Here is a 69,861-nt window from a genome sequence, read left to right on the forward strand (position 1 = left end):
TTATCAACATAGCATACCAATATATATATATATATGGTGTTTTCAAATCATGATTTTGAGCACTTGTGAAAAAAAAGCATGACTTTGAGCAAAAGCTGAGACCATTTGTAACGGATTTTCCCACCTATTCTATTACGGCAAAAAAAATAAAAAATACTAATAGTATTTTCCTAAAATGACTAAAGAAATTTAAAAAATGGGCAATAGAATTTGTCAGATATTTTTCTTTTCTTCAATCATGTTTGATTGTTTTACATTTCTTATTGCTTTAAGAGATTTTGTACCAATTGCAAAGTGACATTTAAGAGAAGCAGCTGCAAAGGTTAATCTCTAATTATAATATTTTGATAAATTATACCTCATTATTGCTTTACATTTTTTTTTTAATTTTCAAAATTATACTTTCTTCTATTGAGATTAAATGTTTTGTTGGTCCCTTTCGATTCAAATTTAATTTTATGGATGAAAAAAATATAATTTAGAAGAGATAATTTAACCAAAGATGACCACTCAGGTTTTTTAACAAAAAATTTAAAAATATTTCATACCAATAACATAATTATAAAAAAATCTTTAATCTATAATTATAAAAACAATTTTAGATTTTAGATTTATAATTTTTTTTTACAAGGTTCATCTTCTCATAGAGTTCATCCTTTGAAAATTTTTAATTAATAGCGTCTCTTTTGAACCTATCAATTTAAGTTAAAATAAATAAATAAATGTGACTCTGCTTTTATAATTTTCCATATATACTTATTAATCATTTTCTTTTAATATTTCAGTAACCCACCTAATTTGTTTAAAATATTCGACAAAGGACTTCATTTTGATTTTGATATTAATTATAAAAATCTCATACAATAATAATATAATTTAGTGATGTTGACAGGTAAATAGTCAAATTCATTCATAAATGAGTGAAACATTAATAAATTGATTTTGAAAGATGAAAATTTTAAATTTAATTATTGAATGTATAAAAGTGTAACAAATTAGTTACACAATTTAATAACAAATTGATCCATAAGATTTACAATTTAATCTTAAATTAATCTTAAAAAATATAATTTATTATCAAATTAATCCTTAAACATTATAATTTATCAGAACTAATTTCATACAAATTATATTTTTTCATCGGTGGATTAGTTTATCACACATCACAAGACAAATTGGCTATGTGAAATTGGCTCTAATTATGTATGAAAAGACGTGTGGATAAAGGTTAGTGTGATTTTGTTGAATTTGCTAATAGGTTCGTGTAGCATCCATCCCTTAACCTAGACAGATATAAAACATGTTTTATATAAAAATCATTTCCTTCATGTAAACTATCCCTTAACCTAAAATTGGTATAAGTCAAGAATTCTATTATTTCCTCTATAAAAAAAGGAATTATATAATTTCCAAGTCATGAAAAAGGACTTCCTTGAACACGAAGACAAAATAGCAGGACGTAGGTTCAATCTTCTAGAATTTGGCAAAGTGATTTTTTTTTTGGATTTTATGCTTAATCAGTATTCGATGGCATAGTCAGGAAAGTTTTATAAAGCTGGAGGGCATCATCGACATCAAATAATTAACTAGAATGAATCAAGAAAACTTTTTATCCTCCAAATTATTGCCAGCTATACATAGTTCCAAGTGTTATATACTTCAGAAAATCATGGAGTATAGGGTTATAAAATAATATTTTCCGATTTGGAGCTTTCAAGAGGCCATAACAATTGTAGTGTTGTACTCGTGTTAGTAATGGATATGCATGCTTCCAAAAGTTTAATGCAGAACATAGGGTAATTTTCAATTCTTTTCTTCCCAACTCTGGCTGAGCCTTGGTTTGTTGTAGTTTGGTGTGGGGCGAGTACATGACAACCTGGCATACAAAAACGTGGAGTAAAGTTAAATCAATGTAACTATTAAACAAACATTACAATGGTTTGAAACAAAAACACATCAATAATCAATTAAGTCATAAATTCTATTGCCTGTTGCGTTTCTGTTTCTTTTGTATGTTCATTATGCAACTTCTGTATTTTCCAGCACCTCTGGTGTTTTTTTTAATATATTTCTCTTTTATTGTCGATAAGAAAAAAAGTCATAAATTCTATGACAATATAAACTCAAATGAAAAAGTCCTTGTTTAATTTGACTGTTGGTTGTACGTTTCGCTAGTGAGTGATAAGAAAATAATAATAAATGTCATTGTAGTTCACAAAAGTGAATGCTTTATATTCTGCTTCTGAGAAGAACAAGACAGCGTTTTGTATATGAGTGCGCTCAGAGGCAAGTGAAGAACCAAGAAAAAACACTGTCAAGAGGTGAACACCCAGCCTATTTTGCCTATGAGAAACTAATTAACAATTGCAACTCAAGATTCTTTAGTAAAAAATAAGCTATGTCTTGAGCAACCTTTGAGGTATTTAAGGACCTTATAGGCTACATGATAGTGTGTCATAGTTGGATTATGGAGGAATTGACTTAGTTGTTGCGTTACAAATGTAATATCTGGCCTGGTAGTAGTGAGATAATGTAACATCATGATAATCATCTCCTCTTGATACAATTTAACTTAAGGATCAAGAGGAGTTTGAATAGGTTTGGAACCAAGATACCCTGTCTCAAAAACTAAGTCTACGCAAGATCATGCTAAGAAAAAAAGAATAAGTAGTATATATGCTAATAGTGTGTATTTATCTTTTAAATTGTGATCCAGATCACAACAATATATATATATATATATATATATATATATATATATATATATATATATATATATATATATATATATATATATATATTTTTTTTTTTTTTAAGTATTATAAAAATAATAAAATTAAGTTAAACATTCATTTTATCAATTTTAATATTAAAATGAATTTTCGTATAAAATGTTTAAAGTTATGTGAAATTGTAAGAACTATAAAATTAAGATAAGTAACTCATCTAATTAATTATCTATTGTAGATGCTCTAGGATAAAAAATATTATATATTTAAAATTTTAAATTTATAATAAAAAATTAATAACACTAAATTATATATCATATAAAAATTAGTATAAATCATAGTAATTAATTTTGGACCTCTTTTGGATATATTCGGATTACAATTATATTTTACTAAATTTACATCGAACCCAATCTATTACCCATATTATTATTTTTTCATTTGTGCATTGAAAGTATAAAAACGGAATTATAACAAATTTTTAACACGCATTTAAAAATTGGTATTCATGGGCATCTAATATATTATTATACACCTAGGTAGAGAGAGAGAAAAAATATAAATATTATAAGTGTTATGTGATATGAAAAAAAAGAGATAAAGGAAAAATATACTTCATGATTAAAACATACCAAATGAATCACATATAAAAATGAGAGAGATTCCAAGCACGAGCTAGGAGATCCATTTGGGACGCTATAATATATCCTATAAACACAACGACACCGGCTTTGCATATTCTAAGCTGCCCAGTTGTCGTTTTGTTTGTTTCCCACAATGGAATGCCATATGTCTCCCTTGTTCACATCGACGCTCAAACTCTTTTGTCTCATTCCATCTCTTGATATATAATATCATTCTCAAAGGGCCCAAAAATTAACCATGGCATTGGAAGAAGATCACCCAACAACAACACTTCTCAAGCTCCAGTCAGCATGTTCCGACCTAAAAACCCTCCTTCGAGCCTCCGAGGAAACACAAGACAACCTGGGAAACACAGACTCAAGGTTTCATCTCTTACAAGGCTCACTCTCCACAGCCTCCAGAGGAATCGCCCCTTTACAATCCCTAGCCATGTCCAGGAAAGCCCTCGACACGAGAATCACCAGAGCCTTGTCCCCAGCACTTACACTCCTCAACACCTTCAAGTTCACAGAGTCTCTCCAGAACAGCCTCGTCGTGCTCTCGACCAAGCTGTCCTCGGAGAAGCCGCATCATGTGCGGCGTCTCCAGAGGCTTCTGGAGTACACCGAGTGCGTGGATCAACTGAACGAGGGTTTAAACAACATAAGCGATGAGGTGGAGGTGGTGATCATGAAACTTCAGGAGGTGGTGGAGTTCATAAGCCGGACGAAGGCGGCGGATCAGTACAGGGAGGCGAGGCTGAGGGAGGCGCTGGGGACGCTGAAGGGGCTGTATGAGATTGAGGTGGATGAGATGAGGTTTCAGGGTTTGCTGGATCAGGCGTTGGTGCATGTGCAGGATGAGTTTGAAGGGTTGTTGCTGAGGATCAAGCATAGGAATTTCGGGGATTTGGTGCACCAACATGGTGATGATTTCAGGGAATTGGGGTCTGAACTGGAAATTCAAGTCCTCAGGAAAATTTCAACCACTCTTGCTGCCAATGATTGCCTAGACATATGCATTGATATATACGTCAAGGTAATTATCCCTCATCACAAAATAATCATCATCATCATCATTATATTCGCATATTGTGTGTCAAAAAGTGTGATATGAACCAAAATATCATAAGTGATATTGGATTGGTTTATTTCGTATTTAAAATTTAATAACATCTCCTACATAAAAGTATAGCAACTTGCATCAAAACAATACAGTAATTAACGTTTTATCATCAATATTATATTTATACAATAACTTTTTTTTAAGTAAAATTTATCCCAAACTTCATCCGTAATTAATTATAAGATATAATTGATTAATTTATACTTATTAAGAAAATTAGTTAATTTAATTATTAACACTAAATTTATCTTTAACTTTATTGTGCATCTAGTCATCTTATCCAATTTTCATAAAAGAGAGAAAAAAACAATTCAAGATATTTTATTAAAAAAATAATTAATACACAAGGAAAATGAAATAAAATCTTATAATAAGAGACAAAAAAATTTAATATCTATAATTTTAAATAAGAATGAAAGAATAAATTTTTAATAAATGCTAACAAGTATTTTTAGGAATTAAGAAGTTGGTTAAAATTGGAATTTTCATGATATTTTTTATATTTTTATGTGATTTTTACTATAAATATATTTTTCTTTTAACGTCTTAATGAGTCCAGCACACCAGTTTACAAGAGGCTAATTTTTTATTTTTTTTAATCTACATATAGGATCACTCACCTACCTTATTTTATACTTGTGTTTTCTTTTCTTGCTAATTTCTCTCTTGTTTATGCAAGAACGAAATTGGGCATAAATAAAATTTCTGTTTTGTGATTGAACAGGCGAGATATAGAAGGGCAGCGAAGGCACTAATGAAGCTAAACCCCGATTACCTGCGAACATACACCCCAGAAGGAATCGACGAAATGGAGTGGGAAACCTTAGAGACAGCCATAACCCTTTGGATCCAACACTTGGAAGTCGCAGTGAAGAAAGTCCTTGTTGCGGAAAAGAAACTCTGCGAAAGAGTCTTGGGCGATTTCATGGAGGGACTAATCTGGCCAGAATGCTTCATTAAGATCTCCGACAAGATCATGGCCGTCTTCTTCCGCTTCGGCGAAGGCGTTGCCCGGAGCAACAAAGAGCCCCAGAAGCTCTTCAAACTCTTGGACATGTTCGAGTCCTTGGAGAAACTCAAACCCGACATGTCACAAATATTCGAAGGCGAATCTGGTGTAGACATATGCACAAGGTTCCGCGAGTTGGAGAAGCTCATCATCGATGCTTCGAGCAAAGTTTTCTTGGAATTGGGTCTCCAAATCGAAGGCAACATCGACGGTCTTCCACCCCCTCAAGACGGTTCCGTTCCAAAACTCGTAAGATACGCTATCAACTATCTCAAATACCTCACCACGGTTAATTATAGAACATCAATGGCTAAGGTTCTCCGAACACAACAAACATGGAAAGATAGTAGTAGTAGTAGCAATGACATGTCTTCGGACGAGGGTTTGTTGAAGCATGCAATTAGCAATGTCATGGATGCGCTGCAACGGAACATTGAGGCAAAGCGTTTGTGTTGCAGGGACAAGGTTTTGGTGCATGTTTTCACGATGAATACTTATTGGTACATTTACATGAGGACGAAGAATACGGAGCTTGGTGAGGTGTTGGGTGAGAAGTTCATGAAAGAAGGTTACAAGGCTGTGGCGGAGGAAAGTGCTTACTTGTATCAGAAGCAAGCGTGGGGGGGTTTGGTTAGGGTTTTGGATGGAGATGATGTGAGGGAGGAAGGGAAAGGGAGTGTGGGAAGAGTGGTGAGTGAAAAGATTGAGGCTTTTTTCAAGGGTTTGAATGAGGTTTGTGAGAGGCATGTTAGAGGGGTGTATAGTATACCTGATGTTGATTTGAGGGAACAAATGAGGGAAGCAACAGTGAGGCTTGTGGTGCCTGTTTATGCTGAGTTTTTGGAGGGTTATTCGGGGTTGTTGCAGAGGAAAGGGTACCCGAGTGTTGAGAGGGTGAATGGGTTGGTGGGGAAGGCTTTTGATGGAGGAAAGCTGAAGGGAAGAGGTTCTGCTTCTAGTGATTGGAATGTTGCAAGGAATTCTGGGTCTCTGGAGAGGGATGTTGTTAGATCACGCAACGATGGTGGTGGTGATGTTTGAGTTGAGGATTGAGATTTCAGAATGCCTCCTGTTTAAAGCCTCATAGAGTCACAATACAATTCAGCTTGGACTGAATATTTATGCATTTATACAACAACTAACTGTAAGATATATGAAGACATACATGAACATTCTTCTTTGTTTTGTGATTTTTGGAACAAAGTGTGTAGGAGGAAAGAAACAGATATATAAGTAAATTCAATGTACCTTATGAATTATGAAGATAAATAGTAAATTATACTCTAATTATTTTTGTGTTTTTCATTTAAAAGATGATTTTTGAATACCCTGAAATGTTAGTTGATAGTTAGTGTAAAAGAGATAAAAGCATATATAGATACAATATCATATGAGATATGATACGAAATAAAAAGATATCATAAATATCAATTTTATGTATTTAAAAAATAAAATATTAAAATAAAATAAAATTACTTATTTGATTCTTATATTTTCATGATTCTTATTTTTTTAGTTCTTATAGTTAGAAAGTAATTTTTTTAGTCCTATAATTTATATTTTAATTTTCTTTTTAGTCGTTGTAGTTTAAAATTTAAAAGAGTTCATTTTAATTCTTATAATTTTGTATTTTAATTTTTTTAGTCTCTATAATGTGATATTTTTAGTCCCTATAATTTATATTTTAATTACCTTTTAGTCCATACTATAAAAAATATAAAAATAATTAACTATAAATTAGTTATAAATTATCAATTATTTTTTATTACAAATGATAAGAACTAAATAGATTATTTTTAAATTATAGGGATTAAAAGAGAATTAAAATATAAATTAAGATTAAAAAATCACTTTCAAAACTATAGGGACTAAAGGAAAATTAAAATGTAAATTATAGAATTAAAAAAATTACTTTCAAACTATAAGAATACAAAAATAAAAATAGTAGAACTATAAGAACCAAATAAGTAATTTGAATTATTGTTATTTTGATAATGTTACACTATTTTCTTAAAAATAAATTGATAATGGAAAAAAAGAAATATTAAGATCCAGTCATAAATTATCTTTTATGATAAATTTGAAAGTTAAAAAATAAATTAATTGATATAATGATATTCATTTACCAAAATGAATTGATAAAATAAAATGTGATATTGGATTAAGGCATGAGGCGAATGAAGGATGAAATAGGGCAAGGTGATGGTTTCCCCAACAAGACAGTAAGGTGCCATAGCACTTAGACTCAAGAACATTATTTCTTTCCCAAGAAAAAAGATGGCGAATAACGAGAAAGACGCATGTTCTTCCTTCACCGATTTCCCAGAGGACATTCAGGTGTGCATCCTCTCGTTCCTGGGCCCACCGGAGATCGCAACCCTAGCCTGCACTTCGAAGCGAATGGGCTCTCTCTGCGCCACCGACTCCAAGCTCTGGTTCTCTATGTGCGAGCGCAGGTGGGGCTCCTACACCCGCATCACCCAGTGGGCCCAAGGAAAAAACCCCACTCTCTCCTTCAAGCACCTCTACAACACCCTCCACCGCTGGGAGAATCTCCTCGGCTTCTGGCGCCGAAGTGGAACCGGAATCCCTTCCTTGCTCTTCTTCGAGTGGGGCCCATCCTTCATCTCCGCTTCTAGGGTTTCCCCTTCCGCTTCCGACTCCAATTCCGTCACCTACGGTGTCACCAAAACGCCGTTCCTCTGGATGAGTCTCTCCGAGGAGGGACACGTGGTTACTTATCTCGATCCCGACGGGAGAAGTGATTTTAAACCCGAGATTCGGAGCGAATTGGTGGCTGTGGATGTGAGTTTCATGGGGAAGACGCATCTTGTTGTGGAGGAGAAGCGGGTTAGGGGTGGTGCTTGTCATGATTGTGGAGATGATGTTGTGGTGGTGGAGAGTGGATCGCCGCCGGAGAAACTGATGGCGGAGATTTACCAGCATTTCGCGAACCCCCGGAGTCCCGGAAGTGATCGGTCCAGGAGGCAGAGGCGAAGGGAGAAAGAGAGGCTGGCCGGGAGGAAGTGGGAGCCTCAGCATTTTGTCAAGATTGTCAACTGCTCGCCGACTCCGGCGCGGCCCTTGCAGGGCCTGTGGAAGGTGTTTCATCACTCTCAATTGTTGTTTTTTGTGCTCAATTGTGTTCTCAGTGGTGATTTGATACCTTTCATGTGTGATTTGATGATTGATGATTTGATGTCATTAACCTGTTCAGCAGTTACTGTGCTTTGTCATGGTTGTTTGAGTCATGATTAATCAAACTGCAAAATGTTGAATTGAGCAACAGAATTAGTCCTGCTCAAAATGTTGATAAATCTCAATTTCAGCAGTTTTCGGGCTCGCCACAACCGAAATTATGGCTGCATTGGCCACATTTGTCCGCTGCTGCAATTTGAAACCTTGACTATGGTAGTTGAAAATTGGGAAGTAGCTAGATGTTGAGAAAGATGGGACATTTGGATCTTTGTGGTCTCTTAATTAGGCAATGTGGAATGATAAGTGGATTTGGATTGGATGATCTTGTGCATCTATTATTGATTTCATTTCAATGTAGATCAGCAGCCATCTGTCGGCGCTGATTGCATTTTTGACAGAACCATAGATATACTCCTAAATTTCCCTTTATCTTTTAAAAAAAGAATCTATGGTGATTTTGGAGATGAATTATGGTGGAATTTTTTCTTGTGGTTGTATGATGGTTCATTGGATGTTTTACTGTCATTGTTGCAGGGAATTTGCGGTGACATGAGTTTGGCATTTTACCTTGTGGGGTATGATGACATTGGGGGCATTGCCTGCCGGCGGATTGGGGATCCTCCTGACCGTTTTTCGGGACATGCCCCAGTTTTCTGGACTTCTAATGCTACGTTTCTGGAATCTCCCTTTTCTCCGGAGGAAGAATCTTTGTATGACAGTCGTGTTCATCTTCGACCACTTCAACCGGGCAATGAAGTTCTTGAGCAGTTCCCTTTCTCGGATAGTGAAGTGGTAAATCAAATTCAGCAGTTCCAATTGTCCGACAATGTGGTAGACCGAATTCTTCACATAAGTTCAAGTTATGATTTAGTTGTTCCAGACCTTGCCGGAACATTGAATCCAAGGAGTGCAGAAGGAAGGATTTGGCAGTACCGAAATGGTACTTTTGGATTTGGATTCCTTTCGGACAATTTCGTCATAGACATGAAACATATTGTCCACAATGGTTGTATTGTGGATACTGTAAATTCTTCTGCTAATTGATTCCCTTCTGCATTTTTTATTCACAGATAAATCATATAGCCAGATGTCACCTAAACTCTGTGGCATAGTGTATTATTAATTTTGAAATAATAACAATTTGCTTAGATGGTATGCTGTCTTGCTTCCCCTCCCTCCTGTTGATGTTCAATGGCTAGTTTCTTCTTTTAGCTGTGTTGTAGAGCAATAGCTATTTAATTGCAAGAGCTTGCCATTCCGACTAGCCTATGACTTCCTTTTGGAGTTAGGACTCAACAATATTGTTACAAATCTACTAATGAACTAAAGCCTTATCAGTGACCTTGTTTGGATATTTAATGACAAGCAAAATGAAATGGAATACAATTGTCATTCATTGTCTTGATATTTTATAGTAGAATGGAGGAAAGTTTTCATTTCATTTTGTGGAAGTGAGCTGGTTGTAAGGAGAAAAATAAAGAATAAGTTTGCTCCATCTTATATCCTCCAATTAAGGGAGAAGAAAATTAGAAGTATTGAATGAAATGAGATCTTATGAATTTCACCATGTTTCATTTCATTCCATCAGATTGATCCAAATGCTGGCAACTAATGGGGCCTTTTGATTCTATTCTTCTCTATTTCATCTTTTCTCGTCAATTTAAACATACCTTTATCTGCTCAAATATTTCACTTCTATAATATCATCAGGACTCTTGCTTCTACTGCCAATATCCCACAAGTTTTAGAATACAAGGTCTAAAATGTATTTGAATAGATGCAGACTTACATTAGGATATAAGCAGAAATCTCAAACATGCAATAAGCAAATATTTGGGTCTGTTTTCTTTTTCTAATGCCCCTTACCTTTTATCCAAACTACTGAAAGTAATTTGGTTTTCCATTTTTTGTGGTTTTAGTTATCATAAAAGAGAGTAGCCTTTCATAATAATGCTTACTCGCTCTTTCTTAAACAAGTCAGAAAAAAAAATCTCATTGTGCAACTATCATACTTGGATTCAGAAATTGGACTGGAAGTTGGGCAGATGGGTAGTAGGAAACGAAATTTGGGTATTGAGACGATTTTACATAATATCAATTGGAAGTCCATGAGAGTTTCAAGAAGTGCAGTAGCATGTACTTCTAAATCACACATTCTGAATCAAACGCTCACAACAACCAAAAACAGATGATGAAGATCCACACAGTTCAACTAACAAAAAATTGAATACCATATTTGTCACGGGTAAAGAGCTTCCCGGACTGCAAAGTAATGGTAAAAGCATGAGAGACAGCAGAAACATATGGTGCACAAATATGGAACTTGAGAAAGTACAATTCTGAGACTCGACTCTTTCATCATGTCTCCGTGGCAACTTCTTCACCATTGATTTTCCCATTAGTTGCACTCTTCTCATTGTCACCTTCAAGTTGGCTTAAATTGCCCTTCTCCTTGATCAATTGGACATGGTGGTGTTTGCAGTAGAGTTTTCCCTCGTGTGCTATGTAATTGGAAGGACTGATAACACACCCTCCATGGCAGCATTTGAAACAACTCTTATGGTAAGGGGTTCCATTCACAGTCACCTACACCATCACAAAATATTGATTCCATAAGCAGAATGATAACTTCTATCAGCATCAGGTTTTAGATTAGATATGGATGATGAGTGGTGTTTCCAATGGATAGATGCTTTGGTGGCATTAAGTTGTGTTAGTAGACAAACATTATGGTTGTACTATTTACCTTCTCAGTGGGATAAACCGTTTTCTGACAACCAGCACATTTGTCCCTTGTTCCTCCAAACATACTTGAGACTTTGGCTGCTGCAGGTTTCTAATTAAAACATCTAAAAAATTAGATAAATGCTGAAGAACTGAATGTTCTGTTATGCATTGCAAGTACCTAGAAATTTATTACCTCTTCCAAATTTTTCTCTGGCTTGGCAATTTTTGGTGTTCCTAGTTAGACAAAAGGAAGTGGGGTTGAGTAACTAAGAAGACAAGCTTAGTGAGAAATTTAATAATTAGATTCTTGATCCTTTGTTACCTTCAAAGCTTTTGTCAAGGCTCCCTGTTCTTTTGAACAGTTGGTCAAAGTGTGGCTTACAATAAAGAACTCCCTCAAAAGAGTTGTAGTTGCTCAGCTGCAGATAGATACATTAATTTATCAGCAAACTTCATTTTATGACAATTGCACTGTGCCAACAAGCCTTAATACACCAAAAGGGAAAAGAGGTTCCTATATCATTTATCAGTCTTCTAAAATTCATTATCATGAAATCATGGCAAGTTTTGAGACAGAAATAATATATTCTTGAGAGGAAAGTGCTTAATTATATATGTAAAGAAAAAGAACTATGAATTACTACTTAAAGGAAATGCTAAAGATTGATGCCGCTCATCCCTGTGTGTTTGGAAACACGGTGCAAACGTGATAAACCATGTTCATCAGAAGTAACTCAAAGTAGTTTCCACGTATTTTGATCCTTAGACATGGAGAGAGGGTGGCGATCTGCTTTCCAATTCACTCCAAACACGCTATCCGGAACATCCACACGCCTTCTAATAACCAAATTACAGACACCAGATCCAAAGCTAGAAGTCTGAACTAAAGACTATATAATCAACAAGAATTGTAAGAGAGGGAGAGTGACCTTGAGGGTTCCTTTGCAGTGATGGCATCTGAAGCAAGCTTTGTGGAAAACTCGGTTATCCGCGGTCAACTTATCAACCAGATAAACGGTTTTGTCACAGGCCATACACTTCTGTGTTGTTCCTGCAAATGCCATTCTTTCTTTATCTTCTCACCTCACCAACACAAGCTATGTTCTGTGTGTGTTAGTCTTGGTTTGTCACCAAGGGAAAGAACAGGACAATGAAGATTGAGGAGGAGACAGAGGAAAAAAAAAAGTGAAGAAGCAAGCAGAAAATTGCGGAGACTAAAGCAACCTTCCATACAATTATAATGCCACTGACAATCATTTTGATCAAATGTTAAGCACCTAACTACAGTTTTTTCCCTAGTATATTTTAATGTTCTAACACTGTCTTCAACTGTGAATATAAATGCGTGAAATGTTAACTTAACACGTACGTGACATGTTTGTACAGTCAACTGTCTAGTGATAACTGTGATTTTTGTTTGTTACCAAAGCGTTTATGCTTCATTTCTCTAATTGTTGTTAACATCATTAACAAATTTAGCCGACGCACTTTGGAACATGAATATTCACTTAATGTATAAGAAAGGTCCAAAGCATGAGCCTACCAGCAAGAATTCATTGGCTAACTTAACACTTTCCATCTGTTTACCAATAATTTTAAATTATCTGCATCATCTTTTTAATAATTCTCCTTGATTTTTTTTTTATAAAAATATATTAATTTTTTATATTTTGAAATATTAAATATATTTATCTTTTCATTTAATACTTTTTCATATAAATTCATATAAAGAAAGACTTTAATGATCATACATGAACAGTGTAAAATAATTTTACACTAACAATCAATTTAAAATTGTTATTAATACGATTTTTCAAGTAATTATCATAAAAATCTACAAACTTATCATAAATAGTAATTTGTGATTAAATAACAGTTTAATCTATTTCTTGTAAGGAAAACAACACACATGTGTGATGATTTAAAAAAAATTACACTTTTATCAAATCACAAACTATCATATAAAATAAAATTTGTTGACTTTTTCAATAAACATAGTCATGCATTCAATGAATTTTTATTAGTTAATAATGTAATTACGCTTATAATACATAAAAATTAAACCTTTACTTATAAAATACAAAGATATTTCTTAAAATTGTACCTACAAAATTATGAACACCAAGTAAGGTCTCTAATTAAGTCTAAATAAGTGTATTAGCTAGTTACTGGTTATTAAAACAGGTTTCCCAAAAGCCTGAAAATCCGAGAGGGTAATCACATAATGTGTATTTCATTAGAAAGCTACTTTGTAATTGTGGGGACCCATGGCTTCAAAATCTCAACTGCCAGCACCTTATGATTCAACATCCAGCTGGCTTACTTTCATTCTAGAATCCCACTTCTTTTTTCTTTTATTTTTTTTCAAATAGTAACACATAATTTCTTGAGTTACAAGGATGGATGACGTTTCATTTTGTCTATGATGGACCAAACTAAGCACCTTTTGCAACTCACAACCCCTCGGGTGATTGTATAGGCATCAAGATATAGATCTACAAAAAGTAGTGCCTTTCTTTTTTCTTAATATCATCACATCTAATACAATTATGGATCTAGGTAGGTGTAAATCTCTTTAAATCTTTGGGTAGGGTGGAAATATTTATTTGTATTTTTCACATGCATGAACAATCATGAGATGATTATATAAAGTTGAATAATAAGTAAATGTCACACACTCTGTAATTTGACACAAACTTTCAATGATGGGTTGGGTGGGTTGTAGACTGTACGTGCTATGGTTTATTGGGATCTAGCCTCCCAATCCAATTATGATGACAGCTTGTATTAATCTATTACTGTCCCACTACAAAGACTTTTACACTACGCAATTTCTTAACAAGGTTCATTCATTTGAAGACACCTTTTTATTAAAAACGTAATAAAGTTGGTTTATCGAACAGGGCATTTGGTCTAGTGGTATGATTCTTGCTTTGGGTGCAAGAGGTCCCGAGTTCGATTCTCGGAATGCCCCAAATTTTTGCTTTTTAATTGACAAATTTGTTTGTGGTTGGATTTTAAAATATTATTTCGTCAAAGCGCAATTATATTTTGCAATTATTAATATTATAATCACGTTTTTTAAATGGATAATATTATACTAATTACTAAAAATTGCGTTCTAGATGGATAGTAATAGATGTACTAAATTCAATAAGTTTGGTGGAATAGTCATACTTAGTTTCGTTTACTCTGTTCTGCAATTTTTTTTTGGAAGGCTGTTCTGCAACTTACATTCACATCAGTTTAAGAAAACCAGCAACAATGAAAATCATGATTATAATTGATTATTCGTAGGAAATTATAATGATTTTGGGAAGAGATATGGAGTACACTATATTGTACACGTTACTATATTCACTCATTATGGTTGTGTGGTTCATCAAACCATACTAATAGTTTGCTTGGATGAAAAATAAATGAGAAAAAAAAAAGAAACAAGAGAAAAATATAGTGAAAGTTGCATGCGAGCATAATGTTGATTAATACTAGACTATGTAATTCCAAATTTCGGGATTTATAAAATGTACACACAAACATCCATGTTTATATCTCCCCATGTTTAACTTTCAACAGGTGGGGATAGAATATTTTAAATTTTAGACAAGATCTGAAGCGATCTATTCCTCATATTTATAGCTGTTTTGAGGGTATTTAATTCATTGACTATGATATAAAATAAGATAATGCTTTGGAGATGCAAGCAAAGTCCGTAATGACAGTTCCCTCATACCTAGTGAACAGAAAATCTAATAATCTAATAAAAATGATAAAATGAATTTGGACAATGCAGATAATATTCATATGGAGATAATATTCATATGGAGATAATAACGAAGTTGACATCATTACACAAACAATAATATTTTTATCGCATATGACATGTACGTCATGGCTGCTATCACTAATCAGAGCACCAAAATTTCCCTGCAAAGCAAATTACTGTGATGACCTTGCAGTAGCTGGATGTTAATTCAAACAACTAATGCAATTTCACTCGTACTTATTACCCGAATCACCATGTCAACCCAGCAGCGACATATGGAGAATTTTACACAAAAATATCATAATAATATATACTATCTCTTCTTTTTAAGTATGTTTTGAATTTATGGTATAAGAATCAATATATACTATCTCTTCTTTTTCAGTATCTCTTCTCCGTCCCCCAATGTTTTTCATTGACAACTACATTTTGGTGTGATTAATTTCAGGCTCCATATTCAAACCATGCTCCTTCTAGAATACATTATCAATCGATATATATATAAATTATTAATTGACGACATTTTGTAACTTGTTTCATTAACGAAAGACTAATTCCATATCATTCTCCACGTGAAATTAATATGTTTTTTCTCTGAAGTCTAATTTATATAAATCCTTGGATCACTTCTTACGGCACTCTAGTCAATCTGCTCCAATTAATTCATATTGTACAAATGGTCAAGAAGGACCAAACTAAAAAACAAGGCATTGTTCGTTTCTTCCCTCTAGTCAAAAATCAATAATGCCCCTTCAGAAGCTTCTTTAAGATCATTCATTGCTTTAAAAGTTTAAAACTTTTTTTACCGAAGTCATTGATTCAGAATATCTTTAGTCTAGTCATCTCTATCTTTGTCTGTTTAAACCCATTCTCATAAGCACCATACCTTCACAAAACAAAAAAAACACTGCTCCATAACGGATATGCTGAACCTTTTTGTTTGTGGCCCTTTCCATAACGAGTATGATGATGAACCATGCCTTGCAAGTCCTAATTCTTCTAGCCCTAGAAAATATAAAAGAAAAAACAGTAAGAACAACAACCCTTATTCCACTCGCGGCCTAGACAAATTTTCTGAGCTTTTGGCTGATCTTGATGAGAAAAGGCAGAAGATTTATTCTCAGACGAACCCTCATGACATCTCTTTCGTTCGCTTTGTGTACTCCAACACTGATGATGACATTGTTCCCGTTGTGGTCAAGGTGAAAAACAACAACAAGGATCATAGACACAGCAAGAGCCAAGAACTCAAAGTGGTGAGAGCAAGAACAACAACAACAACGTTGACTCATAATACATCAGAATCAACGGACAAGTCTGCAACAGCTGATAAAAAAAACCCTGTTGAAGAAAGAAAGCAACACAAGTTAGAAACTCATGCAAAGGTAGCTAAGAAGAAGAACAACAACTTTTCTTCGGATATGGGGAAGCCTTCTTTCTATGTTCCAGTGGTTGCCATATTGATTTTGTTGCTATTGGTTGTGTTTGGAAGATCTGTTACAACTCTTTGCATTTGTATTTTGTGGTATGTGATGTCCACTTTGAAGGGTAGCTCATCATCATCAAACACGCTGAAGTCGATGAAGAAGAAGGATTTAAGTGAAAAGAAGATTGTGATCAATGAAGGGACAAAGAAAAAGAACTATGTTAGAGGGTGGAGTGAAAAGATGGTGGTGAGTGAAGGGAGCAATAAGAAGAAAGATTATGTTAGAGGGTGGAGTGAAAAGAAGATGGCAAGTACTGATGGGTTAATTTCTCCAAGAAGTGGTGAGTAAGGCTTCCAAGAACAAGGTTCATGCACTAAATTCCCATAAGAAAATTAAAGCTGGTGAAGAATGTAAGATTATCTGTTAGTAATTGTTTTTTTTCTTCTTAATTTGTTTCTTCTTCTTAGTAATTTTCCATTTCTGAATTGGGAATAGAGTTTTTTTTTTTGTGTGTGTGAGTGTGTTGGTGTAATACATGTAGGTTAATTTTCTTTTTGACGTGCTTGAGACGGGTTGAAAATTTCAATTCTTCCCGATCGTTTACACGTTCGATCTGAGTGTAAATTACGGTGGAAATTGTGAATTAGGCTTAATGACAATCCATATGCCATTTTTGTTTGCTTCACATTGTGTGGTGAACTGCTCGTAAAGTTCTTAAAAATTGAAAATCAAGTGATGACAAATTGACAATTGGTCAAAAGTTAAACAACTAAAATTACAGAAGATCAAAGTTTGTTGTGTACTTGTTGGATCGGCATTAGCTGACGACCTTAAAAAAGAAATATACAACACTAATCTTGTAACAATAATATTCTTTTCTCATTAGGTAAAATTGGCTATAGGAATTACATATTAGACTAGCTTGGTGTTAAAAACCTCTACTTTAGATATACTTCTGTATTAATTTTCTTATCATTTTATGATATACTTGGAAACTTGTAATGTGGCATCTCCAATCTTTACCTCCGTGATTTTTCTGGTATTTCTTCCTAAAATTAGAATGATATGCTTAGGGATCTTAAAAAAGAAATTGAGGCAAAATTACTTTCAAGATCTACAGTTCAGTGCAATTTTGTCCAACGAATTAGTTCCTATACCACATTTGTTTTAGAATCATTCCATTCGAAGAATTTGAGATAAGTTAAAAGGAAATGGACAGGATATAATTCAAAATATTTAACAGGCGGTCAAGGTGATCATATTCTCCTCTGAGAAAATTCCTGGTTTAGTTTAAGAGAATAATTTTGTCAAACTTCCATTAAGCGCGCATCTCGTGATCCATTCACGTGAAAATTTACCTATGGAAACAATCCCATGTTTGACTTTGACTTTTCCTGACTATTTTATTAGGATTATACTTTTCTTTTGGCTAAGTTGATATGTTTGAAATGTGAAATTTTTTATTTAACTAATATTATAAAATAATTATATTAATTATTTATTATTAATATGTTTATTTTATGTGATTAAATTAGATAAGTATGTTAGATAATTAAATAAGATGATATTAACTGGAGTTGATTCTATTGATCCATTAAGGATAATGAAAATTATGTTAGATTAATATGCTATAAAAAAATTATGATTCTCAAATATACTGAGTCATCACACATAACAGGAACATCATATTGTTTCTGATAGATAGTTAAAAAATCTTATAAAAAATGTCAAAAAATATTTAAATTAGAAACTAACGACAAATTCAACTATTTTATCTAATTTTTAATAATCAAACATATTATAAATCAAGACTTTTAATGAATTATCTTAAATTATAAACCTATAAATTTTTATCTTTCGCATAAAGAATAAAAATTAAAAATTATAGATATTTCAACATAAAACTATTAGGAATGAAACCTTCTCTTCCAATCCAAGCTCTTTACATAGTATTTGATAAAATTAACTTATAAGTTAATTATAAACTACTAGTATAAGTTATGAGTTGAAAATGTAGACGCGTATAATAAATTCCTAACACGTCATCTAACAGCACAGAAATGTTCCTATCACAAGTATAATTGTCACTAGTGTTCACTTTTTAAATTTTGTTGAAATAAGTATCTAATCATCTCCTTGCTCAGTTGGTCGGAAGAAACTTAATTCTTGCGTTATAATAAAAATAAACATTTTAACATAAATTTATGATTAATTTAAAAACACATTTTAATTGTATTCGACAGTTTAAAATAAATTTGATCAAAATCATTTTTATTTTATTCATCATTAAAAGTAACGAAGCATTATCCCAAAAAATCTCTTTCATCTAGTCTTCTTTTTTTTTTTTTTGTTTTTTCAGGGGGGCAGAGTATTCATTCACTATCAATCCACGTCGGTCTAGTCTAATTTATGTATTACTTCACCATATAATATAATAATTTATGAAAGAAAGAAAATCTCAGTGTGCTTCAGAAGCATTATATTTCCACTCCAACCATTCAGTTGTTCTAGCACCGTAAGGCGTAATGCAAGTGGCAATCAATGCCTAGAGAAAAAACAATTATGATGACTTAGCAGATATGCAATATTTTAACGAGTTCAAAAAGATACAACATGAAATTGAAAAGTACGATTCTTCTCACTATCATTTTACAACACATCCAAATGATATTAACTCAATTCATCCAACCTAAGATTTTGGCTCGACAACTTAGCAAATAAAATGATAACTGATTGCACAGCAACAAAGGATATTTATTATTTGGGATAAGAATGTGGATCCGTAAAAATAGCAGTGTTTTAATGCTCGCCATATTTTGGAACAATGAATTCTAAAGTCAGTAAAGTTGATTTCCGAAGATAATTCTTGGTCATAAGCTTGAGTTGACCCAAGTCAATGACCCCTAGAAATTGTATGCAGCTGATGTACCAAACTTGAGTCAGTCCACAATCAAAATTTTCCAATTTGTACCCAGACATTAAAAAAGCTTTCAGCCCTCATTCCTGCATTAAGTAACGGGGTTTCTAGTCAGTATTGGCAAACTAGTGATCCAAAGGATAAAATTAAAAAAAGAAAAATGCTCAGAACAATAAGAGAGCCACTTGAGATATGAAAATCTAACCTTGAATCTCCTTGGGCGCACATTATCTGGACTGTGGCGAGAGTTGTAGGCCTGACGTGTGGGAGCTTCACTTCTGCAATGATCTGCTGCCCTTGTGGATACCATGTTACTCTTCTCTGAGTTTTGTGTTCACACTTAGATAGATGAGTGTGTTGAAAGTCTCATGTAACGGGTAACCATGAGAAAAATGGAGCATGTTAAAGTCTAATATCGAATAAAGATAATAATAAACTATATAAGTAGGGAGTAATCCTCACCTTACAAGCCAGTTTTGTAGGATTGAGTTAAAGCCCATGAATCCCTATGTTTGTCATGCTCTAGGCAGGTAGCCTTAGTTTGATTCCTTGAATTCCGAAAAAATCCATCTCTGTCCCAACAAACCTCGTAATCGGCCTTCAATCGTGATCCTTGCTGTTGATTGGCAAAAACTCATAAATCATCACCAAGAAATCATTTATCAGACATAAACATATTCAACCTTTCAATCTTGCAAAACATTCTTCATGTCAATTGCTATCCAGTTTTTTATCAGCTATAATCATGAATTCAATGAGTCAACTGCTTACGGAAACAGCTTACAACTTATATATATATATATATATATATATATATATATATATATATATATATATATATATATATATATATATATATATATATAAGGATACATGATAAGCATTTTTTAATAAGAGTTTAACAACCTCTTCCCCCTTTCAACAGCCATGATCACGAGTTCAATACGAGTTGCAGCAGCTTATGAAAACAACTTATATGAATATAGTTTAACTCTATTTCCTTTTTGACTATAGAAACAACGTATATATAAGCACTAATCGATTAAGTTTATTACCCAAACGCTTCTCAAATGAGCAAAAAGTTGTGAAATTTTACTACAGCACTTCAGACACCATGGTCATGCACGATTTCACAATTAAGGGAAGAAAAATAACTCAGAAACTAAGCCAATACCTTTTGCAATGACCGACCACAAACAACTTTCAGTGCATCATGAGAGTCTCTATATTTCTCAAACTGAACCACAATCTTGCAGTAAAGTCCCGAAACTAGGTCTCCACTATCTTCATTGGCATCCTTACCAAAATCATCATCCTCAGCAACATTAAGATTCCTATCGAAGAAGCAGAACAATTGAGCAAAATCAGATATTGAAAGTCACATGATATGTTTGGGTAAATTGTGTTTTAAGTCTCTCAACTAGTTGACCAAAAATGGTTTCAGTCCTTATATTTTAAAAATGATGGTTTTGATATTTGAATTTCTGAAATGAGGTAGATTTCACTTCTAAATCGCGAACCAAACTTGCTATTCCTTTGCACTTCCATTCCATCATTTTCTCAGTTTTATTATCCAAATTCTTTTCGCAAGTTTTATGACTCAATTTCTATTATTTGGCAGATTTTAGCATCAATTCTTTTTTAAAAAAATTACCATCAAACTTTTAATATTTAATGTAAAAATACAGTGATTTCTATCATTTATGTAAATAATTTTTAGATTGTATTATTTAGTTAATTTTTTAATTTTTTTTATTATTGGGGTGAAAATTTGTGGATTTTCAAAACCATTGAAACTAAACTAATTGGTTAATCTGTGCTTTTTTAAGCTAACAATTGAGGAGAGCTTGATAAAGCTATCTATGGCTAACTTCATTTGACTCTGTTTCTGATTATACCAGTTCTTGTTAGTTTTTGTTCTGTTGAATAATCAAGTGCATGATTTTAGTTGTATTCATCAGATTTTATATGACACAAAAACCTGAGAATCTTGAAGGAAGTAAATATTTTGACAGAAACATTTTCTCGGAATGCTCATTATATGTTTGTTGTTGATGATGTTAAAATATCCATTAGCAACTCAGAATTTGGCCCGCTAGAGTATCAGTATCACTATCACTATCACCCTTTGTGTTAGACATTTGAAGATGAGGGTGAGTGAAGAATTGTCATATGTATGCCCTAAGCAAAGTAGGTGACTTATTAGATGCTGGACTAAGTCACCTATGATAGCATATGATCTTTTAAATATATCAATTTCTTATTTAAACTATTATAACATCTGATCTTCCCATGTGGAATGTGTCTTCCATATAATCATTAATAAGCAGATGAGCAACAATAGGATGCTTGCATTTGTTCTTAATAACCTGAAATACTTAATGAAACTCCTGATTTGAACTCGATATGTTAATACTAAATTACTAATAATGTAATGATATTTCAAATTTAGATTTGGCTTTGTATTTTGCATGTGCAAATGATAATCTAATATCAAATGTTGGTGATCATTTGTTGCAGCAGAAATTTGATAAATGTATTGGATTTTTTTGAAAGGGCCTAATGATAAGTTTAAGAATGCTATTGAGGTTTCTTTTCCTGGAGAAATTGATGAATTGACTCGGAAAGAAGAAGAGAGAAAAATCCAGCAGAGGAAACTTTCCTTCTGGGATTCAAGAGAATTTCTTAGTGACAACTAATGTTGCTAATCCACATTGCGGGAAGATGCTCTGCATCAAATTTTGACATTTTTATTAGTTTTCTATTGATTGTATTTGTACTCTTTTGAATTCCTTTTTAAATGCTATAAATGTTTATGTCATGGCAATCTTCCATTTTTAAGCTCCCTGTTGTTAATTATCCAAAGTGCAAAACAATGGATTCCTACTGAAGATATGTACTTGATGGAGGGTGTCCTTAGAAAGTGTGCCGGATAGAGCAAATTATTTGGTGATGAAAAACTCAACTTGCATTCCCTGGACATAAAATCCTCTTTAGATAAAATGGAAAATGACACCGTTTAATTAGTGTATAGTACAGTTGATGAAGTTCTTTGGTGAAAGAGTTCCATACTTATTTTTTTCTTTTCTTTATTCTGGAAAATGCTACCCTTACTTTCATTAAGCCATTGAAACTCCTAAATCCTGATGATGAATTGATGATATGAAAAGATCTTGTATTGGCAGGAAAGGAAACTTCATCAATAATATACTAATGTGGAAGAAAATCTTGGGGCAGTCTATGTATCAAATTGTCATAATGTGGTTCCTCTAGACAATAGTACGTGTAGCTTTTCATTTTCATCTTCATGGTTTGGAATCTGATTTGAATAGATCACACTCAGTTGAGTTTTGTTTTGTCAGGTAAACTTTGGTTCACGTAAGCCAGAGTCTGTCTTTCTTGTGCAATGATATATGGTCCTGCTTTTTAATTTCCTTCCTTCCTTTCTAGTTGTACAAAATTAAAAGTTCTAAATTATTTATCAAAACAAGAAAAATAGAAGTTCTGACTATAACTGTGGCTCTAACCTTTGTCCCATTAATTACTTCTTTCTGGTCAAAATGTTGTTAGATTCTTTGTACCGTGCTGTCTGAATTTGATTATTCATCCATCTGTTAGTTTATCATTCTGATCACTCCATGTGTTTATATAGCTTTCTTTGAAGGTAATTGAAGCATTGGTTTGTGTTGTTAATTTTGATGCAGTGGATTTTTTTATGCGAAAGTGGAAAATGATCCTGATTTTATCAGAATGAACCATGGATTAGATGGATTAATAAAAAATGTAATTCTAAGGATGAGTTTGTTCGGAGCGAAGAGAATGAAAAAAAAAAAGAAAAAATAAATACTAACATGACATAAGATTTACATTTTTAAACTTTATTTTAATTCAAAACTTTTTTTTAACTGAATTTAAATTTTTTTTCATTTTTTTATATTCTATCAAATGCACCCTAAGAATAGTTAGACTCTTGGTATTGAAGATAGATTTGGCTCCACTTTGTATTTTCCCCCGTTTCTCATCAACAAATCCAGCACAACCTTTTTTTCTTAAGGAATATTCTTCGATGTAAACCAAAAGTCCCCCTGTTTTTCTTATTTTATTGAGTTGTATATGTCAGTTATATTTTATAAAAATAAAGTTCCCTTTTAAAGGTAAAATCGTTTAAAAATAACACGCAAAGCATACAACTCAATAATATTATTGAATACTACCTTGTTTGTTTTCAGAAATTTATTTGTTTTTTATAAAAAAATTCTAATTTTAAGATATATTAATTATTTTTTTTATAAACTCTTATTTAAGTATTATTTCTCCAAATATTATTGAAAAGTAATTGAATGGATAGAGAAATAAGAAAATAATAATTTTATAATAATAATACAATTAATTGATAAATTTAATGTGATTAATTAAATTAATTATTTTTTAAAGAATATAAATTAATTTAAAAAATCTTATAATTAAAAACGTAAGAACTAATTCATTTGGTTAAAGAGTCATCTTTTAATATACTTCCTTCCTCTTAAAAGAAGTGTTATATTTGGATTTTTAATATAATATTAATTGTTCACTTCCACTTATATTCTTTATGCCAATTTAGTTTTCCAATCAAATATTAATATTATTTTCTTTCATTTATTTAATAAAGTTAGTTTTATAAAATTATTACTTCATTTATTTTTATATATAAAACCCAATTATCTAATTCATAAAGATTAAAAAAAAGTGATTGATTTAATTAATAATAATAAATTTATTTTAAATTTATAATTTTTCTAAAATTAATTTTATCATTAATATTCATCTCTTTTAATTATTTGTCAATACATTTTTTTTTCTTGGAGTGTTTTTAGTCTAAAAAATAATTAATACAAATAATATTATAAATTGAATCTTTTCTTTGATATAATTATAAATTGAATCTTATAAAAATGAATAAATATTATTTTTAATTTAAGTCTTATAAATAAAAAAATAAAATATTATTTTTATTTATTTATTAATTTTTATTGATTCTTGTAAAATAATCCAGCATAACACTTATTTTAGGATAGGAGGGAGTACTGTTTTTTTGGTTATTGTACCAAAAGATGATTTTTACAGTTAATATGCGACATAATAAATAATCCATCGCATGCCCCAAATGAAAACGTGAAGGCACACAAACTGAACACGTGGACATGGAAAGCTTATCCTCTTTTCCTTAAATTTTGCTAATGGTGACAGAGGGTACAAAAGAATTTTAGATTAAATAGATATTGGAAGAGAAAGTGAAGCCCAGATCAGAACAGAACACAGACAAACAGAGGAAGAGAGAAAGACCCAAGATGGGCCTTTGCTTTGGTTGCTTCGGCGTAGACAAACGCATGAGCAAGGAAGAAGAGAGATTGGCCTCTGAAGAAGCGCGTGCCAAAGCTGCTGAAGCCGCACAGAAAAGGTTTTACCTTTATCCATTTTTCTTCTCTTTTTTTTTTAATTCAATTTCATGAATATTCTCAATTCCTGCAAAAATTAAAATATACGGATTTGGGTTTTTTATTTGTATGGCCACATGGTATAGTTAGATCCTTAATCGTTGTACTTTTGTGGATTAAATGTGTATCTGCTTTTGATTTCCCTTTTGCTTTATATCTATGCAGTCACACTTTTTGGTGTTTTATTTATTTTATCCCTTCAGAACATTAGTAAACCCCAATTTGAAATAAATTTAAGAAAAAGCGAATTTTGGTAACTATTGTCTAAACTTCAATTCAGAGCTCGTTAACATGGTGTGGCATGGTTCACACATAACCTTGTTGTCCCTTAAGCATGTGCTCAAGGGTTTGATTCCTGGTCCCTGCGTACAAAAAACATTTGTTGGGAGAGGTCAGCCCCTTAAATGGATCTCCGTACCTCGAAGGATTAGTCTTTGGCTTTCGACCGAGGAGTTCACCCAAAAAGTGCTCGTTGTTGCTTCTCATCCTTGATTGTCTTACATTGATATGCCAGTGTTGCTAAGTAATCCATTCCATATACCAGAGACATTTTACAAATATCACAAATCACAATAAAAACTAGCGTACCCCATTGCCCGGAGGCTCTTCGCTATGCGAAGGTATGAGGGAGGGATATTGTACGCAGTCTTACCCTTGCATATGCAAAGAGGCTGTTTCCGGATTCGAACCCATGACCAACAAGTCACCAAAGCACAACTTTACCGCTGCACCAGGGCTCGCCCTCAAATATCACAAATCACAATCATTAGGGAAAATTCAATTTCAATGTCCATGAGGATTATTTCTTCATGTCACTGTTAGGTACTACTACTAAATGTTCTGAAATGTTTGTGGAAGTAGCGATAATCGAAAATGCATGCAGGGCCCTCTACAAATACAATTAACAAATAGATAACGGAATGAAGCATGAAACAACCAGAGACATTTGAATGTTGTTATAATGGTTTTTTATTGGTTAGTGAATGCATAAGTAAAGTAACCGTAGACTAACTTGCAGGTGTTGATTGGAATTGTAGGCAAGAGCAATTTGAGAATTCTGCAGCAGGACGAGCTGCTCGTGCACAGCAACAAGCAATGGCAAAGCAATCTGCAAACGCCAACAAAGGCGAACCAGTTCTAAAGGTTGGTTTGGTGTTTAAGATGCCACTTATGTTTTTGGCTACTACTAATTGATACTGCAATTATATCTCCTAAAGTATAGTCATATAATTCTGGAGATAGATTCAGTGCTTCTTTATTAAGTGTTTGTTGCTATAAACTTTTTAATTTCTTTAAAAATGTCATTGCCCTGTAATATGCTGTTCTCTTGCCCATGCTTTTTGACTAACAATTTTCAAATAGATTTGTGCCATAATCTTATTAGACCTCAGCAATGATATATTTTGACTTTCGTTTGTGGATGCAGTGGCAAATGGGTTGAGGTTAGACAATCTGTCTGTTGGAGTTAACTTTTTATTACGTGTAAGGTGAATGATCTATCTGATGAATTCTACTTTGCCCATTTATTAGGTTATGCAATTTAGTTTAGTTTTAAACTCTATAAAAAATAACTCTATTAACAGAATTTGTTCAAAGACAATTAGCATTAACTTGTATATGAAAATATGTAGAGAAGGTAGACATAGACGATAAAAGTTTGAGTTTATGCTTATTTTGGACTAAAAACCAATTTGGAGAAATGTGAAGAAACCTAAGGTAAACAGACAAAAGCACTTTTAGTCTCTTTTTTTTTTCTGTAAACAAGATTTACATTAACAAAAGTTTAATGTCTAGAGTAGTGCTGCTTGCTGTCCAAATTGCAGTGAAAAAAAGAAAAATCGTGTTGAGTAACATTTCAATAAAATGTTGATGACAATTAAATAATTAAATTTGTATTTTTCGGTGGGCCTTTTGTTCAAGCACTGCATATGTAGTAATATAGCAGTATCCGCAAAATGCTACTCAACTACACTAACCATTCTTTTACACGAATACAGTAATTAAAAATTTAAAATGCAAGGGGGAGGGTAGCAAAATATTTGGTTTCTGATATAGACTAAGGTTCATTCGGTTGATTTCAATCAATATTTCATTTTTCTTGGAGTGAACTTGTCATTTAGAAATCTGCCTCTTAACTAGGCCAAAACTAACTGACATACTGATTACTGAATCTTACCTACTCAGTTGAATTAGTTTAACTTCACTGACTGCTTCACACACTGATATTATGTTTGTAACATTGTGAAAGACATAGTGAAAGTAGAAACCAATATCAAGTACCTTTTGACTTTGCTGAATGTAAATGTCTCTTTATTGTTTAGATCATTTTGTCTCAATAGTTTTCTTTTCTTGTGTTACAGTATCGATGACAGGTCCAACCAGAATTCTATGCTCTGCATGCTTCCCTTGTTCCGAAGATGTGAAGATCTTTTCTGCAATAATTGTATCACAAGTGCAATTCGTTGTTTTCCAGACCAAGAAATAGTGTTTGATTGTAAATTTGTAAATACATCGTGGTGAACGGAAACGGGGATAAGTTGAGATGGTAGTTTCATTTGATTTTTCTTACCATCCATTGCATGACATTTCAGCAACTCCATTTACTTAACCAGCTTTAAGAACCTTACATATACGAATGAGTGAAGTGTAGCCCTTAAAATGATAACTCTAATATTTATTTTGCACGAGTATTTTCAGTAGAACTAATATTTCTTTCTATCCCTTCTTTAGCTACTCTAAGAATGTGTTTTTTTTATTCAACTTATCTTGAAATAAATGTATAGTAGGATTGGGAGTGCACTTGCATGAGCTGAAGCTTTAACCAATATTTGAAGCCACTTTGTTCTCACTGATTTAGGGTTGGGGATCTGGATCCACCGCTGATAACAAAGAAATGAAAAATATAAAATCATAGTAGTAAAAATGTTATTTAACCAATCATTTAAAGAAATTCTTATCAAATGAGTTTTAAATGATGATTATTACTTTCCTAAAATGAGGAGTGTTATACAAAATAAATGGAGAGTCATACCTATCAATTGAAACTTAAAGTAGTCAATCAAGCTATATGTGTGTGAACTTTACATACAGGGATTAACCTCACCTTACACCTCACAGGAGACCCAAAAAACTATAGTACATTCTGCTTGACATTATGTTATAATGAATTCTATACCACCTGGGAAGCCAAACTTCTGTCCTTCTGTGTAAACTCATCTTGTTAAATGTGAAGGGCATTTCATTGGAACATAATGAAGTAAATCTATAAATAAGTAGCTAGATGTAGCTATATAGGTTTCTTAACAAATATTAACCATGGGTATATTTTCTTTTCCATTAGTTGCTTGCTCATGGCTTTTGTATAATGCTCTTGCTTGAACTCACTTTTCCTCAACAACAAAAAATTACAGTTCTCCCAAGGTTTCAATCACTCAAATTTTTGCACTGGAGCTGAAAGCTTCAGCTCATATGCAGCTTGAAAGCAGTCTGCCGCTTGTTGTAACGAGCCTTCCATTTTTGAAACCAATCCAAGGTTAAACCATGCATCATGGTTTGTGGGGTCTAATCTCAAAGCATTCATTAAAAAGCTTCTTGCAATTGGAAGTGATGGAATGCCAAGTTTAAGAAACAATTTTGCAGTGGAGATGATACAGGGAATGTAATCTGGTTCTATTGACAATGAAACTGAGAAGGAAACAAAGGCCTCCTTATGCAAAGATTGAGCTTCAAACAACAAACCTGTTATTGTCACAACCAGGTAATTGCAGATTGGTGATTTATTAAGTTATGGTGCTGTAAACACAAAACACAGAAACATACCGCAGTTCAACAATGAAAGCATGAACAGTCAGGTGTCAGGTTCCATACCAGTGATGTGCCAACTTCTGGGAGAAAAAAATTCTATCGACTGGGATTTGTCAACACAAGCTTTTGCATCAAGAAAGGAACAAAGATCTGCATAAATGGTAGCCAAATCCTGCCAGGCTTCCATTTCCAACTTCTGTTCTGTTAATGCCTGCAAACAAATGAAAAGTCAAGGAGGGAAATATTCTTCTCAAGGATTCAGGAGATGAATTAAATACTTGCACTTGCAATATTCAAAAATGAAAAAGAGCAATGCTTTTAAATTAGGTACGGACTATTGGTTAATGCTTTTAAATTTAATTAACTAGTCAGAGCATAAAATCTTATTTCTCAGCAACTTCCAACAGATAAGAGCAATGCTTGATTTGCTTCTTTAGTCAATTTTAATACAAGTCTATACTAATACAATGGATGTTATAGTTGTGTTCCCTTAAACAATAATACAAACCTCGTGCCTGAATGTCTTAGCTTGAAGCCAATGCTCTTTTCTTGCTTCAATTACAGCTAGCAAGATTCTGTAGGTCTCAATTGCTTGCTTGGGTTGCTGCTGAGTAATTTGAAGTACAGCTTTCAGTCTCAGTAGTTCTAACTGATCTATATCGCCAGCCTCATCTAAAGCAAAATCAACTATAGTTTCGGCATCCTGAAACCGCTGCTGTGCTGATACTGTTAGTGCTAACAGCTGCCAACCTCTTCTTGAGCTGCCAGCCATCATGTCTGAGTACATCATTATATTGTCATAAGCTGCATTTAGATTTCTTTGAATTGCATTTTCTAATCCAAGAGTGAGCATCACTTCCGGGTCATTATTATTTCCATTCAGAGCAGCATCCTTTAGAAACTTCAAAGACTCTTTTTGAAATATAATTCTTTCAGAATCCAGTACAGATATTCTAGCAGCAGCTCCATGGCAAATGCCAAGAAATTTTTGGCCCTGACTCAAAAAATGCTCATTTTGATGCTTCACTAGATCAATAACTTCCTGCGAAAATTTAATTCCTTCACGAGCATGGTTTGGATTTAGAGAACACAGCTTTGCACCAAACAAAAATGAAGGAAAATGGGGTCTATGCTTTGCTTCAGAACTACCACAAGCCTTCCTCAAAAGGTTCAAGGCTACTTCATTCTGTCCTGCTGCACTGTAACAAAGAGCAAGAAAATACCACTGCTCAGCTCGATCATGAACTCCCGGAAGGATCTTCTCTACATGATCTGCCAATGATTCAAACATCCCAGTAACTGAAAGTGAAAATGTAAGATGATCCATTATTTCAGGGTCCCAATCTATTTCCTGAAGTGCCATCTTTCCTGAGAGTATTAATAGCAAAAGTATAGCCTCTTCAGTGCCGCTCATAGGTGTTGTTATACCATTCACTTGCAACTGAGGGAGTAGGTTTACTTCAACACCTCCATAGAGTAGTGTGGTAGCTAAATCTTTTTGTACACAGGCCAACCTCTGCGGCTCCAAATTCCAAGGCTTGACTAGAGCCCGCCGATAAGCAGTGACAACTTCGTCTAGCAAACCTGCCTTCATCCATAGATTTGGAAGCAACTCCAATGCTTCGTGGAACATTTCTTGCAACTTACAATCTTCACCAATACCCTCAGGCATTCCATTAGGAAGAGCAGACTCAACTGTATCCACAACAATTCTGCACTCCTTTGCAGCCTCTGGTAAATAAGAAAGCAGCAGTAGTTAGAGTTCGCACCGCACCCTTAAGTGCCAACCCATATATGTGTAAGTAGCTTCTTCTCAGACCAAAAAACAGAAAAAAAAACTCATACATAATGTAGCTACATTTATAAGAATTTATGATGCATTGATGCTAATATGAGCAATTGTTCAAGATTCTCTTAACAATAGAGTAAAACTTTCAATATCCTACATGCAAAAGTTACAGCTCTTGGCAAGAGCTTGCTAAATCAAACAAAATACAAGAATATAGAGATATGAAGGTGGTAATACCAGTGTATCGCCCAAGTTCTTCAGAGGATTTAGATTTAAGCAAAATTGCCTCAAGAATCAGGCTAACTGAATGCATTGACATCACATTAGGAAGCACATTGTCCACCTTGGAACGTGATTTTCTTTGTTTGGTTCTTTCAGCTATAGCCCTTATCATCCTTGGGGTCAAAGCCCTTATGTCTATACCCTCAAAAACTTGAAGGGCAGCATCAAAGTTCCCTCTTTGATATTCAAGCCTCCCCAACAAAGCCCGAGCTTCCTTCAATTCACCAATAAAGAGAAATTAAAATCAAACAGTAGTTTTATGTTAACAGAAAATAAAAGTAACATAAACTAACAACTAAGTAACTAACATTTTCCGATGAAAAAAAAAAATCCGGAGCTTCCTTAAATTCACCAAAAAAGAGATATTAAAATCAAGGATAAATTAATTTTTTGTCCTCTAATTTATTATTTAGGTTTAATTTAGTCCTTTAATTTATTTTGGATTTAATTTGATTCTCTAATTTATAAAACTCATTCAATTTGGTCCTCCAGTTTTTTTTTCAATCCTCTAATTTTTAAATTCGATTCATTTTATTGGAAAAATATGTATTTTGTGAAGGTTTTGAACCGCTGCAAAATGTGATTTCTTACCATGTAGACTAAAAGACTAAATTGAATCGATTTAAAAAATTAGAAGACTAAATTAAACTAAAAAAATTAAAGACCTAAATTGAATCTAAAAAATAGATTAGAGGGCAAAATAAACTAATTAACCTCAAATCAAACAGTAGTTTATGTTAACAGAAAATAATTTCACAAAGTAAGACACTAATTCCTACTACCTCATAGTTTAATGAGAGAGCTTCTTTTAGAGTAGATTCAACATCTTCCACTTGTGTTTCATCAAATTTGGATTCCCAATCCCCAGTCCTTGAAGAAAGGCCACTTGCAGAGAAATCCCTTGTTGCCAAGGAGTCAGGTGACCGCGGTGGCGCCTCTTCAAATTTGAATTGCTCGCCTGAACAAGCACACAACATCTTCCAAAAAGTGTGGATTTCAAAGTGAACCCAACACAAATTACTTCTCACTTCTCAGTGCACCCTTTACACAGGGGGCTCAGCTCAACAACACCTTCAACAAACACGGTTCTTTTAAAATTCAACAATGCATTACAATTTGTAAATATTCATGAACACAGTTGAAACGTTTGGTGTGGACTATCCTTACTATTAAGAATGCCACACAGCATTGGTCTTAACTTTAAGTAGCAAAATGAAGAATGTCACAAACACAAAGTACCCTTTTTACCTTAAATTTGGAATTTCACAACACGTGTCATGAAACGCTTGATGCAACAAGTGCTAAGAATAACACGTTCATGCAACGGAAAACCAAACCACATAACTTATGGGAACTCAAAAATAAGGGGAAGGGAGAAAAGAGACACAGATATGACAGAATTTTCAAAGGTAATATGATGATGTCATAAGAAAGAGAGAAGAGGAAGAAAGGTTTTCTAGATAAACACGGGTGGATATGTGAAAGAAAGCTGAGAGAGAGAGAACAAACAAACAATAATAAGAACACTACAGTGCCTTGGACTTACCATAGCTCAGATTCCAAAGACCTGAACTTTATCAGTATTTGACGCCATGAAAGCTACCCTTCTGTTGAACTTTCTGTTTCTATGTTTGGATTACTTGAAATTGGTCCTCATTGATTAAAAGGACTCACACCCTTAAGAAAATTCAAAACCTTTTAGCCTAAATAAAATAACAACCCAACCAAGAACTAAAATAACCATCCAAAACTTATAGAAATGTACAGTGCTAATTATAAACTAGATTCACATATCTATACTTCATATAGAAATGTACTGTACTAATTATGTTCCGATCTCAAGTCTACTGTGCTTGATCGACTCCCAGGTTTATCTTGAAAACCTTTCAACTTAACTGCTCCAGTTTTGTTCTTGTAAAAGGTGACTCCCAAGTGAGGCGTTAGGGTGTCACTATTTATTCTTGTAAAAGGCATCTCCTAGTTGAGGCGTTAGGGTCCCAATGTTGAAGCTATTACCCGCTTAACTGCTCGGTTGATTGGCAATGGTGCCTCGATGGGTTGAAAGGAAAGAATATTTATAATCGACCACCTTGACTCCTATATGAGACTTGTGGTAACTGGAGTTATATATATATACTTATTTTATTTTTTAATAATCTCTCACTCTTTATATAGTAACAGGAGGATTCGAATGTGGTGCAAAGGAGATGTTGTTGGTAGATTGTTTGAGTTGGTTTCAAGTTTCAACAATGTTGGTGTGTGTGTTCACACTTGACACCACACATGATGGTGATAGTGGTATGGGGAAGAAGTGAAGAAAGTGGGTTGAGAGTTGGAGCAACATTTATACAGAAGAAACTGAAATGAAAGGAAAAACAAAAGCTGTTGTTGTCGACGTGGGATGCCACCACCAACAAGAGGCAACAGAGCAAAAGGAACCTCATCAACCTGTCCCCATACATTGGTGTCGCCATAAATTTTGTTTACTTTCCTTGCTTTTTTGTCAGTCAGTGTATCCAAAACATACATAAATAATGATTTATTTGGCTATGGTTGAAAACTTGAAATACTCCACTTTGAAATAATAAAAGAGAAATGTTAAAAGGAAACCTTCTTTTATGAAAAATTACAAATTTTTTTATAGATGTCACTTTGTAGTTTGTATATAATAAATTGTCACTTAATTGAATAGGATCTAAGTCAATTGGTTTAGTTTGTGTGTTGTTATAAATTTTCTTATATATTTTTTCTATTCGTATTCTTATGAATAAAATAAGAAAGAGTTGTCATGTGATTTTATAATTTTAATAAGTTAAAATATTTAATAATGCCAATCAAAACCTTTTAGCCAAATTACTTAAATTATTTCAATGGTGACGATTTTGTTGGTTTATATATTTTAAAAACATGTTAAATACATTTGAAATAAGTTAGAATGATAATGCAAACCATTTATTTCTATGTACCGTGAGCATAACTCATTAGAACATTCCTAATTCTCACTAATTCTAAAATTAATCTTTTTTTTTTTTTTGCAATTATAGAATCCGGACACTGAACAAATTTGCCGAGTTTTTCGGCTGAATTTCCTTAAACAATGGTCGATAAGACGATGATACGTCATGCGCTAATCAAGCTTGTTTGTTGGTTTGGCATTTCCAAAAGAAAAATATTTTAACCATTTTAGCAGTCTGAAAATTTTCAAAAGTTAGTGGTTGGGAAAAAGAAGCAATAATGCTAGCAGAACATTCAAAAGGAAGCACATGGAGAAACAATCCTTAGAACAGAACTCAGGTGAGGTGGCTATCACGTGGAGCTGATTTCATTCATGGGAATCTATTGAGTGAAGGTTAACAAAAGAAAGAAGCATGCCTTTTGTTTTGTCGTTACCTAATTTTCTACATACTCGTGTCATGTCACCTTCCTTCATACTTTATCACTTTACAGCTTCAAGGCATTTCCAATTTTTTTCTTATAAAGATTTTAAATTCAGAAATTATTGAGTTTTGATTACTAAGTCAAGCAAATAAATTTACACAGAGGAGCAAAACTTTTTAACTCTTTGTTTATTTTATTAAAGAAAAAACTATTAAATAAAAAAAGTTAACTAGTAAATGTAAATAATACTAGTATATTGATAATAAATTATAACTTTATTATTGGATAGGTCTATCTTAATAATATTACTACTGTATTTCTATTTCTAATATTTTTGTCCTAACACTGTGTCTGCTTTGTTATAATAGGCTTCCTGCTCTCTTGATGCAGGGCAACCAGCACTGCAGCAGATGCTGTTAAAACATACAAGAACTACCAGATAAATTACTTCCAGATCCTCATTTTTATGTGTTAATCATAATCCTCTCACGTTAAACTCATATCTTGGCTACACCTTCACATTTTGGTAACCCATACACTCACCCTCAACCCCTAATGTGCTTGGAAACGTTCTCATGGTGTACGTACATAAAATAAAGGGCAAAAGCTATTTGAGTTTGGATCTCCTCATGTAACATTTCTGTCAAGGGAAACATCCCTTAATTAAAAATTAGAGAGAAAATTTAAATAATAGAAAAAGAGGGACATGAGATTTTGATAGTAGAAATTTTCATGGAAAAGAATCCAAGTAAAAATCTCATTGAAGAATATCCATTTATGATTAACTTCTGCTCGGACACACCTATTTAAAAGTACTATATGATTTTTTTAATATTGAAATTTACTTGTAAAAAATTACTAAACTTCTTATACAACTAATATTAAGAAAACATAAGAGAAATCGCCTTGAGGAAGCAGTGATTGAAGCAAACTCTTCTGTCTTCTATTTGAAACTAGAACAAAGGAAAAGACACTCTGTAAACTCAGCACACTATACAGACGAGGCTTTTGGGTCATGGCATGGCGTTATATCACTCACTGATTGCACTGAAATAGTGAAATTAACTTTATAATAGACTTCTTTTATTGCCTTACAATAAGCAAGCTAACAAGATCATTACAATGAATAATCTAAATCGCCGATGCCACTGCAATGAAGAGTCATTTTGGATGTTTCATTAACATGCATACAATTTTTTTTTTTTTTTTGGCATATATGCAACACGTGAATATGATATCAAGCTGCCATAGAAATAATTTTCCTAGCCATTAAGTCAAAAGGGCAGGAGGGCAGAAAAAAATGAAGTATAAAATTAATGATTGAATCATCAAATGAACACAAGCCCTGCTAATTATTAGATGTCCCCCTCAAAACGCATCAGTCATCAACCATATTGGCTGCGTAGTGACCCAAGTTTCTGCCCTGTAGTTTACCAGGAGAAAAAAAAAATGAAGGAAACAAAATTCAGTACGGTATGACTAATTGACTATTATGGTAACCCCATAATATTTTTAAGATCACTACATAAATGGCAAAGCATGATTATACTAACAGCCGTATTTGCAACTACGACCAAATTTGGAAACCACCGAGAAAACACCAATAACTATTGACACTCGACTGTGTAAAGAAAATTTTTAGTTGCACGTGTAATAAACAGTCTAGACAAAAAGATTGAGAAAATTAGTTTGAAATCCCTCCCTAGAAGATTTTGTCAAACAGATTGAATGCTCTTATTGGCTCAGTTCACAAGAATGTCTCGCCTCAAAAAGCCTCCACATTGAAATTGAGAGGGAGCCTTAGCTCACTCCAAGGTGAGGACTGAGGAAGGCAACCCGTGTTATTCACATGGCACAAGCAAAAATTATCATAGTTGTCTAAATTTCATATAGTATTCAAAGTACCCCATTCTTAACCATTAACCAAGCATTTTAAACAGGAAAATAAGACTTAATGATCTTTATATGGCAAGGAAACCAACCTCAGATAACAACCGTTGCTTATTAAGTAATTGGGTCCTAGCCTTGTTCTGAACTGAATTTGGAGACTTAAACATTCTCTGCAAGAAGGAGAATGCTGCAGATCAGCACACAATGGCAAGAAACAGGAAAAAAAAGTATATAACATGAGAGAGTAGCCGACAGATAAGAGAACATTCAGTAACAAAAATGACAGTGAAACACAATCAGTCATAGAAACCAACCTTCTCACCACTAGACATCCGATGTTCATTGTTATTAAGATATCTTCTCTTTGGTTTGAAATTAAATACATCTTGAAGGAACTCATTTTCCTGATTCGCCAAGGGAGAAGAAGGGTAAACGAAAAATGATAAATTAACCACTGAAATGATAAGCTTTTCACCAAAATTAAAATCTTACTGATGAAAAATGCCAAGAGAAAGCCAACCTGAATATGCTTGATGAACCCTCCCCCTAAAAAATGCTTGAGAAAGTTCAACTGCAAAATAATGCATGTTAAAATGTTAATGCAGAAAGGAAAGCTTTGTCATAAAAACAGATAAATGAAAAACCAAAAAACCTGTATCATTTGGGACCATGAAGATGTCTGCAGTGAATCACCACCAATTTTCATTGAAATTTCAGGAGAGTAACCACACTAGTAAACACAAGGTATTAAAGTAAGGTCAGTAAAGAAGCCTGTGTTCCATAAGCAATATATCTTCTACTAAAAAAGGGTGACCTAGTGCACAAGGCTCCCGCTAAGTGATGTTCAGGGAGGGAGTAAATGTATGTAGCCTTACCCCTACCTTGTGAATCAGATCACAGGGTAGCAACCTATTTTTAGAATATAAATTAGTAAATTACAAAAATTAAAAAGACAACTAAAGTACCTCAAAAAACTCTACAATATCTCGGAACAAGTTCCTCTGATTATTCAGATCTTTCTTAGCAGAACCTTTTCCACCAGCCTCAACAGAAAGGTTTTTGACTTGAGTGATGACCTTCCCTTTCAATCCTTGTAAATGGGTATAACTTTCCTGCAGATTAATCTCTTCTTGACTCATATCACTTGCACCCTTAGAATCAGCAGAAAATTTCTCTATAATTCCAATCTCAAAAATTACAGCCAGTGCTTCGCCAGCAGCAATACGCACAGGCCGGTCTTCCTTGTCTAGAAGACTTGATAAATAAGATATTGAACTGCATTAACAACAAAAAAAAATAGTTGGACCTCTGACAATGAAACAAGCATAAAACACAAGGTAAAAAAATTTAAATATTTAATTCATTTAGATGTTTGGAATTGAATTTGAGTCTATTAATTCTAATTTGAAATCAAAATTAAAAATATATACATTAATTTCAATTCCATCATCTAAACTGACCTTTAATGTACTTTCAATTTATTTTTTTTTATGAATTTTCCTGCCCTTGTTTTGCATGGTATTCCAAGTTGCATGAAAGAAAGCTTTTCCAGTATTCATTACCCTTCCCAACACAATCTCATCCTCCCTGCCCTTCCCTCACTTAAACTTCCACTCTATAAATCTTCTGATATTCAAATCCTACACACCCGTTTTCATGACAAAGAGATCCAAATATTTTTATATTGCCAAACTGCCAGTCAACTATAAAAGTAGATGCACGGACTCTCTTCATTCTCTTCCCCACTGGCAAAGAAGGAATGAGTCAACAAGATGGGACACTATTCAGTAATCTCCAGTGCAGATCTGAACTGGACTCAAGTTGGGAGTTTAGAGGGGCAAATCCTGCTAGGCGCAGTCCCAGTTCATCTGTATAACTTAACTATATAAAAGCCAATTAAAGGCACATGAAATGCACTACTGCACATTACCTAAAGCTAGTGTGGAATTAAATGAACATGGATACAAAGAAACAGGATTGCTTACTTTTGCCAATTTTTAGAATTTAGCTTCAAATTACGCATGGTAGATAGGAGAAAGGACCAAGCAGATACCACAGCAGTTATTAATGGAGCAGAAGGTTTGACTGCAACTACCTAAACAATGAAATAGCTGAATCAGTAAATTTAAGTTGGAAAAATTAAGAGCACTAATGTAGAAAGAGAATTCATCATCAAAGGCAACATAGTTATTGTCAGAAGCATAATACACTTGGTATTGATAAGCAAAATAGAAATAAAACTAACAAGTATATTTGAAACAGATGCCTACATTGGAACCCAATCTGGGATGAATCACTCGCCACAGTATGTCCATCGATCTCTCTGTTTCCTCCAGACCATTCCCACCAACAAATGTGATTATAGCCAAGCATTCCAGCAACTATAAAAAATAATGGCATTGAACAGAGAAGATTCAGAATCAGTGTCTCTAATGAATCAGAAGGCAAATTTTGAGTACACAAGATTTCCCAAATATCCAAAACTCCTACTTACTGTTAGAATTCATGAGAAAGTAAAACATGAGAAAGTGAGTGAAAGTTGAGAGAGTATTGTGAAATCTTTGGTATTTTGATAGCTAACCACTGAGAGCTTGTCAAGAGTATATATACACTACTAGAATCAGTTGAAACTGTAATGATTATTTACAACTAATTAGAAGCAGAAACATAACAGAAAACTGACTTCTGAAAGCCAAATGGGCTTGGTCTTCACAGGCTCAATTTACAACAGAGAATAGCAATTACAAAAACTACAAAGTAATGTATATATCTCTAACACTTACTGAAGGAATTTTTGTCAAATGTGATTTAGATGTGAGAAATTCATCTAGAGGACGAACCGATTCCTCAAATATTTCACGTGCATTATCACTACACCCAACAGTCAGGGTCAACAAACCTACAAAATAATTAAATTGAAATTTAATTATATGAAGCAACATCAAGCATACAGAAGTTAATCAAAATCTTACCAATGGCATGTGATGCCAAAGCTATCTCCTTTGCAGATGCCTTTTTGGATCCCTTTTTTATTGAAGCAAGGCACTGATGTAATAAAGTAGCAAATCTGATAAAGGAAAGGACCTCAAGGTTACGATAACCATCATATTTATTGAGATAAATGAACAGATGGGTAAGATATAACATCTCTGTACTTAGCATGAATACTGTTTGATATGGATACTGTATCCAGTAACCACCGTATTAGAAAGATAAATAAATAAATAGATGAGTGAGACATTTTACTTCAGATTAATAGTTTTGCACATAATCCAACCAGTTGACATGGTAAGTTAAATTAGAAAGTGTTAGGATTTAGGAAGACAGCATAAAAAAATAAATAATAATAATAGAAGAAGCATGAGCATAATGAAGACACAAACATCATTGCTGAAATAATTAATTGATTACTTGGTTGTGTTTGATAAGACAGAAACACTGAAATCAGGCAAGAGTTTAATGATTTGGTCATTCAAATCATGTAAGAGTTTCTGTTCAATACATTCATCGGACTCCCATTTTTTGCATGAAATAAACGAAGGTGGGGATATTGGAACTCCAGTTACCTATTCGTACTCTCCACTAAATACATTTCATCGCAATTTCCTAAATTTCTGTCAACAAATTGCAATTTAATAATGGAACTAAATTATTTAGTTGAGGAAAATATAGATTTAGAATTTGCAATTAAAAGTGGTCAGTGTGGAATAAGAATAGCCAATTGGAAGTGTCAATAGCCGCACCCATTCTAGAAACACTGCTAAACTGCCAAAGAAGAGCTAGCCAGCAAACAGGAACACTCCAACACCCCACAGTTTACAAGATATATGGTTAGGTTAAACAAATCACACATATCAATTATCTTCATGTTACTTTTGCAAGTTGCAACACATATAAGGTAATTAACTGGGTAAATGAGATAGAGATCATCATCATAGTGGAATATACCCAAGATGTTGAATAACAGAAAACTGAGAAATGTTAAAAAATAAATGATAGATACTTACTTCTTGTCAACAAAATGATGCTGCATGTTGCTAGTGAATGCCCCAATGATCACTGACAACGCTCTCTCCCTTGTGGAACCCCTTTATTCCCAAAAACAAACAGAATTAAAATAAGAATAAGGGTCTTAAAGTCATAGGAGAGCATATTTTTACGCATCCCAATAAAAAAAATTCTCTTTTTACTTCCTTAAGGAGTGTCTGTCCAGGCACTGGTTAGCTTTTGCCTAAGAATAAATAATCTACGCATTGACTGTATAGAAGTCTTTTACATCATCATTGAATCACGATATGATATGTATGGTAAAATGGCTCACTTTAATAATAATTATCTTGAAAATCATATAACCAATGATTTCTGAATAGTTGATATGAGTTTAGTCTTAAAATAAAATTGGCTCTAATGGCAATTGGAAAGTGGAAACGTATGTAAGTACAAGTACCTTTTCTCATCTATATATTAAAAAAAAAAAAAGGTACCTTTTTTCGTCCAAAGCATCGAGAGCTTGATCGAGCAGACCATCTTGATCGAAGTGCACTTCTTCGTTCCCTGAGACGGAGATGTGATCAGTTCGTGAAGTTGATGATGAACTCACACTACTACTATCATCGTCGCTATCCAACATTGCAGCATTTTTACGTTGAGAATTACCTACTCAAAGCATACCCACAACACAACACAACCAACAACATCAAACTCCATCATTCATTCATTCATTCGTCTCCGAAACGACGACGTCATAATAGCATTTAACATTCTCATATCAATTAATTAATTAATTAATTAAGCAACTGTAATTAACACGTGATGGATCAGATAACAAAGATAAACCCAAGGAAAAGAAATAGATTAAGGTTTTCAGTTCTTACGCTTTCCCATAACGGTAACGGCTCCTACGCTGTTGAGTTTGGTGGTACCTGCTAAGCGTCAGAAAGTGTTACAGGATTGAATGCGAATGTGACGGAAAAGTAAGATGTGGAAGGAATTGGGAGAGAAGGAGTATGAGAGAAACAAGTAGAACGGCGGTGGATGATAAGCCATGAAAATAATTCAAGGGAAGAGAGATTGTTTCTGATTCAGAATAAAAAAACCAGAAGAGAGAGAGAGAGAGAGAGAGAAAGAGAAATGGTGGAGAGCTTTGTGAAGATGAAAAATGAGGTGTGTGGGGTTGAGACTTGAAAGGGGATTATTCAAACCGGTGGTGTGGAATATTCGCAATGTTCTTTTTCCTTCCAGCTCAGGTCAGAGATCACACCTATCTTCTCATCCATTATATCATAAACTAATTCTTTTTTGGTGATGTCTGACTCTCTTTTATCAGAAATTTTACGCATATCAAACATCAAATATAAATTATTTCACTAAATACAAGTGCTTGAGTTTCACTCAATAAACTTAGTCTTTTTTTTTTTCTTGAGGATGATATTGATAAAATACTTATCGGTGGAAATGAGGATTAACTTAAATTCAAAATGAATATTTTTCTTTTAACATATTTGTTTCATGTTAAAGATTATGATCAAGATTAAGATTTCAATCATAAATTACCTGATTAAGACATAAGTTAATATTATCTATATTTAATAATATTGATTTTATGATCTAATTTCTTTAACAAATTATTTTTTTGAGAATAATAATACATTATTTTGAATATTTTATCAATATTTTTTTTTATGTTTCTATCGTATTATAAATTTTATTATATTTATATTTTTTCCACCGAGTGTTGAATGTAGTAGTATTGTGAGTGTTCGTATAAGTTTTTTCTTATTTTACTTAGAGTACAGACTATTACATGAATTCTTTATTGCTTAAAGATGAAATAAATACACGAGAATTTAAGTTCAATGTAAATTAAGAAAAAGTTTCTTTAATTTGTGAGGCCTAATTTTGTTTCTACGGCATGTGAGTACTAAATTTTTGTCTTCATTAAATGACATTAGTTTAATAAGATGGGACCTACAAGGAATGATTAAAATCAAGGTTAGCTCGTGATTAGGTATCTGTCTCTATATTATGTCATGTTGGGAAGAAGAGGAGTAATTTTGTTCTCAACAAGAATTAATGCATGTTTAAAATTGCAGTGCAAAATGATTTTTGAGGAAAGATTTTTTTTGTCATAATCTCTTCTTATTTATATGATTATCAAACAAATAAAAAGTTTCTCTATATATTCATACTTACATCGCTTTAGTTCTATTTTTTTTCTTTTATTTTTTCTTTTATTTTTTAACCTTATTAATTAACTAAAAAATAAAAGGATCATGATTCTTATTTTTATTTTATGAATTTGATCTTTATTAAAATACGAGTCATAATAATTTCAACAGTAAATCAAACATGCACTTAATTTTACATTTTAAACATTTGAGAATATTTCCTAAAAGATCAAATTTGCTACAAATCTTACATTTTAAACATTTGAGAATATTTCCTAACCATAAAAAGATCAAATTTGTTATCGCCTAAACATTAATTTGATTCAATTTCACGTCTAATATCTTCAAGTAAGAGTAAAAATGAACTCGGATCTTACCTAAGTCTGAAATGACATATCTTATATTTTTATAATTTGTAGACATGGCCTCGACCTTTGTATAAGTTTGTCAACTAGTTAACCCATTTAATGGTTTGGTTCATATTAAGAAGTGAAAAAAAAATATTATTTTTTAAACAAAATAAAAAAATTTCATTAAAATTAATAAGATAATTTTAAATCACAAAGACATAAACAAAATTTGCCTACAAACGTTACATGTTACATGTCTGTCACCAAAATTTTTTAAGTGTCCAAAAAAAAGAATTCATATTTATGTTACTCATCTAAACTTATACAAATTAACATATTTTAAACATTAATTAAATGATTCGAATAGTCAAATTACTAAAATAATTATAATATTATACATTATATTAATAACAATATTTTTATTATAAAATATTTTTAGTAAATGAGACAACGTCCTGACATGTTTAATATGACTTTCTCAAGGTATGTGACCTGATCTATTTAGTTTTTTTATAAAAAAAAATAAATAAATAAACTTAACTTTTTTACTAAATGAGCTGAAACAATGTCAGACCTTAAATAGGCCTAGAAGTACTTCCAACCCTACCTTCAAGGCTCCAAATCTTCGGTGGCAAAATGTGGAGCTGGGTGGCAAAAACTTCTCAAATCTAATTATAAATTACAATATAATAAATATATTATGTGAGTATGAGTAGGAATAATATAATACTAATGCACACTCATACCGAAACTTATAAACTTCTTGAAAAAATTATCCATACTTAGACTCGGTAATACTTTATACAAATAATTTGTCCAAGTATCTATAAGTCTGATTGATATTGCTGTCTGAGCTTAAACTTGGAGAGTTTGAGGCATTAATTATTCATGTCTGATGTATGGCGCCAGCAATGGTTTGGTCCGGAGAAATTGGTGGGACAGGATGGTCGCATATGGATGTATGTTCAGTGCATCTAAATTAATCAGGTGACCCTTTTTCTGTGTTCTTACTTGTATCATTCGGATGACTAAGAGATGAACTGAGCTGAATTTATTTTAATATTCAACTAATTTTGTTCTAATGTCCTTTGCAAAGACAATTCTAAAGTTACAGAAATTAAGGCAGAAGGAGATTAAACTTGAGATACATTAGAAAGAGTTGCCTATATTTGTCAGAGGCACAGAGCCATTAATGGAATAATTTGCAAATCAATGAACTTACTTAGCCTTCCAACTCCTATTCATAGCATTACCAAAGTCCAAACCAATGCTTCTATCTGTCATTTCAGTTCCAATACCATATCAATGCACAAGAAAGACAAAGACACTGACTTAAGTCCAATGCTGAAATGGTTCTAAGTTTACCAGACAAAACACAAATGAGTTGGAAAATGAGTGTGGTCAATTCAAATCAGATTCCAAGCAAGCTACACTTCCATGGAGGAACCAGATTATGACAACTTGATACATAGACTGCCCCAAGATATTCATTCTTCCACATTACATTATTGATGAAGCTTCCTTCCCTCCCAATACAAGACCTTTTTCATATCATCAATTCATCATTAGGATTTAGGAGGTTCTGTGGCTCAATGAAAGTAAACTAAGCATTTTCTACAAATTCATAAATATAAGAAGAAAAAATGAGGTATGGAACTCTTCCACTCAAGACTTCATAAATCGTTGTCCACACTAATTAAAATGGTTGCATTTTCCATTTTATATACCTTAAGCTTTGAAGAGATTGATTATCGCAATGTCTATGAGCTGCATTTGGAAATAACCAATAAATCCATCAATCTACATCCCCATAAAAAAAAAAAAAGGACTTAACAGAGAATATCTAAAACAAAAAATCAAGTGATGGTTTTCAAATTTCTAGATGAATGCAGACGAATTTCTGCTTCATGGATTGCCGGAACATCATTGACACCATCACAAGAAACTGCAACAACCGCTTCAAATGTTGTCAAAATCGAGATCTAAATCGCGTTCCCGGATCGTAGAATCGTACTATTCTTACGATTAAGCACCAAACATTAAAACTGTAATTTTCAATTGGTAAATGGAATGGCCTATTATTAGAGACCAAACCGAACCCCGATATACATCATCCTCTCTCCTTTAACCTAAATTCCATCCATCCAGAAACCCTAGCTTCTTCACCCTGCGTGTGAAGTGAAACTGCAAATCCTGAAACGTTTTTCGATTTCACTTAAAATGGCAAAAAGAAAAGTGGACGAATTGGACAACACAAGAAGCAAGGGCATTGAATCCAGCAGCAACATGGATTTGAGGGAGAACACTTGTAAGCAAATTGCTAGGTTTTTCTACATCAACGCAATTCCCTTGAAACTTGTAGAAAGTGAAGAATTTCAAAAAATGTGCAATCATATTGGAGGCCCTGGGTTCAAGCCACCCACTTATGATGAACTTAGGGGCAAGTATTTGAAGCAAGAAGTGGCTGAGGTCATGGAATCAATTGAGGAGCATAAAGCTACGTGGAAGAAAACAGGGTGCTGTATCTTGATTGATGATTGGACTAATAGCGAAGGGGTCACTATTTGCAATTTCTTTCTTAACAGCTCCAAAGGTACTGTTTTTCTTAAATATGTTTATGCATCTGACATGTGCAAAACTGTTGATGGCATTTTTAAAATGATTGATGACATTGTGGAGGAAGTTGGTGAAGAAAATGTTGTTCAAGTTGATACTAGAAATGAATCTAACTATAAAGCTGCTGGGAAAATGTTGATGGAGAAAAGAGACTTTTTTGGATGCCTTGTGTTATTGACAGCATTAATTAGATGTTGGAGGATTTTGTGAACAAGTTGCAGATCTATGGAGACACTGTTGCCAATGGGAGGAGAATTGCATCTTATATGTATTCAAGGAGTTCTTTGATTGCTTTGTTGCATCACTTTGCTAAGGGAAAAGATTTGGTTAAACCTGGAGTGACTAAATTTGCCACATGCTATCTAACTCTAAAGGGTCTCTATGATAAAAAGGGAGCATGGGAGAAGATGTTTTCATCCAAACAATGGAAATCCAGTTTTTTCGCTGGAACAACAGGTGGGAAAGTTGCTAAAAGTATTGTTATGGGTGATAAGTTTTGGAAAAGTATTATGGTTTGCTTGAAAGGTGCTAATCCTTTGATCAAGCTGCTTCATTTGGTGAGTTCGGACACCAAACCAGCCATAGGTTTCATTTATGAGGAAATGAAGCAAGCAAAAGTGAAGATACAACGTGCCTTTAAATCTGTCAAGAAACGGTAAACTTTTATTGTTCACTAACTCACATCAATATGAATTTGATTTGTACCATTGTATATGTTTTTTGTTTGAAAGCTACATCTGATAAGTGCTTTTTTTTTCTATTTTTTAGTTATATGCCTCTATGGGACAACATAGATGAAAGATGGGACAGAAAAATTCTTAGGCCTTTGCATGCTGCAGCTTATTATCTTAACCCTCAGTTTCATTATAATCCTAATTTCAAAGAAGATTTTGAAGTTAAACATGGGTTGCACGAGTCTATATACAAAATGGTAACAAAGCAAGACTGGCCTAAGGTTGATCCTATTCTTGAAGATTTCAAGCATGCAAGAAACTATTTTGGTAATGAATTAGCCAAGGTTGCAATTATAACCAAAAATCCAACTGATTGGTGGGATTCTTATGGTTTTGAATATCCTGAGATTGAACATGTTGCTATACGAATACTGAGTTTGACAACCAATTCTGTTGGGTGCGGATAACTGAGTTTGGCAACCAATACTGAGTTTGACATGGTAAAATTTGTTAGTTTCACTTTTAAAACTAACTATTTAGCCATTTATTTATTTGGTTCTTTATTTGTTTAGGTACACATGAAGAGAAGAAATCGTATGAGACAACAGACATGGAATGATGTACTGCTAGTGATGTCTAATTCAAAGTTGGCCAAAAGGCACCAAGCTGGGAAAGCCATTGAATATAGCATAGACGATCTCTCTTCGGATGATGAATGGATTACAGAGAATGATGAAAGTTCATCTAGCAATGAAGAGTCAGAGTTAGACGACATAGATTACAGAGAATATGAAAGTTCATCTAACAATGAAGAGTCAGAGTTAGACGGCATAGTCTTCTATGTTCCAAATGAAGACGATAAGCTCAAAGGCCAAGTTGGAGAAGATGTTAATAATGATAGTGCTGATGTAGATGACCTCCAGACTCCTGATGATGATATTGAATTTGATGATGAGGCAGATGTTGATGATGAAGATGATGCAAGTAATGCAACAGATGATATCATGGATGGAGATGGAAGCTACATGGAAGATGATAGTTGTGATGATTTTGACATCAATGAATTGCTGCATTAGTCTTATTTTCTGTCGTGTGTTGTCAAACTTTTTAAGTGCTTAGTGTTATGAACTATGACTTTGATCAGAGGGCTATGGTTTGCTTAGTGCTTACAAAATCTAATTTATCATGCATTTTGGATTAGCACTGTATTTAAAATGGTATTTATATGTCTTGAAATTATTTTGTTTCTTTTAATAGTAGAACGATAACTTGAAGTGTTTGACAACCTGGTCTCAAAAAACTAAAGGCCACCGTAAGCTTAAACTCCACATGTTCAAGCAATTGCCTGTAGTATTTGTTTTGTCTCCATTCTCCAGTAAATCACGCTTTCTTGTCATAGAAATTTGATGATGATTAATTTGCTTTTGTGGCTCTGCAACTTCCAGAAATAAAACACATAATGTGATTTGATGAAGCAAGTATACTTGGAAGTGGTTAAGGCTAATAAACTGAGACAACTTATGAATCAGAAGACATAGGGAACATTGTTACTGTTAACTTTACCCGTGCATTTTGTAATTATTTTGACTTTTACCATATTGTTTTTTTTATGAAGAAAATTCATTGTCTGGACGCTCTTCATATGTCCATTACAAAGCTTGAAACTTGGTGAGTACTACAGCTGCACAATTCCGTTTTGCTTTGTTAAATATAAAATCATTATTCATTGCAAGAGTTGTGTGAGTTGGAGAGATGCTCAAGGGATTGGTAATGGTGTGGGTCTTTCAAGAGTGATGGTGTTCAGGATAATGAAAACGGAAAGGAGAGGAATCTGCTTGTGTTGGAAAGGAATAGGAGTGCAAGTACTCTCCTGGTCCTAACAACATTGACAATGATTTCTTGAAGCTTTACTTGATTCCCATGAAAGGAAGCCTCTGAGAAATTATTAAGTAGTTCAGGACTATTATATGTATATGGTTCCAATTAATATCTATGTAATGCATACTTAAGTTATTCAATTTACGGAAGAAGAAAAATACTTAATATGTACTATTTGGATACTAATGGGATCTATAATAGTTGCGACCACTTAATAATTTCTCATAAAAATGAGTACATGAAAAGTAGGTCAAATCAAGCGCATTTTATTGCAAGAAGCATGCTTGGGTTGTATTAACATAGAATGTTCATAAAGTGTTCTTTTAATTTGATGTTGTTAATTATGCTCTGCATTTGTTGTGTACACCAGACATGCCCTATATAAATTACTATTATTCTTGATGTCTGGTTTGTTAAAGCACCGTGCCTGCATTTTTCTTTCAGTGATCAGTAGAATGCTTCTTCAATTTACTCTTAATAACGGAAGTTTTCAGTGTTTCTTTTATGGCTTTATGGTGTTGTCGTTAATCAATAGTGACTTTTCTTTCTTTACATCCCGTGTCGTTAATTCCTATACATGTGTAACTCCTCATGAGAATATATATATATATATAGAACTTTAAGTCCAATATCTCATCAATTTACTAATGGTAAACAAGGCAGAGTTGAATATTAGTATAAGAAACTAGTATCTTCTAACATAAGAAACTCAGGTTAGAATCTTCCTTAGGAAAAGTGTCTACATTTAGTTTTGGATCATATTTCAAAACATAATTGTTCTCAAAGAAAGATACATGCGAATACAGAAAACAAGGCAAAGAGCTTCTTTAATTACCAGCAAACCTTTCATTTGTATACATGCAAGTGATTGATGGGGGTCTTCATCAAGGGAAACATCCTTATCATTTGAGTCTACAACTTTGTCACATGTACCTAAATTTCAGTTGCTCATAGTCGTAAGCACCAGCATAACCACTCTACCACCCCCATCATTTTCTTTGTAGAATTAAATGGTTCAACTTTCTCAAGTTTCGACTTTTCTTGGGGAAATCATTATCAAGTGACTGAAGTGAGTCACAACCCAAATTCCAAAAGTTCAGTCTCACTTGGTCTTCCTGAAAAATCAACCCTCGTCTTTTTTTTTTATCATCAAATATCAAATACTAGTTGTTAATTTATTAATTTTAATTAATGAAAATAATTTAAATTTATGATCTTTTTCTTTTCTCTTCTCATTTTAATCATCAAATTGATCTTATACCTTCAATCCATCTTCATCTTTGTTCTTAACAACTTGATTTAAGTAGAATTTCCTTAGAAAAATCTGGAACCAAGAGTAGTGCGCAACATGTAATTACTAAATATACTATTTTAATTACATATTACAGAATATTAAATTAAGGTGAAAAACAATAATGGCTAACACAATAGACATTCAAATTCAATGATATATATATATATATATATATATATATATATATATATATATATATATATATATAAAACTGTCCTATAAAGTACCTAACTGACCTAAGAATCTCTCGAATGGAGAATAAGAAACTGAGCCAAATACCAATGATAGGGGAAATTTGTGGTTGTATTTTATGTTTACACACGCGTGCAGTCCATATCTAATCACACTCGATTGCTTCATTTGCTTGTTGTGACCTATGTCCAGTCCCACCCCCCATGTCCCTTGTCTCCTTATCTCTTCCAACTTATCCCATTATTTGTTCCCTCAATTTATAGTTTCCCCAATTTTATAACGTCAATTTTTGTGGGATCATCCACGTCAAATCACAAGACCAAAGTGTCAAAGTTTTAAAACGTTGCACAACCTTTTCATCACACTCGTTTTTGATTTGGGAGCCCTATAATTAGAATCTTACACTTTCATTGATATTTTAAAATATTTTTACAAAATTTGATTCTTTAGATTGGTTATGAAAATAATTTTAAGTCGGGATTAGTTATATTTTAAAACTTTTATCTCTTTTCCAAGAGTGTATGTATTATGCAAAATTCAAAATCAGATTTTTTTCTTATAAACTTAACATTATTATAATTGAGTTACAGTCGTGTACATACACTTCTTTGAGTTTTTTTGCATTGTTTCTAGCTCTTTAGAGCACGGTCAACAAACAAAGTTCAATTACAAGTGATTTGAGTTTGAGGTTAATGTTACATGCGTTTAATTATTTTGTATAGGCCAGGCCAACTCTCCTTTTTTTTTTTTCCGGATTAAGTATCTACACTTCAAAAAAAAAAAAACAAAATGTAATTCCATAGATTTAATCCTCAGAAACATCATATCACCACTTTACGATTATAAATTGATTAATCAGGTTTTATGTTTACAAATTTTCTTCTAACATTAGTGGTGAGAGCATGTTTGAACTCCACGATTTACATCTATATACTACAGGAATTTCCTATCTACGAGAGTCACTATTCATCAAAATATATTTTCTTAGATACAATAAGTATTTTTAGTTTTTTTATATATAAGAAAAAAGAATCTATTATAACAAGATGAAACCATAGCATAAGATATGCTAAGACAGTACAAGTATTTTTAGTGTTATTCGTGAATCAAAATAGGAGTTTTATCTTACTAATCCATGTTGCATTCCACCCTCCCTTTATATATAATACATAAGTGATGTTGTGTCATGATTTAACTATCGGTAGAAATTTAAAATAAAAATATTAATATATCATGAACTTAAGACAATTAAAAAATATTAAAAAATTAAAACTAAATTTTATCATTTATTAAGGACCTTAAATACAGGAAAGCAGCGTAAAATGTATTACTAGGACTATGGCGTGTCTTGCGACAAATGATTAGGGCAGGGAAAGCAGTGTTAACTGTATTACTAGGACTATTGCATGTAGGTTGTTGGCTACTAGCTATTTGAATATAAGCACTTCTTGGTACTAGGACGATTGCATGCAGGTTGTTGGCTACTAGCTATTTGAATATAGGCACTTCTTGGTGATAAGGGGTCCAGCTTGATTGCATATATACTTGGTGTTTTGGGGACCACGGTGCCTTTGCTGCTGGTGTCATCATGTAGCATATGGAAATACCAAATAGGTTCTACAAGGATGTAATGTTAGCTGTTATGTAACTGTTTCCACCTTAAATCCACAGGCATATTGAGGTATTATTTGCTCGAGTATTCAATAGAACTCTAAATTTTAAAACATTGTTAGAATTTTTGTATGTGAGATATTATTCACTTAGACATTTGATAGACTCATCGTCACAATTTTATTCTAAAAAAATGATGTCTTGATAAATTGAGATGAAAATATATTATAAAAGACAATGTGAAACTTTTCGGGTATAGGAACAATAACCATACAAGTTAAGTTCATGACTATTCTATAGCAGCATACAATATGCATCATAATATTATGCGGGAATTTACTTGCTGCGTTTTTGTACTTTGTTTTCGGGTGGAAGGGTACATCGTGTGCTCTTTTCCATTCCCATATTAATAGTATGTTAGTTTGTCTTTCAAAAAAATATGATATGAATTATGTTTATTTTTATCTGAATCACGTGAATATTAATTTTATATCAAACATGAATATTTTTTTATATAAAAACGTTTATGAAAATATACAAATATATATATATATATATATATATATATATATATATATATATCAGATGAGAATGAAAACTTTAATTAACATGTTATATATATTAACAAATTCAATTGATCCGATTTTATTTAATATATTATCAAGTCTTATTAATTAAATCAAATTTAAATTCACATATCAAAATTTTGAATAAGATAGATTGAAATATAAACCCATGAAACACCACTAACAGTAGCCTTAAGATGACAGTTTTCCAATAGATAAAAGCCGCTGCATAAAATTTATATTGAAACAAACGAAGTATAATAATTTGACCACTTAACTTCAATACAGTTGCTTTAGAAAACGTATAATGTTTATTTGGATGAGATCTTCATTAAATTTGGGTCGCAGGTGTGCATATTTCATTGGTTACGCGCGCAACAAATTTAGCTTAGTAAGATAATTTTGGATTGATTGAAGGACAATGGTGAAGCCCGAGCCAGTAATTGAATTGAACTTGATCAAGTACATATCATGCAGATCAAAGTCAAAATATGGTACACCAAAGTCACATCCAAAACCCTATTCTTAACGTAGAGACTTTCTACCCACAACGAAGTGGGAGCTTGGTGGCTATACGCGTGCGAAAAAAGGAAAATTATTACATACTTCTCTTTATCCTGATACACGTTGGAAATCTAGGGGGAAAAAAAGGAACACGACTAGATACCAGTCATGTATAGGATGAATCAAAGATAAATAAAGTGAAATGGACTTCATGTTTTATAGTGGATTTTAATGATTATGTCTAAAACCCCTTCGAACAATTCACGTCCGTAATAATACAATAGAAAGACTTTATCATCCATTTTATCTTTGTATTATTCCTTGTGGTGGATTAGATACTCCATACGATTTCGGTGACCACTCGGAAATAGCAAAAGGATAATTCTATATATAGCCAAACCCTATTGGTTCTGTTGATAAGTATCGAAACACTTACTTTAATTTGTATAAAAGCGTGTGTGTTTGATTCTCAATATCAACAAAAATATGTCTTGTCATTCAAGGATAATGTGCTTTTCTTCTTTAACCAAAAAATTCATAATGAAACTTTTAAAGAAAAAAAAAAGTAGAGCACATTGTAAGAGATTGAATTTATATACTCCCAAAGTAAATTTTTAACCAATTGAGACCGAAGAGAATAAATGTAAATATTTATTTTAGTTAAAAAAATATTGATGTTTTTATTTATATTTAGTTACAACCATTTATTATTTATTTATTTTTCATTTATGAAAAGCCAAACTTGTAATGTTATATATAAAATAAATAAAATATTGAAACATTTTTGAGGAATTTGATTATACACAATTTCCGATTTTTTAATTTTTTTTATTTGACAATGTCAAAAAAAAAATTGCAAATTGATACAATAATCACATAATAAATTCTACTATGCAATAAAAACAATAATGAAATTTATTATAATATTTAATATTAAAATTGATATATAAATTTCTTGATTGACCATTTCAGAGAATATTACTGTCATTTCTAGTAAATTACAGCGTGTTCACCGGGCTACTTTGTGTGTCAATCTCAATAGTGTTTTATTTGCATGAAGGGAAATAAAATACAAATAAAAGTAGAACAATAACAATTCTACAATTTATTTTCTTTCATTTTTACTTTTACTTCCATCCAAAATTAGGGTAAATAATATATTAATAATACATATAAATATTTTATATTAGTAAAACTATTTATCAGTATAATATACAATATTGTGAATATAATAATTCCACAAAAAAATATGTATTAATTGAATGTGAAATCATTGACAAACCAGCGTGCCCCAGCCATGGCACATATTATTATTATTTGTTCATTATTATTAAGTAAAAGATTTGATTAAACTAAGATTTTGTTGGTTGTGGGGGAGACACGTGCCATAATATATATATATATATATATATATATATATATATATATATATATATGGATAAAATGAGAATCGTTTCGTTTAGTTGAACGGAAGTTCCACGCAAAGGAGGGAGGGAGCAGCTTTTCTTTTTGCCACGCTTGGGTTTGGGTGCCCTCAACATTAACAACCATCATTTGGTCGTAAAGAGAACAGATCACCGAAGGAGAGCAATGGATAGGATTCGAATCCAATGTTACGACTTTTTTTTTTCATGACTAGGGAAGCATCACCATTCACCAACACTTACTTTTCCTTAAGATAACACATATTTGTTCATATAAGTTTATATTTTTTTATTTTCATAAATATAATAGTTAGAACTTGTCAACGAGTAATGGATACACTAATAGTTATATAGCATATGATTGATTTGAGTAAAATTGAATTCTGACCCTTTAATTAGGGTTAGATATGACAATAGTTAAATATAACAATAAGTTAAGTTAAGAATAAGTTTGATTCTTTATCTTTATCTTTACAAAATTACAAAAGACGGGACTAGTTTACTAAAAAGATTGAGTTTTTTTGTTTAATTATACATGTTTTACTCAATTTAATTTTTACTGGTTTTTTTTTATAATATCATTTTCTCAATGGATAAAACAAAAAACTAATTACAACAAGTCATTAGTTTTTGCAATAGTTTTTTTTTCTCTTCCTAGCATTATATATATTGTTAGTATTAATAATATTATTAGTAATTTAATACTAATAATAATTGTGATTTATATATCAATGAATCTATTAGCATAATGGTTAAGTATTTTTTTTATATGTCACATCTTATGTCATATAACCAATATATTAAAATTTCTGTTATTTATTACATTAGTGTCATATCATTAAGTTAATATATCCCATCTATCAGTTTCATGTAAGGCAAAAAAATAATAAATCTTCAATGAAAGATTAATAGAAGAACCAAAATGGCACAATTGTGAGAATCAAAATCATCAATTGAAACTTGTGAGATCACATTACTGTGATCTTAAAAGATAAAAAGTACATTTAAGTCTTATTATTATTATTATTAGAAATGCTAACAACATTTTAAATGAAATTTCTCTAATTGTTTGAAATTTTTTTAAAATCACTTTTTTTTTGGCAATGCATCTTATTTAACCATTCTATCATAATTTTATAACTTTGAATAAATTTAAATTAATAAAAAAATATATTCAAAAGGATGTGTTAAATATTATTATTGTAGTTAACACTCCTCTATTATTATGTATATTCACTTTGTATTTAGAGTCTCTCATGTCTATAAAGAAGATAATTTTTGGGGAATAAAATTGCCGCTTTTGTTCTTATTAGTTTAGAGTATCTAACAAAATAGGACAAGATTTCCTAACTACAGGTTTAGATAATCTTTTATTCACATGGGTTTGATTTTATGCCTCCCATGCCTTTTGTTGCTCCTTTTATATATATCTTTTTTCTAATCAATGAAGTTTGGGGGTGCAGTTCGGATAGTTGGGAGAGGGTGTCAACCTTGTTGGGGGTTGTAGTTTAGATTGGTAGGAGGGAGGGTGTCAATCTTGTTGGAATATTTCTTATGGGTGATATTTGTGTCCCCTTTTTCATAAAAAATTTCACTTTGTCTTTTATTATGCTTTCATCACATTTTTTCTTCTTATTTCTCTTCTTTAATCATCATATAATATATAATATTTACTATTTTTTGTCTTTTTTTTCACTACTCATTTTTAAGATATATATTAAGTTAATGAATATTTTATACTAATAACATAATTAAAAAAAAATGTTTCTGGCGGAAAAGTAGGCAAAAGATTCATGAAAGAAGTAAAAAATGCAAAAGTCTAATCCTTCTTCCATTTGGAATTAAGGACATGTAGAAGTAAGGGAAAAATATGTGTGAATTTTATTTTAATATTCTTTCTTCCCAATTTAAAAGAGTATAAATATGAAAAATATCCTTATTTACTATAGATATACTTTTTTCTATTTATTATAAAAAAAATCGGGTTGAAGGATTTCAGTAATTGATAACATGCGTTTGTTTTTTTTTTAAGAAAAAAATCGCCGATTCAGTTTTGTTCGTGTCTACTACTCTACTTAGATGAAGTTAACATTTTTCTAACTTTTTTTCTTGTGTTTTTTTATGTCTTTTTTTTCTTTTCTTGTCTTGGTACATAAAATGCTATTAACTCTTATAACCGGAATTCAACTAGCAAGTCTAGCATGGCTCCACAATGAATTTTTTTGAGGCAGGCTCTACAATGAATTGAAAAATACATTAATGGTCGTAGGTTTTTCCGCACAATTGAAATTAATATTTAAAGTAAATAATGCAGAAATTTTGTTAAATTTAATTAGAATACATAAACAATATTATAAAGGATTTTTTATATTAGAATCCAACTAGCAGTAGCATGGCCACACAATGAATTAAAACTACATTAATGGTCGGAGATTTTTCCACACTATTGAAATGTATAATATAATTAATGTTGATTTTTTTATAAAAAAATTAATTAGAATACATAAACAATATTGTAAAGGATTTTTATATTATCACTGAATCATAATCTAACATATATAACTATAAATTATTGATTTTGTTAATTAATTAATTATGTAAAATAATTTAGATTTACATGGTGTTAAACATGTTTTCACCTTTAATGAAATGCGGATTAGGTATATATCTCTCTCATGGTAGCTTTACATACCCTCAAGAATATTGGAAGGTGCTAAATCACAACGCATTATACAACTTTTAAAGAGAGGGGAAAAAGTCAAGGTTTTGAAAAGAAATAACACGTGGTAGCAGATGAGAGAGTTATGAGTCAGCACAGAAGAATTAAACATGGAAAAAACAATTGTCCCAACTAGGTTGTTCCTTTGTGCCAACATCATATAATAGAACCTTTGGAACTTTGGAAGACCTGCACTGTCTCTCGTTATGGTTGGGGTCACAGTGAATATGCCAGTTTGGGTTTGGGGCCCCAACATTCAAAACTTATCCACTTGCTTTTTGGATAGCTTGCCTACACATGCTCTTATCTTGCATTTCTCAAGTCTAAGGTGCAAAATTATTGGCTTTATATATGCTATGCAGAACCTTCACAGCTGACACCTTCCTCTTCTATTATTATTTTTCAATTAAAAATAATTTAATTTGCATATACTAATCAATTAGAAATTATTGTTATTATAATTTTTCACATGATTTTTACAAAAATCAACTTATCATGCACGCCAATTGTGGTTGAATAATAATAAAAAAAAACTAGCAATGATTAGTTCGAGTGATTGAGACTTGGATTGCTTAAACAAGTGATTAAGAGTTTGATTCTTGATGCTTGTGGAAAAATCATTGTTGGAAGAGGATAATCCACTCATGAGTGCCAACAGATTTTTTGGAGGAATTTAAAAATTTTAATGATCTACCGAAATACTTCTTTACAATCATATTGCAGCAAAAAAAATCCAAAAATATTTTATATTATCAATATATTTACTATTTAATATTAATTTTTATGCACACTTAGCAAAACATATTATTGTTAAACAATCATAAATCAATTTAGGCAAGAGAACTTCTCTTATAAGTTACAACAATTTATTCACACCAACTTTACTCTAAATTACACAAGAGAACTTCTATAAAATAAAATAAAAAATAAAGTTCAACTTATGAAAAAAGTTAAATTCATTTTTTACTTTTTATTTTATTTTTGTAAACAAGGTATCCACATAATTTGAATCCATAAGAGTAAGATTAATCCTCTAAGGTCTAAAGACCACCAAGTGAGTTTTGTCTCTTTAAAAAAAAAAGGTATATTTGAGTAAATGTTTAAATGCCTTCAAAATACGTTTGCGAACGGATTGAATCCGTTACTTCAATGTTGGTATGTTGGATTTGCGAATACATACAACAGCAACTCTAACTGCAATGTACCCAAACATGTGCAAGTCTTTTTCATATGAACACTTAGAAAATCAAATCAGTATCAACATGTTTAATAAACTATGTTATCCAATTGTGTCGAATCTTGATGGTTTTTTCTTTTCTCTAATAAGTATTTATGGAAAACGGTGTCTAATGATTCTGTCAAAAAAAGTATATTTCAATGAAATTCTTGAAAACTAATTTCATTTCTTGCATTGAAATTAGTTTAATTTGTATATGTATTTATAAATTTATCATGTGTGGATATCTTTTACAATAATTAGACACATGAGGAAAAGTAACAATTGATTAGTGGTCTAAAACACGCGCACAATATGTTTTTCCCCAAGACCGCAATAGAAAGAAAGATTATATTCAGGCTGTTTGATGATCACTTTATACACCTTGTCGGACCACAAATCCGAAGCCTAGCTAGGTCAATGATGAACTCCTTTTATTTTATTTTTTATTTACAACTTAATCAATAATATATATATATATATATATATATATATATATATATATATATATATATTATATGATGATATTAATGTGAAATATTTACTGATTTTATCAATTATTATATCAATCGAGAAACTTATTTGATTAGAAGTTTTTTTTCTTAATTATGCTTTTCTCATCCGCAACTTGCTTAAAAATATGTGTCTAATGTCACTCTGATCAATGACTTGATAATTGTTTTGATTTATATGATTATTAATTTATTTCCATCCTTTTTTAATGGGAGCGAAAAATGTATAATTTTTTCAAGTTGAGTTCGCTAAGATGTAGCGAGTATAAAGCTATAGCTAGAAAAGGAAAGCACAATTCGTAAATTAATTAGTAATAAAGATAAGCTGCTTGTTTATGCATTTAGCTAGTGGCTAAAATCAGGCTTAGAGTAGCATATGGCTAGGGTACAATAATACAACTTTGTCACGGATAGTTTGTGAAATAAGTAATATAAGTGATTAATGTGTTAAAATTAAGATTAATTTGTTTAGGTATTATCCAAATTTAGTCTTTGATAAAAATAATTTTTTTATCATACTTTATTTATTTTTCCATCAAACTTTAGATTAATCAAAATCAATTTTACTTTGATGAATCAGTAGATTAAAGAAAAAAAAATAATGAAATAAATAGACCAAAGAAAAAGCGAAGGCTTGTCGATTCCATATTCGTTTTTGTTTTTCATGCGGTGTGTGAATTCGGTATTATCTGTGTCCAGTAACTTGGATGCGGAAACAAGAAAAAAGAAATTAATGGACCATGCAGAAGCATAGGATATATAGACAATAGAAGTTTATATATAAAAATAATAATTTATTTTAATTTTGTGAGGCTAGGTGAAAAGGAAAGCTTTCTGAAGGCTACTTCCATTGAATCCGATTCCACTAGCTATCTGACCCTACGACTCCCTTCTATCTCCCTGTTCTCATCTGGAACTGCATGCAGATTCTATATATCTATCTATCTATTTTTGAAACGTCTACACCCAGCTACAGAAAATTGTTGCCTAGCTTTGACAATTTGATTGGGATATTTATTGTGAAAGATATATATGGTGGAGATTGTTTTGTTTTTCTAAGTGGCTTGAACTTGAATGCATGGACGACCATATATGTTCATCATCTCCTGTCATCCTTTTATCGTCATAAATCAGCGTCACCATTTTCTTTGTGCAAGTGCTCTAATAATCACATTTTCATACCCTATTTCCAAGAGACGTGTTATTTATAAATATAATACACTCGTCAATATGATTGTGATTAGATTGAATGTAATTAAATGTATTTTTAACATAATATAATTTATAATAGAAATGAATTGGATTAAACTTTATATCCTCGAGTTTAATGTTGTTTTCAAGGTTGAAAGCTTTATATACTCGAGGCTAATGGGATTTTTTCCTTTTTTCTTTTATAATTTTCTCCTTCTCAACGTCTTTTTTTTTACTTATGCCTCCTTGTTCAAGCAACGATCCATCTCAACTAGATGCAATATTGCATACCATCATGCTTTACCACCGAAGGTGACTTTCGACTTTTTCGCCATTTTAGGTATTTTGGCAAAATTATTTATCTTTTTTGGTGTTTCATAAAAATATTTATTTGTCATGGGTGATTCTTGTCACGTAGGATTTAGGAAGCTAGTCATACGATAGTGTCTTGCATTAAAAATATGTCTTTTGTAGGAAGCGTCACCTTAGAGTTTGGCACCACCTCAAGTGTGATGCCGGTGAAGGAGACATCACTCAGATATTTACGTACTTACCTATGGGATGTGTCAATGAGAGGAATGCTTATTGAAAAATAATGAAAGAGGAAATTATGTGAAGGGAAAGTTTCTAAATTTATTCAACTTGTCCCAAAAATTTAATGTAAGAAAATCATAAATATATGAATGATGGTTAGAATCATGTTAAATAAATTTGAGGTCATAGATGATGTAAGAATGTGAGCCTGAATTGCATTAATAAAATAACCAGGAAGGATGCAACCATAAGACTTGAACCATGTTAAATAAAATTGTGATCTTTTATGTTTTGGTTATAATGTATTCTCTTTTCTTTAATTGTGTAATAAAGAGATGAATGTGTTTTTCTTGGATAATGTCGTCCATGCATTCTGGTTTGAAGGGCTTTTTCCAAGGTGATAGGAAGTGTCTCAAGGGGTGTGTGTAGTTTGACTGCACCTTAACAAGGCAACCATGTAAAGGAGGCACTAGGCTGGGGCAAGCTTCCTCCTGTTAAAATCGAGGTGTCAACTCATGCTTTGGTTTGCCTATAAAATGGAGGAGAACGTGGAGACAACCTTCATTGTTGTGTGAGGCTGGTTTTGTGCTGCTGAGGCTACGTTTGGAGATGTTTGTGAAACTGTTTTTGAGAGGCGCTAGTTGATGCGTTTTTCTGCTCGTTCCGCTACATTTGGAGGTGATGTGGTGTGATGAGGTTGTTGCTTTCACCTTACAAGCTAAGTCATATTATTTTTTGTATATATTTATAATCTGTTTAATTTATTTTTATACTGTTGAAATTTAATGACTTCTTTAATTTTTGCTATGGATGATGAAATTAGTTCCTTATTGGAGAGATTTTTTATAATATTATTGAAATGGGTATTGGGTACGAACCAGCAGTTCAGCCAAACCGACAAAAATACAGGTTCGGAATTAAATTTCTTGGATTATTTAACAGTAACAATCTGTTTAGGTTTAGGCAGTGGGCCAACAATTGACCACTGTAGCTGATGGACCAACTTATAGTGTTTTTTTAATTTTATTTAGAGTTCAAAACAAAAAAAAAATAGTAAATCCTTTTAAAAAAATAATAACATTGAGGTTTCGAGTTCAAAAGAGATCATTAATTCATGTAATATTTATCTAATTCTTTTTAATCAAAGTATTAGGTTTGAATATTATGTATGGACATTAAAAAAATCATGGAGAAAAAGGTAACTCAATTATGCCGTTGATGTTACCAGCTCAATGAAATTACTTTCTATAGAACATATCTATATTGTGTAACGTTACCAAAAAAATATCTACGAAAAACATGACTAGTATAATTAATCTATATTTTATGTAAATCTGATTTTCTCACATTTCATTCTCTTAAATTTTGATTTTTACATTTATTATTTATTATAATATATAGGTAGGGGTTGTTTGAGCTTAATATGTGAAATTGAATATTTGATATGATATAATTGATAAATAATTTTATTCCTTAAATATGTAATTATGGATTTAATCCTTGAGTTATGTGTTTGAAAAAAACTTTTGAGAATGATGTCAATAAAAAATAATAATAATATCAAGTTGGAACCTTAGGTGAGCAGCTGTGTAGTAAACAAATGATATTATTGTTCTTCAATCATTTTTAATATACCATTAAATTATTTTTAAGCTTGAATTTTGAATTTTAACAAACGTTAATAGTAAGGAAATACCCTAGTAAGTTATTACGTTACTAGTTTAAGTTCTCATTTTTAAATATAATGATATTTTACTCCTAAAAAAATAATGATATTTTTTAGTAGTATATTTTATCTTACTATATAGCATGTGACTTCATCATTATCTGACACTTAGTTTTTTTAAAAAAATGTTTAATTATTTTTAGAATTATTTATGCATTACAATTTTTTTTTCTCAAATCTTGGTTTTAATTACCTTTTTATTTTTATATTATAAATTGTTTTTTCTCACATCTCATTCATTTATATTTTGTAATTCATTTTTCTTCAATTTTATAAAATTTACTCGATGATTTTCAAAATCTTAATTAATTATATTTTCTACTTTTTATTTAAGATAATTACCCGAATTCATCTATATAGCATTATTAGCTTTATTTCATTTAAATAATTTAAATTTCACCTAAATGAGAAGTAAGTTTACAATTCACGAAATAATGATGATGCTAGTTGAGTTCTGAATATGTGAAAAGTCAAAAAAAAAAAGAAAAAAAAGGAAGAAGTGGAGAGTGAATTTTTCTTGTGCCGTACAATGGGATAATTAATTGGGCACGACAAAAAGTCATCATCATTGTCGTGTTGAAGCCTCCCTCATCTCATCTCCTTCAAAAATCTACCATTTGCTTTGCTCATTACTGATTAGTTGAAGCTTTTAACTAATCATATGAAATTCGTTTGCCAGAAAGTAAAATCACAGCAAATCACAAAGTTTCTGGACTAACTGCCACTGGATTTTTCAATCAGAAATGTTTACTGAAAATGATAGTTTTACTAACCATAATTAGCATATAATTAAAATTCCTATTTTTACTAATTAAACTTTAACTTTTGATTGTGTATAAAGAATATTTTTTTAAAAAAAAAAGTAATTCTTTTACATTATTAATTAATTTGAAAATTTGTTTATCTTACCATAATAATTTTATAATTAGTTAATAACAAAATTCTAATTTTAATGCTTTGGAAAATTGTATACCGAGAATATTTTAGTGTACAAAAGATAAGTGATGATTTTAAATGACTTTTTTGTTTACAAGCGGTTTTAAATGACTTATTGTTAAGAAAAAATGAACCACTTATATTTTTTAAGGCAAACTACTTGTAATAAAAAAAATAATTATATTATTTTTATTCATAATTTTATAAAGTGTTTTATTCCTTTTTATTAGATCAATTATTTTATTTTGTATTTCTCTCTTTACTATATAAATTGTTGTGAGAATAACATTACTTTAAAAAATAATACTGACTGTAAAAAAAAAAACAAAATACTACATCATGCTAAAGTGAAATTTTAAATTGAATATTTACCTACACACTTAAACTATATATTATTTTCTTTTACTTTTTATATAATTAAATAAAAGAAAATTTTATCTTGTTTTTCATTCATTTTCGTTTTTATGAGACAACATACATTTTTTTTTCTTTTCTTTAATTTCCCTTTTGTTTGGTGAAGGAGAAACATGGTGATGAGAAAAAAAAAGTGAAAAAAATGTGTGTTTAATAACATAGAAACCAAGAGAAATAAAGTTGTGTAGTCACCAAGACTAACTAATTATTTCTTTTTCATATATTTTTATTTTCATTTACTTTACTACAAAACTATTTATAACTCATCCTTATTTTTTTCTTTACACCAGAGATTTTTTTATCTACAAAAATCAAACTTAAATATAATAAACTTTACCACAAATCAAATACACTGATTAATCAAATAAGCTAAACTTTTTAGTCACCAAATATTTATTTGAAACATATTATTTTAATAAAATATTTGAAAGAATTTTTTTTTCACCCATTTTTAATACCCCACGGTACGCCAAACACTCAAACTGAATGAATGACTTCCAAAGAATATAGCAGGAGGGGAAAAATAAACAAAATATAAAGAAGACTTTTTCCACGGTTTTCTAGTTGCTTCCATACGGCATTTGCAATAATGAAATAGTACTTCAGTACATGTACCATTTAGTTTACTTTAGGAAAAAAACAATATCTTTTTTTTTATAAATTTTAAAACCTTTTATTTTATTTTTCAAATAAACACACACTCACACACACAAGAAAAAAAAATTATACTATCAACTTTTATTTGTTTAAATAATATGAAGTCTTCCCCTGAATAACTATATGACCTCTAATTCAAATTTTGTAAATCGAAGAAGGTATGGGGAAATTCCACTCTCTGAAATAGATTTATTTAACTTAAAAGTTCTTTCTTTTTTAAGTTAAAATTTCAATAAATAGAATAATATCCCTGCACAAGCCAGAAGAAATCTCCCAACTCAGAGTATACTTAACCAAAGTAACTTACATTTATTTCATTAAAGAGTAATGATGCAGGTATAATTTATTATTTTAAATATTCTTTTAATATATATTTTTTTTCTATCTCTCTTCTTATCATATATGTTATAAATATTATCATATTTATATTTTTATCTATTTTTTCTCTTTTTCTCTAAGTGTTAAATAACACAATGAATATCTATGAAACATATTTCTTCATTAAATAAAGGATTATATAATTTATTTGACTTCAAATACTAAGTATCTTGATTTGATGTTATGGAATTAATTTTAAATATAAAACTCATTTTGAATATATTTTTTACATGTTTAGTTTTGTGCTGGATAAAAATATAAAATTAATTCTAAATTTAAAACTAACTTTAAATAAAATAACCTTAAATAATTTTTGTGTTAGAGCTAAAATTTTATTTTAAATTTTACTTGTAACCTAACACCAGCTACATCAATTTTTTCCACGTACATCCAAACAGACCCTAACTTATAAAAAAAAAAAAAAAACCCTAAAAAAGAGTAAAGAGAGGTGAGAGTTGGAGACAGAGTGAATGATGGAATAAGTGGTGGTAGCGGTTATAAATAGCAGCCAAAGAGAAGAAAGGCTCGGCAAAAAAGAAAAATATTAAATAAAACCGCCACAAATTTCTCCATAGTTATGGGCACTTCCATTCTCGACGCCCTGAACGTTCGCGTGGAAGGTTCCGGCGACAAGTACCTTGTCCTGGCCCACGGCTTCGGCACGGACCAATCCGCGTGGCAGCGCGTGCTCCCTTACTTCACCCGCAACTACAGCGTCATTCTCTACGACCTCGTCTGCGCCGGCAGCGTCAACCCCGACCACTTCGACTACCGCCGTTATACCACCCTCGACGCCTACGTCGACGACCTCCTCAACATCCTCGACGCCCTCCGCGTCCCCCGCTGCGCCTACGTCGGCCACTCCATCTCCGCCATGATCGGCATGCTCGCCTCCATCCGCCGCCCGGACCTCTTCTCCAAACTCATCCTCATCGGCGCCTCCCCTAGGTACAACAAGTAATTCTCTTCTCCCTCCTCAATTCTATTCTATTCTATTCTATTCTATGCGAGCAAATAGGAGCAATTAGTGCTTGAATTTCTCAGATTCCTGAACGACAAGGACTACCACGGGGGATTTGAGCAGGGAGAAATCGAGCAGGTGTTTTCGGCAATGGAGGCGAACTACGAGGCGTGGGTCAACGGATTCGCTCCGCTGGCGGTCGGGGCGGATGTACCGGCGGCGGTGAGGGAATTTTCCCGGACGCTGTTCAACATGCGCCCTGACATCTCGCTCTTCGTGTCGCGGACGGTGTTCAACAGCGACCTGAGGGGGATTCTGGGCCTGGTGAACGTCCCCTGCTGTATTATGCAGACGGCACGTGACATGTCCGTGCCGGCCAGCGTGGCTACCTACATGAGGGACCACATCGCCGGAAAGAGCACCATCCAGTGGCTCGACACGGAGGGGCACCTCCCCCACCTTAGTGCTCCTTCATACCTAGCTCGCCAGCTAGAGATTGCGCTCTCGCAGTAGCGCGTGTAAGTCTAGGCGCGTGGCTCTGGTGGTTAATTAAGTAATTAACTCTACTAGTACTATTACTACCAGATTAGGCTAGAAGCTACTGCTACAGAACAACAACAACAACAACAACAAGTGTACGAAAGGCTCCGAAACTGGACACCTGGCGAATAACGTGTGGGTGTTGGTTCTTTGACTGGGATTTTTATTTAAGGATAAGAATCTGCACGTGGATTTCACGTGATGCGTGGCCATTTTTAGTATTATTAATCAACTATTATTGCTCTTGTGCTTCTCTCCTTTTAAAGGAAAGAAAAAAAAAAGAGAAGAAATTAGAGAGACTTGTTTGTTAGTGTGATTGTTTGTTTTTATTAATATTATTATTATTATTATCATAGGTTTTGTTGTTGCTTGCTTGTGTTTCTCCTTTCTGGTTTGGTTTGTTGCTTACTTGCACTGATGAGGCCAGACAACTGAAAAGAAAATGAAATGATTTTCAATTATTTGACGCGACTCACGTACGGCACTTTCCGGTTTTACAAATGGCTTATCCGCTATACCATCTTCTTCCACAACGTCACTGGCCCACTTATTTTTGGGCTTTGGCCTTAATTCAGATTTTTCCTTCTTTTTACTTTGTTCCATGTTTGGATTGGCTCCCTCTATTCTTCTTTGCTGTCTTTTATCTTTTAACTCCAATTATTTATTTGGACCAAACTAACCTTACTTTAAACTTGAGGTTAGATTATTGAGTATAAACTTTAGGTGGAAATTTATTTATAAATGTTAAGGTGAAGAATCATATTCTAGTAATTTAAAAAACTGTTTTAATAAGTATCTATAGGAAATATGTTAAAATAAGATTAAAAAGTTAAAATTAGTTTTATAAATTGAAATAACTTTGTATAAATACTTTTAAACACTTCCTCAAAACTTAAAGTTTATTACTACTTCATTACGGAGAGTTCTAGCATGACCAACTATAATTTGGAGCATAAATGTGATGATGTTAAATTATCAGTCAAAATAGATAAAAGAATAGTGACTTATAAAAGAAAAATAAAAGTTTTTAAAAAGTTTAACTGTAGTTTTTTTAACCAAATAGTTTTTTTTTTCCCTTCACAATGTAGTTGACACGAACACGATGTTAAACTTTAGGTAAACGCCCATTTCCCTTTGATGCCGTCAAATTCCAATTACAGAAATAGAACCATTGCAAAACTTTATTCTTTTTATTATTAAGAGGTTAAAATGCATTTTTTATCTTCCTATTTTATCAAATCTTTGATTTTAATCCTTTTATTTTTTAATTTAAGGCATTTCATCTTCCACTTTTAAAGAGTTTGCAATTTTAGTTTTTCATTTCTTAATTTAAACATTTCGTTCCTCACTTTTAAAAAATCCATAATTTTAATTTAAATCCATAATTTTAATTTTTGTAATTAACTTCAAACGTTGATTTATATATAATATAAATATTGACTGACACATGTTTATTTATTATCCGTATGATAAATATTTTTTTAAAATTATTTAATTACTAACAAGCTTAATTTATTAAAAAAATAAAAAATTACATTGTTAAGTCTAAAATTGAAAAAGAAGATTAAAATAGTAGATTTTAAAAAAAAATAAGAGACGAAATATCTCAATTAAAAAAAGATAATTATAGATTTTTGAAAAATGAATGATAAAATATTTTAATTTAAAAATAGAAGGACTAAAATTACGAATTTAAAAAAAATAGAAGAAGGAAAATTATATTTTAGTTTTATTATTATTATTTACAAATTCTTAAATAATTAAAAAAATTCAGGACACTTAGACAACCAAGAACACAGCCTCTATATCCAAACACAATTCCATCTTCGCCAGCCATTTATTGCTCAACAAAATCCTTTGCCACCAACAGGGAGAGTCATTCATCCAACTCAAACTTTGATTCAAATTATTCCCTAAGTTAGCAAAAATGGGAACCAGAAAAAGAATTTTACAAGGTATTGATATTGCATTAAGCAAGATTTTGGAATGGCGAAAACGGAAGTTATTGAATCAAATTGGAAGTAGACAATAAACCTGCGTCTTAATTAGTAGCGGTAGTGACAGAATTTATGGCAGTGTCAGTCTAGTAGAGAATGATGGAAGAAGAAGCCATTAGATCATGTAAATGTAATTACATGCAACAACATTGGAGTTAATTTTTAAAATTCATTAAAACTGAAACTTATTATAACATGTTAATCTGTAGGAATCTGGATGATCACATACAATTACCCATATTAGAATCCTCACTCAGAGATAATTGTTGAAAACTAGGTCATTATAGCACGACGTTGATGTTTTTTTTATTTGATAAATATTAATTTGTTAAAATGTTAAATTTATTATAAGAGGAGATTCAACATATGATTTCTTGTTTTGTTGGAAAAATAATTTAAATTTATAATTTTAAATTTTTAGGATATTATTTACATTAAAAAAAATATTATCTTATTTTTAGAATGTTGTTTACAATTAAAGATATATTTTGTAAATTAGAGATTTTTTTTTTCTATTAAGATTACGATGTGAAGGTTTTTTCAAATCCAAGTTTGACTCTTATTAGATCCTTAAGTAAGTCCTCTAGGGGTGAGAATTCAAATCACGTTAAACAAATTTGTGATCTTTTTTTATTTTGTTTATGATATTGTCTCTTGTTCTTGGTTGTGTATTTTTTAGTAATAAAGATATGAGCGTGTTATTTTTCACCCGAACAATTGGTGTCATAGATAAATGATATTGCAACTTGGTGATTAGAGAGAGAAGAGTGTTGAAGAAGCCAATGGTGGATTTGTGTGGGTGCTAGTGTGTTGGCAAGTGTACCGATTCACATAAATAGTATATTAAAATGGTAAGATCGAGTGTCGAGTTCATAGGAAATTTGTTTCACTCAGAAACTATACATCTAGTATGCAAACATTTGTATAAACTAAAAGCAAAGTAAATATCAAGTTGAATTTTGTATCACAGTCTCTGTGAATAATAACTAAATATCTAGAAACTTAGGAGTGAAAATAGTCAAGTAAAAGTGTCGAGTTATTCTTTTGAATTTTCCTTAATGTTATTATGTATTTTTTTTCTATTTAATGTTATCCTAGTGTTCTTATGCTGATAAATGACTCAAACCAAGATCCCTCTGGTGAATAAGCCTAACTCTCTTTAAACCTCGTCCTTGATCCCTCAACAAACTCAGTCTAAAAAAGTTGCATTAAGTCTACATCATAATATGAACTAGATCACTGTACTCCATTTCTAGACATATAGATTTCTAGCTTGTTCTACCAAGTTCTAAGGCTTTAAAGCATTTCTCAATACTGAAAATCCTAACTATACACACAAATGGGTGATCAAGCCATAAGCATGCAAAAATAAGCATAGATAGAAGCAATGAACACAGAAAAACAACGTTAAATAGATAATGGAAGAGTATTATATCAAGGGTTCAACAAAACTTCCCAACCAAAAGGCTTAGCCTTCCATTACAAGAAATATGCTCTCAATACAAGAAGGAACAGAGTTTGGTGAAAGAAAAAGGCAAAGAATGGTTGAGGATGTCTCCTACAACCTCTAAAACCCTAGTTTCACTCCTCTAACCTAAGCTTTCTTAACTTATCTCTCTTTGTCGCTTTAGCTTCCCTTTTTGCTCTGTTTTTCGACTCCTCAACTTCTCTCTCTTTGTCGCTTCAGCTTCCATTTTTGCTCTGTTTTTTTACTCCTCCTTTAGTTTTCGCCAACTTCAGTGTTTTAAAGGCTTTTGGACGTTTCAACTTTTGAAGGCTCGCTTAGCGAGACTGGCTCGCTAAGCGAGAGTAAGTGAATTTTGGCTTAGCAAACTGGGCGCGCTAAGCGCGAGAAGTGTTCTGTATGCAATTTGCACATTTATATTTGCTTGTAAAACACACAAATAGAGCAAGATTGGATTGGAGCTTGTCACTTACTCTAAATGTGATGTTCTTGGCTATGAAATAAGGTGAATTCACAGCAAAAGTTGCAGAACCATAGGTTCCTAATGGCTGACTTTGAGCAGTGTCACCCCATTGAACAATGGTCTTATCTGCACCTTCTCCTTGTATTGTTATGAAGGATTTGAAAGGAGAAATGTTAACTTTCTCCCTGTATAATTAAAGAAAAAAACACAAAAGAAGATATTTTCAGTTAAATGTAATTCACAATTTGTTAACAATAAAACATAGAAGAAAACTTGCAAGTTGTGAAATGATGATTTGGGCTTGGGGTCCTTTTTCTCGTGTTGATTTGGACAACACTTCTACTTCATACAGCTCCACAAGCTCCCTGATATTTCTCTGTGGTTTAGAAGGTCTATATATCCAAATTCCAAAGCTTATCAGGCTTTCAAAGAGCAAAATATCATTGCTTTGGAAGCTCCCTCTCCAATCTCCACACTACTTATCTATGTTTCAGAGCTGAGTAAAATATCTATTTTTTATACATATGAATAGAAAATTATATTGAAAAAATTTATAATAACTACCACATATTACTCAATCAATTGAATTAAACCTGTCAATAATCAAAGTCTTTGTAAGAAAATTATACCAGTTTCCAAAACAAAATAAACTTTGGGCTTTGGCTCCCCTTTGAATTCTTTCTTTGACCCATGCCTTTTGTTTCCTATTCCTGAATCTCCTCTCGAATAATTAT

At 32.1% G+C, this 69,861-nt stretch overlaps 10 protein-coding genes, 1 long non-coding RNA gene and 1 other non-coding gene across 18 annotated transcripts in view; 7 read left to right on the top strand and 5 right to left on the bottom strand.

Moving 5' to 3' along the window:
- The first annotated feature begins 3,357 nt into the window (after window positions 1-3,357).
- LOC114393115 (exocyst complex component EXO70A1-like) lies at window positions 3,358-6,756 on the top strand. Its single transcript, XM_028354377.1, has 2 exons — window positions 3,358-4,391; window positions 5,203-6,756. The coding sequence occupies exons 1-2, from the start codon at window positions 3,612-3,614 to the stop codon at window positions 6,526-6,528; spliced, it is 2,106 nt and encodes a 701-aa protein (XP_028210178.1). The 5' UTR covers window positions 3,358-3,611; the 3' UTR covers window positions 6,529-6,756.
- An 894-nt stretch (window positions 6,757-7,650) lies between these two features.
- LOC114392429 (F-box protein At3g12350-like) lies at window positions 7,651-9,896 on the top strand. Its single transcript, XM_028353562.1, has 2 exons — window positions 7,651-8,589; window positions 9,220-9,896. The coding sequence occupies exons 1-2, from the start codon at window positions 7,765-7,767 to the stop codon at window positions 9,727-9,729; spliced, it is 1,335 nt and encodes a 444-aa protein (XP_028209363.1). The 5' UTR covers window positions 7,651-7,764; the 3' UTR covers window positions 9,730-9,896.
- Window positions 9,897-10,735: 839 nt separating this feature from the next.
- On the bottom strand, window positions 10,736-12,689 carry LOC114392430 (LIM domain-containing protein WLIM1-like). Its single transcript, XM_028353563.1, has 5 exons — window positions 12,342-12,689; window positions 11,735-11,831; window positions 11,606-11,646; window positions 11,432-11,521; window positions 10,736-11,271 (listed from the first exon to the last, which is right to left on the bottom strand). Exons 1-5 carry the CDS (start codon window positions 12,474-12,476, stop codon window positions 11,044-11,046), a joined length of 591 nt encoding a protein of 196 aa, XP_028209364.1. The 5' UTR covers window positions 12,477-12,689; the 3' UTR covers window positions 10,736-11,043.
- A 1,625-nt stretch (window positions 12,690-14,314) lies between these two features.
- Window positions 14,315-14,386, top strand: TRNAP-UGG. The gene has a single exon. It is a non-coding gene; the product is annotated as a tRNA-Pro (tRNA).
- Window positions 14,387-15,883: 1,497 nt separating this feature from the next.
- Window positions 15,884-17,290, top strand: LOC114392431. The gene has a single exon (XM_028353564.1). The coding sequence runs from the start codon at window positions 16,102-16,104 to the stop codon at window positions 16,951-16,953; it is 852 nt and encodes a 283-aa protein (XP_028209365.1). The 5' UTR covers window positions 15,884-16,101; the 3' UTR covers window positions 16,954-17,290.
- Window positions 17,291-19,192: 1,902 nt separating this feature from the next.
- Window positions 19,193-21,010, bottom strand: LOC114392432. Of its 2 annotated transcripts, XR_003662295.1 has the most exons (4): window positions 20,697-21,008; window positions 19,985-20,138; window positions 19,728-19,843; window positions 19,193-19,608 (listed from the first exon to the last, which is right to left on the bottom strand). It is a non-coding gene; the product is annotated as an uncharacterized LOC114392432 (long non-coding RNA). The 2 variants fall into 2 exon arrangements; XR_003662294.1 differs by having other exon boundaries at window positions 19,728-20,138; window positions 20,697-21,010.
- Window positions 21,011-24,764: 3,754 nt separating this feature from the next.
- LOC114392434 lies at window positions 24,765-27,686 on the top strand. Of its 2 annotated transcripts, none has more exons than XM_028353570.1 (4): window positions 24,765-24,962; window positions 26,037-26,142; window positions 26,426-26,481; window positions 27,360-27,686. In XM_028353570.1, exons 1-3 carry the CDS (start codon window positions 24,853-24,855, stop codon window positions 26,438-26,440), a joined length of 231 nt encoding a protein of 76 aa, XP_028209371.1. In that variant the 5' UTR covers window positions 24,765-24,852; the 3' UTR covers window positions 26,441-26,481; window positions 27,360-27,686. The 2 variants fall into 2 exon arrangements, with proteins under 2 accessions (XP_028209371.1, XP_028209370.1); XM_028353569.1 differs by having other exon boundaries at window positions 24,766-24,962; window positions 26,426-26,486.
- Window positions 27,687-27,913: 227 nt separating this feature from the next.
- Window positions 27,914-33,367, bottom strand: LOC114392433 (protein NPGR1-like). 3 transcript variants are annotated; one of them, XM_028353566.1, is made up of 6 exons: window positions 32,123-33,364; window positions 31,657-31,945; window positions 30,830-31,088; window positions 29,312-30,534; window positions 28,867-29,014; window positions 27,914-28,737 (listed from the first exon to the last, which is right to left on the bottom strand). In XM_028353566.1, the coding sequence occupies exons 2-6, from the start codon at window positions 31,849-31,851 to the stop codon at window positions 28,427-28,429; spliced, it is 2,136 nt and encodes a 711-aa protein (XP_028209367.1). In that variant the 5' UTR covers window positions 31,852-31,945; window positions 32,123-33,364; the 3' UTR covers window positions 27,914-28,426. The 3 variants fall into 3 exon arrangements, with proteins under 3 accessions (XP_028209367.1, XP_028209366.1, XP_028209369.1); XM_028353565.1 differs by having other exon boundaries at window positions 32,421-33,363; XM_028353568.1 differs by having other exon boundaries at window positions 28,600-28,737; window positions 28,819-29,014; window positions 32,421-33,367.
- A 1,929-nt stretch (window positions 33,368-35,296) lies between these two features.
- Window positions 35,297-41,392, bottom strand: LOC114394055 (interferon-related developmental regulator 1-like). 2 transcript variants are annotated; one of them, XM_028355605.1, is made up of 13 exons: window positions 41,017-41,392; window positions 40,627-40,696; window positions 40,150-40,230; window positions 39,115-39,209; window positions 38,926-39,041; window positions 38,413-38,523; window positions 38,128-38,237; window positions 37,108-37,417; window positions 36,795-36,872; window positions 36,663-36,713; window positions 36,457-36,546; window positions 36,235-36,312; window positions 35,297-35,675 (listed from the first exon to the last, which is right to left on the bottom strand). In XM_028355605.1, exons 1-13 carry the CDS (start codon window positions 41,024-41,026, stop codon window positions 35,631-35,633), a joined length of 1,245 nt encoding a protein of 414 aa, XP_028211406.1. In that variant the 5' UTR covers window positions 41,027-41,392; the 3' UTR covers window positions 35,297-35,630. The 2 variants fall into 2 exon arrangements, with proteins under 2 accessions (XP_028211406.1, XP_028211405.1); XM_028355604.1 differs by having other exon boundaries at window positions 40,627-40,798; window positions 41,017-41,391.
- Window positions 41,393-44,879: 3,487 nt separating this feature from the next.
- On the top strand, window positions 44,880-47,025 carry LOC114391753. The gene is made up of 4 exons (XM_028352707.1): window positions 44,880-45,365; window positions 45,467-45,930; window positions 46,044-46,401; window positions 46,522-47,025. The coding sequence occupies exons 1-4, from the start codon at window positions 44,880-44,882 to the stop codon at window positions 47,023-47,025; spliced, it is 1,812 nt and encodes a 603-aa protein (XP_028208508.1).
- Window positions 47,026-64,115: 17,090 nt separating this feature from the next.
- On the top strand, window positions 64,116-65,661 carry LOC114393902 (strigolactone esterase RMS3). Of its 2 annotated transcripts, none has more exons than XM_028355395.1 (2): window positions 64,116-64,658; window positions 64,746-65,661. In XM_028355395.1, exons 1-2 carry the CDS (start codon window positions 64,279-64,281, stop codon window positions 65,173-65,175), a joined length of 810 nt encoding a protein of 269 aa, XP_028211196.1. In that variant the 5' UTR covers window positions 64,116-64,278; the 3' UTR covers window positions 65,176-65,661. The 2 variants fall into 2 exon arrangements, with proteins under 2 accessions (XP_028211196.1, XP_028211197.1); XM_028355396.1 differs by having other exon boundaries at window positions 64,116-64,649.
- Window positions 65,662-69,141: 3,480 nt separating this feature from the next.
- LOC114391754 overlaps window positions 69,142-69,861 on the bottom strand; it is a 2,365-nt gene continuing 1,645 nt past the window's right edge. Inside the window, exon 4 of the mRNA XM_028352708.1 lies at window positions 69,142-69,312. Within this exon, the coding sequence (XP_028208509.1) occupies window positions 69,301-69,312 (12 nt within the window). The 3' untranslated portion in view covers window positions 69,142-69,300. The remainder of the gene's footprint in view (window positions 69,313-69,861) is intronic.

The sequence above is a fragment of the Glycine soja genome, chromosome 17 (genome assembly GCF_004193775.1).
Source record: "Glycine soja cultivar W05 chromosome 17, ASM419377v2, whole genome shotgun sequence".
Classification (NCBI taxonomy): domain Eukaryota; kingdom Viridiplantae; phylum Streptophyta; class Magnoliopsida; order Fabales; family Fabaceae; genus Glycine; species Glycine soja.

Bases quoted from the DNA above. Each gene is read 5' to 3' on its own strand.
- LOC114393115 (XM_028354377.1), top strand. From the start codon at position 3,612: ATGGCATTGGAAGAAGATCACCCAACAACAACACTTCTCAAGCTCCAG. The intron at 4,392-5,202 runs GTAATTATCCCT...GTGATTGAACAG, and splicing joins GCATTGATATATACGTCAAG to GCGAGATATAGAAGGGCAGC.
- LOC114392429 (XM_028353562.1), top strand. From the start codon at position 7,765: ATGGCGAATAACGAGAAAGACGCATGTTCTTCCTTCACCGATTTCCCA. The intron at 8,590-9,219 runs GTGTTTCATCAC...TCATTGTTGCAG, and splicing joins CCTTGCAGGGCCTGTGGAAG to GGAATTTGCGGTGACATGAG.
- LOC114392430 (XM_028353563.1), bottom strand. From the start codon at position 12,476: ATGGCATTTGCAGGAACAACACAGAAGTGTATGGCCTGTGACAAAACC. The intron at 11,647-11,734 runs GTAACAAAGGAT...TTGTCTAACTAG, and splicing joins CCTTGACAAAAGCTTTGAAG to GAACACCAAAAATTGCCAAG. The intron at 11,522-11,605 runs GTAATAAATTTC...TGTTTTAATTAG, and splicing joins CAGAGAAAAATTTGGAAGAG to AAACCTGCAGCAGCCAAAGT.
- LOC114392431 (XM_028353564.1), top strand. From the start codon at position 16,102: ATGCTGAACCTTTTTGTTTGTGGCCCTTTCCATAACGAGTATGATGAT.
- LOC114392434 (XM_028353570.1), top strand. From the start codon at position 24,853: ATGGGCCTTTGCTTTGGTTGCTTCGGCGTAGACAAACGCATGAGCAAG. The intron at 24,963-26,036 runs GTTTTACCTTTA...TTGGAATTGTAG, and splicing joins GCTGAAGCCGCACAGAAAAG to GCAAGAGCAATTTGAGAATT.
- LOC114392433 (XM_028353566.1), bottom strand. From the start codon at position 31,851: ATGTTGTGTGCTTGTTCAGGCGAGCAATTCAAATTTGAAGAGGCGCCA. The intron at 30,535-30,829 runs GTATTACCACCT...CTTATTTACCAG, and splicing joins AGAACTTGGGCGATACACTG to AGGCTGCAAAGGAGTGCAGA. The intron at 28,738-28,866 runs GTATGGAACCTG...TGACAATAACAG, and splicing joins CAGAAGTTGGCACATCACTG to GTTTGTTGTTTGAAGCTCAA.
- LOC114394055 (XM_028355604.1), bottom strand. The intron at 38,524-38,925 runs GTAAGTGTTAGA...TATTTTTTATAG, and splicing joins ATTTGACAAAAATTCCTTCA to TTGCTGGAATGCTTGGCTAT. The intron at 35,676-36,234 runs GTTGGTTTCCTT...GGTAAACTACAG, and splicing joins AGCAACGGTTGTTATCTGAG to GGCAGAAACTTGGGTCACTA.
- LOC114391753 (XM_028352707.1), top strand. From the start codon at position 44,880: ATGGCAAAAAGAAAAGTGGACGAATTGGACAACACAAGAAGCAAGGGC. The intron at 45,931-46,043 runs GTAAACTTTTAT...TCTATTTTTTAG, and splicing joins TTTAAATCTGTCAAGAAACG to TTATATGCCTCTATGGGACA. The intron at 46,402-46,521 runs GTTGGGTGCGGA...TTATTTGTTTAG, and splicing joins TGAGTTTGACAACCAATTCT to GTACACATGAAGAGAAGAAA.
- LOC114393902 (XM_028355395.1), top strand. From the start codon at position 64,279: ATGGGCACTTCCATTCTCGACGCCCTGAACGTTCGCGTGGAAGGTTCC. The intron at 64,659-64,745 runs GTAATTCTCTTC...TGAATTTCTCAG, and splicing joins GCCTCCCCTAGGTACAACAA to ATTCCTGAACGACAAGGACT.